We start from the raw sequence: 71,397 nt of genomic DNA, 5'->3' as shown, positions 1-71,397 counted from the left end.
ATTACGGAATGTGCAGAGTTCCGGAATGTTCAGAGTTCCGGAATGCACCAAGGTTCCGGAATGTTCGGAGTTCCGGAATGCACCAAGGTTCCGGAATGTTCGGAATTCCGGAATGTTCAGAGTTCCGGAATGCACCAAGGTTCCGGAATGTTCAGAGTTCCGGAATGTTCAGAGTTCCGGAATGTTCAGAGTTCCGGAATGCACCAAGGTTCCGGAATGTTCAGAGTTCCGTAATGTTCAGAGTTCCGGAATGTTCAGAGTTCCGGAATGCACCAAGGTTCCGGAATGTTCGGGATTCCGGAATGTTCAGAGTTCCGGAATGCACCAAGGTTCCGGAATGTTCGGAATTCCGGATTGCACCAAGGTTCCGGAATGTTCGGAATTCCGGAATGTTCAGAGTTCCGGAATGCACCAAGGTTCCGGAATGTTCAGAGTTCCGGAATGTTCAGAGTTCCGGAATGTTCAGAGTTCCGGAATGCACCAAGGTTCCGGAATGTTCGGGATTCCGGAATGTTCAGAGTTCCGGAATGCACCAAGGTTCCGGAATGCACCAAGGTTCCGGAATGCACCAAGGTTCCGGAATGCGCAAAGGTTCCGGAATGTTCAGAGTTCCGGAATGCACCAAGGTTCCGGAATGTTCGGAATTCCGGATTGTTCAGAGTTCCGGAATGCACCAAGGTTCCGGAATGTTCGGAATTCCGGAATGTACCAAGGTTCCGGAATGCACCAAGGTTCCGGAATGTTCGGAATTCCGGAATGCACCAAGGTTCCGGAATGTTCGGAATTCCGGAATGTTCAGAGTTCCGGAATGTTCAGAGTTCCGGAATGCACCAAGGTTCCGGAATGTTCGGGATTCCGGAATGTTCAGAGTTCCGGAATGCACCAAGGTTCCGGAATGCACCAAGGTTCCGGAATGCACCAAGGTTCCGGAATGCGCAAAGGTTCCGGAATGTTCAGAGTTCCGGAATGCACCAAGGTTCCGGAATGTTCGGAATTCCGGATTGTTCAGAGTTCCGGAATGCACCAAGGTTCCGGAATGTTCGGAATTCCGGAATGTACCAAGGTTCCGGAATGTTCGGAATTCCGGAATGTTCGGAATTCCGGAATGTTCAGAGTTCCGGAATGCACCAAGGTTCCGGAATGTTCGGAATTCCGGAATGCACCAAGGTTCCGGAATGTTCAGAATTCCGGAATGTTCAGAGTTCCAGAATGCACCAAGGTTCCGGAATGTTCGGCATTACGGAATGTGCAGAGTTCCGGAATGTTCAGAGTTCCGGAATGCACCAAGGTTCCGGAATGTTCGGAGTTCCGGAATGCACCAAGGTTCCGGAATGTTCGGAATTCCGGAATGTTCAGAGTTCCGGAATGCACCAAGGTTCCGGAATGTTCAGAGTTCCGGAATGTTCAGAGTTCCGGAATGTTCAGAGTTCCGGAATGCACCAAGGTTCCGGAATGTTCAGAGTTCCGGAATGTTCAGAGTTCCGGAATGCACCAAGGTTCCGGAATGTTCGGAATTCCGGAATGTACCAAGGTTCCGGAATGTTCGGAATTCCGGAATGCACCAAGGTTCCGGAATGCACCAAGGTTCCGGAATGTTCGGAATTCCGGAATGCACCAAGGTTCCGGAATGTTCGGAATTCCGGAATGCACCAAGGTTCCGGAATGTTCGGAATTCCGGAATGTTCAGAGTTCCGGAATGCACCAAGGTTCCGGAATGTTCAGAGTTCCGGAATGTTCAGAGTTCCGGAATGCACCAAGGTTCCGGAATGCACCAAGGTTCCGGAATGTTCGGAATTCCGGAATGCACCAAGGTTCCGGAATGTTCGGAATTCCGGAATGTTCAGAGTTCCGGAATGCACCAAGGTTCCGGAATGTTCAGAGTTCCGGAATGTTCAGAGTTCTGGAATGCACCAAGGTTCCGGAATGTTCGGAATTCCGGAATGCACCAAGGTTCCGGAATGTTCGGAATTCCGGAATGTTCAGAGTTCCGGAATGCACCAAGGTTCCGTAATGTTCGGAATTCCGGAATGCACCAAGGTTCCGGAATGTTCGGAATTCCGGAATGCACCAAGGTTCCGGAATGCACCAAGGTTCCGGAATGCGCAAAGGTTCCGGAATGTTCGGAGTTCCGGAATGTTCAGAGTTCCGGAATGCACCAAGGTTCCGGAATGTTCGGAATTCCGGAATGTTCAGAGTTCCGGAATGCACCAAGGTTCCGGAATGTTCAGAGTTCCGGAATGTTCAGAGTTCCGGAATGCACCAAGGTTCCGGAATGTTCAGAGTTCCGGAATGTTCAGAGTTCCGGAATGCACCAAGGTTCCGGAATGTTCAGAGTTCCGGAATGTTCAGAGTTCCGGAATGCACCAAGGTTCCGGAATGTTCGGAATTCCGGAATGCACCAAGGTTCCGTAATGTTCGGAATTCCGGAATGCACCAAGGTTCCGGAATGCACCAAGGTTCCGGAATGTTCGGAATTCCGGAATGCACCAAGGTTCCGGAATGTTCGGAATTCCGGAATGTACCAAGGTTCCGGAATGTTCGGAATTCCGGAATGCACCAAGGTTCCGGAATGCACCAAGGTTCCGGAATGTTCGGAATTCCGGAATGCACCAAGGTTCCGGAATGTTCGGAATTCCGGAATGCACCAAGGTTCCGGAATGCACCAAGGTTCCGGAATGTTCGGAATTCCGGAATGCACCAAGGTTCCGGAATGTTCGGAATTCCGGAATGTTCAGAGTTCCGGAATGCACCAAGGTTCCGGAATGTTCAGAGTTCCGGAATGTTCAGAGTTCCGGAATGCACCAAGGTTCCGGAATGTTCGGAATTCCGGAATGCACCAAGGTTCCGGAATGTTCGGAATTCCGGAATGTTCAGAGTTCCGGAATGCACCAAGGTTCCGGAATGTTCAGAATTCCGGAATGTTCAGAGTTCCGGAATGCACCAAGGTTCCGGAATGTTCGGAATTCCGGAATGTACCAAGGTTCCGGAATGTTCAGAGTTCCGGAATGCACCAAGGTTCCGGAATGTTCAGAGTTCCGGAATGTTCAGAGTTCCGGAATGCACCAAGGTTCCGGAATGTTCAGAGTTCCGGAATGTTCAGAGTTCCGGAATGCACCAAGGTTCCGGAATGTTCGGAATTCCGGAATGTACCAAGGTTCCGGAATGTTCGGAATTCCGGAATGCACCAAGGTTCCGGAATGCACCAAGGTTCCGGAATGTTCGGAATTCCGGAATGCACCAAGGTTCCGGAATGTTCGGAATTCCGGAATGCACCAAGGTTCCGGAATGTTCGGAATTCCGGAATGTTCAGAGTTCCGGAATGCACCAAGGTTCCGGAATGTTCAGAGTTCCGGAATGTTCAGAGTTCCGGAATGCACCAAGGTTCCGGAATGCACCAAGGTTCCGGAATGTTCGGAATTCCGGAATGCACCAAGGTTCCGGAATGCACCAAGGTTCCGGAATGTTCGGAATTCCGGAATGCACCAAGGTTCCGGAATGTTCGGAATTCCGGAATGCACCAAGGTTCCGGAATGCACCAAGGTTCCGGAATGTTCGGAATTCCGGAATGCACCAAGGTTCCGGAATGTTCGGAATTCCGGAATGTTCAGAGTTCCGGAATGCACCAAGGTTCCGGAATGTTCAGAGTTCTGGAATGCACCAAGGTTCCGGAATGTTCAGAGTTCCGGAATGCACCAAGGTTCCGTAATGTTCGGAATTCCGGAATGCACCAAGGTTCCGGAATGTTCGGAATTCCGGAATGCACCAAGGTTCCGGAATGCACCAAGGTTCCGGAATGCGCAAAGGTTCCGGAATGTTCGGAGTTCCGGAATGTTCAGAGTTCCGGAATGCACCAAGGTTCCGGAATGTTCGGAATTCCGGAATGTTCAGAGTTCCGGAATGCACCAAGGTTCCGGAATGTTCAGAGTTCCGGAATGTTCAGAGTTCCGGAATGCACCAAGGTTCCGGAATGTTCAGAGTTCCGGAATGTTCAGAGTTCCGGAATGCACCAAGGTTCCGGAATGTTCGGAATTCCGGAATGTTCAGAGTTCCGGAATGCACCAAGGTTCCGGAATGTTCGGAATTCCGGAATGCACCAAGGTTCCGGAATGTTCGGAATTCCGGAATGTTCAGAGTTCCGGAATGCACCAAGGTTCCGGAATGTTCGGAATTCCGGAATGCACCAAGGTTCCGGAATGTTCAGAATTCCGGAATGTTCAGAGTTCCGGAATGCACCAAGGTTCCGGAATGTTCGGAATTCCGGAATGCACCAAGGTTCCGTAATGTTCGGAATTCCGGAATGCACCAAGGTTCCGGAATGTTCGGAATTCCGGAATGCACCAAGGTTCCGTAATGTTCGGAATTCCGGAATGCACCAAGGTTCCGGAATGCGCAAAGGTTCCGGAATGTTCGGAGTTCCGGAATGTTCAGAGTTCCGGAATGCACCAAGGTTCCGGAATGTTCGGAATTCCGGAATGTTCAGAGTTCCGGAATGCACCAAGGTTCCGGAATGCACCAAGGTTCCGGAATGCACCAAGGTTCCGGAATGCGCAAAGGTTCCGGAATGTTCAGAGTTCCGGAATGCACCAAGGTTCCGGAATGTTCGGAATTCCGGATTGTTCAGAGTTCCGGAATGCACCAAGGTTCCGGAATGTTCGGAATTCCGGAATGTACCAAGGTTCCGGAATGCACCAAGGTTCCGGAATGTTCGGAATTCCGGAATGCACCAAGGTTCCGGAATGTTCGGAATTCCGGAATGTTCAGAGTTCCGGAATGTTCAGAGTTCCGGAATGCACCAAGGTTCCGGAATGTTCGGGATTCCGGAATGTTCAGAGTTCCGGAATGCACCAAGGTTCCGGAATGCACCAAGGTTCCGGAATGCACCAAGGTTCCGGAATGCGCAAAGGTTCCGGAATGTTCAGAGTTCCGGAATGCACCAAGGTTCCGGAATGTTCGGAATTCCGGATTGTTCAGAGTTCCGGAATGCACCAAGGTTCCGGAATGTTCGGAATTCCGGAATGTACCAAGGTTCCGGAATGTTCGGAATTCCGGAATGTTCGGAATTCCGGAATGTTCAGAGTTCCGGAATGCACCAAGGTTCCGGAATGTTCGGAATTCCGGAATGCACCAAGGTTCCGGAATGTTCAGAATTCCGGAATGTTCAGAGTTCCAGAATGCACCAAGGTTCCGGAATGTTCGGCATTACGGAATGTGCAGAGTTCCGGAATGTTCAGAGTTCCGGAATGCACCAAGGTTCCGGAATGTTCGGAGTTCCGGAATGCACCAAGGTTCCGGAATGTTCGGAATTCCGGAATGTTCAGAGTTCCGGAATGCACCAAGGTTCCGGAATGTTCAGAGTTCCGGAATGTTCAGAGTTCCGGAATGTTCAGAGTTCCGGAATGCACCAAGGTTCCGGAATGTTCAGAGTTCCGGAATGTTCAGAGTTCCGGAATGCACCAAGGTTCCGGAATGTTCGGAATTCCGGAATGTACCAAGGTTCCGGAATGTTCGGAATTCCGGAATGCACCAAGGTTCCGGAATGCACCAAGGTTCCGGAATGTTCGGAATTCCGGAATGCACCAAGGTTCCGGAATGTTCGGAATTCCGGAATGCACCAAGGTTCCGGAATGTTCGGAATTCCGGAATGTTCAGAGTTCCGGAATGCACCAAGGTTCCGGAATGTTCAGAGTTCCGGAATGTTCAGAGTTCCGGAATGCACCAAGGTTCCGGAATGCACCAAGGTTCCGGAATGTTCGGAATTCCGGAATGCACCAAGGTTCCGGAATGTTCGGAATTCCGGAATGTTCAGAGTTCCGGAATGCACCAAGGTTCCGGAATGTTCAGAGTTCCGGAATGTTCAGAGTTCTGGAATGCACCAAGGTTCCGGAATGTTCGGAATTCCGGAATGCACCAAGGTTCCGGAATGTTCGGAATTCCGGAATGTTCAGAGTTCCGGAATGCACCAAGGTTCCGTAATGTTCGGAATTCCGGAATGCACCAAGGTTCCGGAATGTTCGGAATTCCGGAATGCACCAAGGTTCCGGAATGCACCAAGGTTCCGGAATGCGCAAAGGTTCCGGAATGTTCGGAGTTCCGGAATGTTCAGAGTTCCGGAATGCACCAAGGTTCCGGAATGTTCGGAATTCCGGAATGTTCAGAGTTCCGGAATGCACCAAGGTTCCGGAATGTTCAGAGTTCCGGAATGTTCAGAGTTCCGGAATGCACCAAGGTTCCGGAATGTTCAGAGTTCCGGAATGTTCAGAGTTCCGGAATGCACCAAGGTTCCGGAATGTTCGGAATTCCGGAATGTTCAGAGTTCCGGAATGCACCAAGGTTCCGGAATGTTCGGAATTCCGGAATGCACCAAGGTTCCGGAATGTTCGGAATTCCGGAATGTTCAGAGTTCCGGAATGCACCAAGGTTCCGGAATGTTCGGAATTCCGGAATGCACCAAGGTTCCGGAATGTTCAGAATTCCGGAATGTTCAGAGTTCCGGAATGCACCAAGGTTCCGGAATGTTCGGAATTCCGGAATGCACCAAGGTTCCGTAATGTTCGGAATTCCGGAATGCACCAAGGTTCCGGAATGCACCAAGGTTCCGGAATGTTCGGAATTCCGGAATGCACCAAGGTTCCGGAATGTTCGGAATTCCGGAATGTACCAAGGTTCCGGAATGTTCGGAATTCCGGAATGCACCAAGGTTCCGGAATGCACCAAGGTTCCGGAATGTTCGGAATTCCGGAATGCACCAAGGTTCCGGAATGTTCGGAATTCCGGAATGCACCAAGGTTCCGGAATGCACCAAGGTTCCGGAATGTTCGGAATTCCGGAATGCACCAAGGTTCCGGAATGTTCGGAATTCCGGAATGTTCAGAGTTCCGGAATGCACCAAGGTTCCGGAATGTTCAGAGTTCCGGAATGTTCAGAGTTCCGGAATGCACCAAGGTTCCGGAATGTTCGGAATTCCGGAATGCACCAAGGTTCCGGAATGTTCGGAATTCCGGAATGTTCAGAGTTCCGGAATGCACCAAGGTTCCGGAATGTTCAGAATTCCGGAATGTTCAGAGTTCCGGAATGCACCAAGGTTCCGGAATGTTCGGAATTCCGGAATGTACCAAGGTTCCGGAATGTTCAGAGTTCCGGAATGCACCAAGGTTCCGGAATGTTCAGAGTTCCGGAATGTTCAGAGTTCCGGAATGCACCAAGGTTCCGGAATGTTCAGAGTTCCGGAATGTTCAGAGTTCCGGAATGCACCAAGGTTCCGGAATGTTCGGAATTCCGGAATGTACCAAGGTTCCGGAATGTTCGGAATTCCGGAATGCACCAAGGTTCCGGAATGCACCAAGGTTCCGGAATGTTCGGAATTCCGGAATGCACCAAGGTTCCGGAATGTTCGGAATTCCGGAATGCACCAAGGTTCCGGAATGTTCGGAATTCCGGAATGTTCAGAGTTCCGGAATGCACCAAGGTTCCGGAATGTTCAGAGTTCCGGAATGTTCAGAGTTCCGGAATGCACCAAGGTTCCGGAATGCACCAAGGTTCCGGAATGTTCGGAATTCCGGAATGCACCAAGGTTCCGGAATGCACCAAGGTTCCGGAATGTTCGGAATTCCGGAATGCACCAAGGTTCCGGAATGTTCGGAATTCCGGAATGCACCAAGGTTCCGGAATGCACCAAGGTTCCGGAATGTTCGGAATTCCGGAATGCACCAAGGTTCCGGAATGTTCGGAATTCCGGAATGTTCAGAGTTCCGGAATGCACCAAGGTTCCGGAATGTTCAGAGTTCTGGAATGCACCAAGGTTCCGGAATGTTCAGAGTTCCGGAATGCACCAAGGTTCCGTAATGTTCGGAATTCCGGAATGCACCAAGGTTCCGGAATGTTCGGAATTCCGGAATGCACCAAGGTTCCGGAATGCACCAAGGTTCCGGAATGCGCAAAGGTTCCGGAATGTTCGGAGTTCCGGAATGTTCAGAGTTCCGGAATGCACCAAGGTTCCGGAATGTTCGGAATTCCGGAATGTTCAGAGTTCCGGAATGCACCAAGGTTCCGGAATGTTCAGAGTTCCGGAATGTTCAGAGTTCCGGAATGCACCAAGGTTCCGGAATGTTCAGAGTTCCGGAATGTTCAGAGTTCCGGAATGCACCAAGGTTCCGGAATGTTCGGAATTCCGGAATGTTCAGAGTTCCGGAATGCACCAAGGTTCCGGAATGTTCGGAATTCCGGAATGCACCAAGGTTCCGGAATGTTCGGAATTCCGGAATGTTCAGAGTTCCGGAATGCACCAAGGTTCCGGAATGTTCGGAATTCCGGAATGCACCAAGGTTCCGGAATGTTCAGAATTCCGGAATGTTCAGAGTTCCGGAATGCACCAAGGTTCCGGAATGTTCGGAATTCCGGAATGCACCAAGGTTCCGTAATGTTCGGAATTCCGGAATGCACCAAGGTTCCGGAATGTTCGGAATTCCGGAATGCACCAAGGTTCCGTAATGTTCGGAATTCCGGAATGCACCAAGGTTCCGGAATGCGCAAAGGTTCCGGAATGTTCGGAGTTCCGGAATGTTCAGAGTTCCGGAATGCACCAAGGTTCCGGAATGTTCGGAATTCCGGAATGTTCAGAGTTCCGGAATGCACCAAGGTTCCGGAATGTTCAGAGTTCCGGAATGTTCAGAGTTCCAGAATGCACCAAGGTTCCGGAATGTTCGGAATTCCGGAATGCACCAAGGTTCCGGAATGTTCGGAATTCCGGAATGTTCAGAGTTCCGGAATGCACCAAGGTTCCGGAATGTTCGGAATTCCGGAATGCACCAAGGTTCCGGAATGTTCAGAATTCCGGAATGTTCAGAGTTCCGGAATGCACCAAGGTTCCGGAATGTTCGGAATTCCGGAATGTACCAAGGTTCCGGAATGTTCAGAGTTCCGGAATGCACCAAGGTTCCGGAATGTTCGGAATTCCGGAATGTACCAAGGTTCCGGAATGTTCGGAATTCCGGAATGCACCAAGGTTCCGGAATGCACCAAGGTTCCGGAATGTTCGGAATTCCGGAATGCACCAAGGTTCCGGAATGCACCAAGGTTCCGGAATGTTCGGAATTCCGGAATGCACCAAGGTTCCGGAATGTTCGGAATTCCGGAATGCACCAAGGTTCCGGAATGCACCAAGGTTCCGGAATGTTCGGAATTCCGGAATGTTCAGAGTTCCGGAATGCACCAAGGTTCCGGAATGTTCAGAGTTCCGGAATGTTCAGAGTTCCGGAATGCACCAAGGTTCCGGAATGTTCAGAGTTCCGGAATGTTCAGAGTTCCGGAATGCACCAAGGTTCCGGAATGTTCGGAATTCCGGAATGTTCAGAGTTCCGGAATGCACTAAGGTTCCGGAATGTTCAGAATTCCGCAATGTTCAGAGTTCCGGAATGCACCAAGGTTCCGGAATGCACCAAGGTTCCGGAATGCACCAAGGTTCCGGAATGCGCAAAGGTTCCGGAATGTTCGGAATTCCGGAATGTACCAAGGTTCCGGAATGCACCAAGGTTCCGGAATGTTCGGAATTCCGGAATGCACCAAGGTTCCGGAATGCACCAAGGTTCCGGAATGTTCGGAATTCCGGAATGTTCAGAGTTCCGGAATGCACCAAGGTTCCGGAATGTTCGGAATTCCGGAATGTTAAGAGTTCCGGAATGTTCAGAGTTCCGGAATGTTCAGAGTTCCGGAATGCACCAAGGTTCCGGAATGTTCGGAATTCCGGAATGCACCAAGGTTCCGGAATGTTCGGAATTCCGGAATGTTCAGAGTTCCGGAATGTTCAGAGTTCCGGAATGCACCAAGGTTCCGGAATGTTCGGAATTCCGGAATGCACCAAGGTTCCGGAATGTTCAGAATTCCGGAATGCACCAAGGTTCCGGAATGTTCGGAATTCCGGAATGTACCAAGGTTCCGGAATGTTCGGAATTCCGGAATGCACCAAGGTTCCGGAATGCACCAAGGTTCCGGAATGTTCGGAATTCCGGAATGCACCAAGGTTCCGGAATGTTCGGAATTCCGGAATGCACCAAGGTTCCGGAATGTTCGGAATTCCGGAATGTTCAGAGTTCCGGAATGCACCAAGGTTCCGGAATGTTCAGAGTTCCGGAATGTTCAGAGTTCCGGAATGCACCAAGGTTCCGGAATGTTCGGAATTCCGGAATGCACCAAGGTTCCGGAATGTTCGGAATTCCGGAATGTTCAGAGTTCCGGAATGCACCAAGGTTCCGGAATGTTCGGAATTCCGGAATGTACCAAGGTTCCGGAATGTTCGGAATTCCGGAATGCACCAAGGTTCCGGAATGCACCAAGGTTCCGGAATGTTCGGAATTCCGGAATGCACCAAGGTTCCGGAATGCACCAAGGTTCCGGAATGTTCGGAATTCCGGAATGCACCAAGGTTCCGGAATGTTCGGAATTCCGGAATGCACCAAGGTTCCGGAATGCACCAAGGTTCCGGAATGTTCGGAATTCCGGAATGTTCAGAGTTCCGGAATGCACCAAGGTTCCGGAATGTTCAGAGTTCCGGAATGTTCAGAGTTCCGGAATGCACCAAGGTTCCGGAATGTTCGGAATTCCGGAATGCACCAAGGTTCCGGAATGTTCAGAGTTCCGGAATGTTCAGAGTTCCGGAATGCACCAAGGTTCCGGAATGTTCGGAATTCCGGAATGTTCAGAGTTCCGGAATGCACCAAGGTTCCGGAATGTTCAGAGTTCCGGAATGTTCAGAGTTCCGGAATGCACCAAGGTTCCGGAATGTTCGGAATTCCGGAATGCACCAAGGTTCCGGAATGTTCAGAGTTCCGGAATGTTCAGAGTTCCGGAATGCACCAAGGTTCCGGAATGTTCGGAATTCCGGAATGTTCAGAGTTCCGGAATGCACCAAGGTTCCGGAATGTTCAGAATTCCGGAATGTTCAGAGTTCCGGAATGCACCAAGGTTCCGGAATGCACCAAGGTTCCGGAATGCACCAAGGTTCCGGAATACGCAAAGGTTCCGGAATGTTCGGAATTCCGGAATGTACCAAGGTTCCGGAATGCACCAAGGTTCCGGAATGTTCGGAATTCCGGAATGCACCAAGGTTCCGGAATGTTCGGAATTCCGGAATGTTCAGAGTTCCGGAATGTTCGGAATTCCGGAATGCACCAAGGTTCCGGAATGTTCGGAATTCCGGAATGCACCAAGGTTCCGGAATGCACCAAGGTTCCGGAATGTTCGGAATTCTGGAATGTTCAGAGTTCCGGAATGCACCAAGGTTCCGGAATGTTCGGAATTCCGGAATGTTAAGAGTTCCGGAATGTTCAGAGTTCCGGAATGTTCAGAGTTCCGGAATGCACCAAGGTTCCGGAATGTTCGGAATTCCGGAATGCACCAAGGTTCCGGAATGTTCGGAATTCCGGAATGTTCAGAGTTCCGGAATGTTCAGAGTTCCGGAATGCACCAAGGTTCCGGAATGTTCGGAATTCCGGAATGCACCAAGGTTCCGGAATGTTCAGAATTCCGGAATGCACCAAGGTTCCGGAATGTTCGGAATTCCGGAATGTTCAGAGTTCCGGAATGTTCAGAGTACCGGAATCCACCAAGGTTCCGGAATGTTCAGAGTTCCGGAATGCACCAAGGTTCCGGAATGTTCAGAGTTCCGGAATGCACCAAGGTTCCGGAATGTTCGGAATTCCGGAATGCACCAAGGTTCCGGAATGTTCAGAGTTCCGGAATGCACCAAGGTTCCGGAATGTTCGGAATTCCGGAATGCACCAAGGTTCCGGAATGTTCAGAGTTCCGGAATGCACCAAGGTTCCGGAATGTTCGGAATTCCGGAATGTTCAGAGTTCCGGAATGCACCAAGGTTCCGGAATTTTCGGAATTCCGGAATGCACCAAGGTTCCGGAATGTTCGGAATTCCGGAATGTTCAGAGTTCCGGAAGGTTCAGAGTTCCGGAATGCACCAAGGTTCCGGAATGCACCAAGGTTCCGGAATGTTCGGAATTCCGGAATGCACCAAGGTTCCGGAATGCACCAAGGTTCCGGAATGTTCGGAATTCCGGAATGCACCAAGGTTCCGGAATGTTCGGAATTCCGGAATGCACCAAGGTTCCGGAATGTTCGGAATTCCGGAATGTTCAGAGTTCCGGAATGCACCAAGGTTCCGGAATGTTCGGAATTCCGGAATGCACCAAGGTTCCGGAATGTTCAGAATTCCGGAATGTTCAGAGTTCCGGAATGCACCAAGGTTCCGGAATGTTCGGAATTCCGGAATGTACCAAGGTTCCGGAATGTTCAGAGTTCCGGAATGCACCAAGGTTCCGGAATGTTCGGAATTCCGGAATGTACCAAGGTTCCGGAATGTTCGGAATTCCGGAATGCACCAAGGTTCCGGAATGCACCAAGGTTCCGGAATGTTCGGAATTCCGGAATGCACCAAGGTTCCGGAATGCACCAAGGTTCCGGAATGTTCGGAATTCCGGAATGCACCAAGGTTCCGGAATGTTCGGAATTCCGGAATGCACCAAGGTTCCGGAATGCACCAAGGTTCCGGAATGTTCGGAATTCCGGAATGTTCAGAGTTCCGGAATGCACCAAGGTTCCGGAATGTTCAGAGTTCCGGAATGTTCAGAGTTCCGGAATGCACCAAGGTTCCGGAATGTTCAGAGTTCCGGAATGTTCAGAGTTCCGGAATGCACCAAGGTTCCGGAATGTTCGGAATTCCGGAATGTTCAGAGTTCCGGAATGCACTAAGGTTCCGGAATGTTCAGAATTCCGCAATGTTCAGAGTTCCGGAATGCACCAAGGTTCCGGAATGCACCAAGGTTCCGGAATGCACCAAGGTTCCGGAATGCGCAAAGGTTCCGGAATGTTCGGAATTCCGGAATGTACCAAGGTTCCGGAATGCACCAAGGTTCCGGAATGTTCGGAATTCCGGAATGCACCAAGGTTCCGGAATGCACCAAGGTTCCGGAATGTTCGGAATTCCGGAATGTTCAGAGTTCCGGAATGCACCAAGGTTCCGGAATGTTCGGAATTCCGGAATGTTAAGAGTTCCGGAATGTTCAGAGTTCCGGAATGTTCAGAGTTCCGGAATGCACCAAGGTTCCGGAATGTTCGGAATTCCGGAATGCACCAAGGTTCCGGAATGTTCGGAATTCCGGAATGTTCAGAGTTCCGGAATGTTCAGAGTTCCGGAATGCACCAAGGTTCCGGAATGTTCGGAATTCCGGAATGCACCAAGGTTCCGGAATGTTCAGAATTCCGGAATGCACCAAGGTTCCGGAATGTTCGGAATTCCGGAATGTACCAAGGTTCCGGAATGTTCGGAATTCCGGAATGCACCAAGGTTCCGGAATGCACCAAGGTTCCGGAATGTTCGGAATTCCGGAATGCACCAAGGTTCCGGAATGTTCGGAATTCCGGAATGCACCAAGGTTCCGGAATGTTCGGAATTCCGGAATGTTCAGAGTTCCGGAATGCACCAAGGTTCCGGAATGTTCAGAGTTCCGGAATGTTCAGAGTTCCGGAATGCACCAAGGTTCCGGAATGTTCGGAATTCCGGAATGCACCAAGGTTCCGGAATGTTCGGAATTCCGGAATGTTCAGAGTTCCGGAATGCACCAAGGTTCCGGAATGTTCGGAATTCCGGAATGTACCAAGGTTCCGGAATGTTCGGAATTCCGGAATGCACCAAGGTTCCGGAATGCACCAAGGTTCCGGAATGTTCGGAATTCCGGAATGCACCAAGGTTCCGGAATGCACCAAGGTTCCGGAATGTTCGGAATTCCGGAATGCACCAAGGTTCCGGAATGTTCGGAATTCCGGAATGCACCAAGGTTCCGGAATGCACCAAGGTTCCGGAATGTTCGGAATTCCGGAATGTTCAGAGTTCCGGAATGCACCAAGGTTCCGGAATGTTCAGAGTTCCGGAATGTTCAGAGTTCCGGAATGCACCAAGGTTCCGGAATGTTCGGAATTCCGGAATGCACCAAGGTTCCGGAATGTTCAGAGTTCCGGAATGTTCAGAGTTCCGGAATGCACCAAGGTTCCGGAATGTTCGGAATTCCGGAATGTTCAGAGTTCCGGAATGCACCAAGGTTCCGGAATGTTCAGAGTTCCGGAATGTTCAGAGTTCCGGAATGCACCAAGGTTCCGGAATGTTCGGAATTCCGGAATGCACCAAGGTTCCGGAATGTTCAGAGTTCCGGAATGTTCAGAGTTCCGGAATGCACCAAGGTTCCGGAATGTTCGGAATTCCGGAATGTTCAGAGTTCCGGAATGCACCAAGGTTCCGGAATGTTCAGAATTCCGGAATGTTCAGAGTTCCGGAATGCACCAAGGTTCCGGAATGCACCAAGGTTCCGGAATGCACCAAGGTTCCGGAATACGCAAAGGTTCCGGAATGTTCGGAATTCCGGAATGTACCAAGGTTCCGGAATGCACCAAGGTTCCGGAATGTTCGGAATTCCGGAATGCACCAAGGTTCCGGAATGTTCGGAATTCCGGAATGTTCAGAGTTCCGGAATGTTCGGAATTCCGGAATGCACCAAGGTTCCGGAATGTTCGGAATTCCGGAATGCACCAAGGTTCCGGAATGCACCAAGGTTCCGGAATGTTCGGAATTCTGGAATGTTCAGAGTTCCGGAATGCACCAAGGTTCCGGAATGTTCGGAATTCCGGAATGTTAAGAGTTCCGGAATGTTCAGAGTTCCGGAATGTTCAGAGTTCCGGAATGCACCAAGGTTCCGGAATGTTCGGAATTCCGGAATGCACCAAGGTTCCGGAATGTTCGGAATTCCGGAATGTTCAGAGTTCCGGAATGTTCAGAGTTCCGGAATGCACCAAGGTTCCGGAATGTTCGGAATTCCGGAATGCACCAAGGTTCCGGAATGTTCAGAATTCCGGAATGCACCAAGGTTCCGGAATGTTCGGAATTCCGGAATGTTCAGAGTTCCGGAATGTTCAGAGTACCGGAATCCACCAAGGTTCCGGAATGTTCAGAGTTCCGGAATGCACCAAGGTTCCGGAATGTTCAGAGTTCCGGAATGCACCAAGGTTCCGGAATGTTCGGAATTCCGGAATGCACCAAGGTTCCGGAATGTTCAGAGTTCCGGAATGCACCAAGGTTCCGGAATGTTCGGAATTCCGGAATGCACCAAGGTTCCGGAATGTTCAGAGTTCCGGAATGCACCAAGGTTCCGGAATGTTCGGAATTCCGGAATGTTCAGAGTTCCGGAATGCACCAAGGTTCCGGAATTTTCGGAATTCCGGAATGCACCAAGGTTCCGGAATGTTCGGAATTCCGGAATGTTCAGAGTTCCGGAAGGTTCAGAGTTCCGGAATGCACCAAGGTTCCGGAATGCACCAAGGTTCCGGAATGTTCGGAATTCCGGAATGCACCAAGGTTCCGGAATGCACCAAGGTTCCGGAATGTTCGGAATTCCGGAATGCACCAAGGTTCCGGAATGTTCGGAATTCCGGAATGCACCAAGGTTCCGGAATGCACCAAGGTTCCGGAATGTTCGGAATTCCGGAATGTTCAGAGTTCCGGAATGCACCAAGGTTCCGGAATGTTCAGAGTTCCGGAATGTTCAGAGTTCCGGAATGCACCAAGGTTCCGGAATGTTCGGAATTCCGGAATGCACCAAGGTTCCGGAATGTTCAGAGTTCCGGAATGTTCAGAGTTCCGGAATGCACCAAGGTTCCGGAATGTTCGGAATTCCGGAATGTTCAGAGTTCCGGAATGCACCAAGGTTCCGGAATGTTCAGAGTTCCGGAATGTTCAGAGTTCCGGAATGCACCAAGGTTCCGGAATGTTCGGAATTCCGGAATGCACCAAGGTTCCGGAATGTTCAGAGTTCCGGAATGTTCAGAGTTCCGGAATGCACCAAGGTTCCGGAATGTTCGGAATTCCGGAATGTTCAGAGTTCCGGAATGCACCAAGGTTCCGGAATGTTCAGAATTCCGGAATGTTCAGAGTTCCGGAATGCACCAAGGTTCCGGAATGCACCAAGGTTCCGGAATGCACCAAGGTTCCGGAATACGCAAAGGTTCCGGAATGTTCGGAATTCCGGAATGTACCAAGGTTCCGGAATGCACCAAGGTTCCGGAATGTTCGGAATTCCGGAATGCACCAAGGTTCCGGAATGTTCGGAATTCCGGAATGTTCAGAGTTCCGGAATGTTCGGAATTCCGGAATGCACCAAGGTTCCGGAATGTTCGGAATTCCGGAATGCACCAAGGTTCCGGAATGCACCAAGGTTCCGGAATGTTCGGAATTCTGGAATGTTCAGAGTTCCGGAATGCACCAAGGTTCCGGAATGTTCGGAATTCCGGAATGTTAAGAGTTCCGGAATGTTCAGAGTTCCGGAATGTTCAGAGTTCCGGAATGCACCAAGGTTCCGGAATGTTCGGAATTCCGGAATGCACCAAGGTTCCGGAATGTTCGGAATTCCGGAATGTTCAGAGTTCCGGAATGTTCAGAGTTCCGGAATGCACCAAGGTTCCGGAATGTTCGGAATTCCGGAATGCACCAAGGTTCCGGAATGTTCAGAATTCCGGAATGCACCAAGGTTCCGGAATGTTCGGAATTCCGGAATGTTCAGAGTTCCGGAATGTTCAGAGTACCGGAATCCACCAAGGTTCCGGAATGTTCAGAGTTCCGGAATGCACCAAGGTTCCGGAATGTTCAGAGTTCCGGAATGCACCAAGGTTCCGGAATGTTCGGAATTCCGGAATGCACCAAGGTTCCGGAATGTTCAGAGTTCCGGAATGCACCAAGGTTCCGGAATGTTCGGAATTCCGGAATGCACCAAGGTTCCGGAATGTTCAGAGTTCCGGAATGCACCAAGGTTCCGGAATGTTCGGAATTCCGGAATGTTCAGAGTTCCGGAATGCACCAAGGTTCCGGAATGTTCGGAATTCCGGAATGCACCAAGGTTCCGGAATGTTCGGAATTCCGGAATGTTCAGAGTTCCGGAAGGTTCAGAGTTCCGGAATGCACCAAGGTTCCGGAATGTTCAGAATTCCGGAATGTTCAGAGTTCCGGAATGCACCAAGGTTCCGGAATGTTCGGAATTCCGGAATGCACCAAGGTTCCGGAATGTTCGGAATTCCGGAATGTTCAGAGTTCCGGAATGTTCAGAGTTCCGGAATGTTCAGAGTTCCGGAATGCACCAAGGTTCCGGAATGTTCGGAATTCCGGAATGCACCAAGGTTCCGGAATGTTCAGAGTTCCGGAATGCACCAAGGTTCCGGAATGTTCATAGTTCCGGAATGCACCAAGGTTCCGGAATGTTCGGAATTCCGGAATGCACCAAGGTTCCGGAATGCACCAAGGTTCCGGAATGTTCGGAATTCCGGAATGCACCAAGGTTCCGGAATGTTCGGAATTCCGGAATGTTCAGAGTTCCGGAATGCACCAAGGTTCCGGAATGTTCGGAATTCCGGAATGCACCAAGGTTCCGGAATGTTCAGATTTCCGGAATGCACCAAGGTTCCGGAATGTTCGGAATTCCGGAATGTTCAGAGTTCCGGAATGCACCAAGGTTCCGGAATGTTCGGAATTCCGGAATGTTCAGAGTTCCGGAATGCACCAAGGTTCCGGAATGTTCGGAATTCCGGAATGTTCAGAGTTCCGGAATGTTCGGAATTCCGGAATGTTCAGAGTTCCGGAATGCACCAAGGTTCCGGAATGTTCGGAATTCCGGAATGTACCAAGGTTCCGGAATGTTCAGAGTTCCGGAATGCACCAAGGTTCCGGAATGTTCGGAATTCCGGAATGTTCAGAGTTCCGGAATGCACCAAGGTTCCGGAATGTTCGGAATTCCGGAATGTTCAGAGTTCCGGAATGCACCAAGGTTCCGGAATGTTCAGAGTTCCGGAATGTTCAGAGTTCCGGAATGCACCAAGGTTCCGGAATGTTCAGAGTTCCGGAATGTTCAGAGTTCCGGAATGCACCAAGGTTCCGGAATGTTCAGAGTTCCGGAATGTTCAGAGTTCCGGAATGCACCAAGGTTCCGGAATGTTCGGAATTCCGGAATGCACCAAGGTTCCGGAATGTTCGGAATTCCGGAATGTTCAGAGTTCCGGAATGCACCAAGGTTCCGGAATGTTCGGAATTCCGGAATGCACAAAGGTTCCGGAATGTTCGGAATTCCGGAATGCACCAAGGTTCCGGAATGCACCAAGGTTCCGGAATGCGCAAAGGTTCCGGAATGTTCGGAGTTCCGGAATGTTCAGAGTTCCGGAATGCACCAAGGTTCCGGAATGTTCGGAATTCCGGAATGTTCAGAGTTCCGGAATGCACCAAGGTTCCGGAATGTTCGGAATTCCGGAATGTTCAGAGTTCCGGAATGCACCAAGGTTCCGGAATGTTCGGAATTCCGGAATGTTCAGAGTTCCGGAATGCACCAAGGTTCCGGAATGTTCAGAGTTCCGGAATGTTCAGAGTTCCGGAATGCACCAAGGTTCCGGAATGTTCAGAGTTCCGGAATGTTCAGAGTTCCGGAATGCACCAAGGTTCCGGAATGTTCGGAATTCCGGAATGCACCAAGGTTCCGGAATGCACCAAGGTTCCGGAATGCGCAAAGGTTCCGGAATGTTCGGAGTTCCGGAATGTTCAGAGTTCCGGAATGCACCAAGGTTCCGGAATGTTCGGAATTCCGGAATGTTCAGAGTTCCGGAATGCACCAAGGTTCCGGAATGTTCGGAATTCCGGAATGTTCAGAGTTCCGGAATGCACCAAGGTTCCGGAATGTTCGGAATTCCGGAATGTTCAGAGTTCCGGAATGCACCAAGGTTCCGGAATGTTCAGAGTTCCGGAATGTTCGGAATTCCGGAATGCACCAAGGTTCCGGAATGTTCGGAATTCCGGAATGCACCAAGGTTCCGGAATGCACCAAGGTTCCGGAATGCGCAAAGGTTCCGGAATGTTCGGAGTTCCGGAATGTTCAGAGTTCCGGAATGCACCAAGGTTCCGGAATGCGCAAAGGTTCCGGAATGTTCGGAGTTCCGGAATGTTCAGAGTTCCGGAATGCACCAAGGTTCCGGAATGTTCGGAGTTCCGGAATGTTCAGAGTTCCGGAATGCACCAAGGTTCCGGACTGTTCAGAGTTCCGGAATGTTCAGAGTTCCGGAATGCACCAAGGTTCCGGAATGTTCAGAGTTCCGGAATGTTCAGAGTTCCGGAATGCACCAAGGTTCCGGAATGTTCGGAATTCCGGAATGTTCAGAGTTCCGGAATGCACCAAGGTTCCGGAATGTTCGGAATTCCGGAATGTTCAGAGTTCCGGAATGCACCAAGGTTCCGGAATGTTCGGAATTCCGGAATGTTCAGAGTTCCGGAATGCACCAAGGTTCCGGAATGTTCAGAGTTCCGGAATGTTCAGAGTTCCGGAATGCACCAAGGTTCCGGAATGTTCGGAATTCCGGAATGCACCAAGGTTCCGGAATGTTCAGAGTTCCGGAATGTTCAGAGTTCCGGAATGTTCAGAGTTCCGGAATGCACCAAGGTTCCGGAATGTTCGGAATTCCGGAATGCACCAAGGTTCCGGAATGTTCGGAATTCCGGAATGCACCAAGGTTCCGGAATGCACCAAGGTTCCGGAATGCGCAAAGGTTCCGGAATGTTCGGAGTTCCGGAATGTTCAGAGTTCCGGAATGCACCAAGGTTCCGGAATGCGCAAAGGTTCCGGAATGTTCGGAGTTCCGGAATGTTCAGAGTTCCGGAATGCACCAAGGTTCCGGAATGTTCAGAGTTCCGGAATGTTCAGAGTTCCGGAATGCACCAAGGTTCCGGAATGTTCAGAGTTCCGGAATGTTCAGAGTTCCGGAATGCACCAAGGTTCCGGACTGTTCAGAGTTCCGGAATGTTCAGAGTTCCGGAATGCACCAAGGTTCCGGAATGTTCAGAGTTCCGGAATGTTCAGAGTTCCGGAATGCACCAAGGTTCCGGAATGTTCGGAATTCCGGAATGCACCAAGGTTCCGGAATGTTCGGAATTCCGGAATGCACCAAGGTTCCGGAATGTTCGGAATTCCGGAATGTTCAGAGTACCGGAATCCACCAAGGTTCCGGAATGTTCAGAGTTCCGGAATGCACCAAGGTTCCGGAATGTTCAGAGTTCCGGAATGCACCAAGGTTCCGGAATGTTCGGAATTCCGGAATGCACCAAGGTTCCGGAATGTTCGGAATTCCGGAATGTTCAGAGTTCCGGAATGCACCAATGTTCCGGAATGTTCAGAGTTCCGGAGTGTTCAGAGTTCCGGAATGCACCAAGGTTCCGGAATGTTCGGAATTCCGGAATGTTCAGAGTTCCGGAATGCACCAAGGTTCCGGAATGTTCGGAATTCCGGAATGTTCAGAGTTCCGGAATGCACCAAGGTTCCGGAATGTTCGGAATTCCGGAATGTTCAGAGTTCCGGAATGCACCAAGGTTCCGGAATGTTCAGAGTTCCGGAATGTTCAGAGTTCCGGAATGCACCAAGGTTCCGGAATGTTCAGAGTTCCGGAATGTTCAGAGTTCCGGAATGCACCAAGGTTCCGGAATGTTCGGAATTCCGGAATGCACCAAGGTTCCGGAATGTTCGGAATTCCGGAATGCACCAAGGTTCCGGAATGCACCAAGGTTCCGGAATGCGCAAAGGTTCCGGAATGTTCGGAGTTCCGGAATGTTCAGAGTTCCGGAATGCACCAAGGTTCCGGAATGCGCAAAGGTTCCGGAATGTTCGGAGTTCCGGAATGTTCAGAGTTCCGGAATGCACCAAGGTTCCGGAATGTTCAGAGTTCCGGAATGTTCAGAGTTCCGGAATGCACCAAGGTTCCGGAATGTTCAGAGTTCCGGAATGTTCAGAGTTCCGGAATGCACCAAGGTTCCGGACTGTTCAGAGTTCCGGAATGTTCAGAGTTCCGGAATGCACCAAGGTTCCGGAATGTTCAGAGTTCCGGAATGTTCAGAGTTCCGGAATGCACCAAGGTTCCGGAATGTTCAGAGTTCCGGAATGTTCAGAGTTCCGGAATGCACCAAGGTTCCGGAATGTTCGGAATTCCGGAATGTTCAGAGTTCCGGAATGCACCAAGGTTCCGGAATGTTCGGAATTCCGGAATGTTCAGAGTTCCGGAATGCACCAAGGTTCCGGAATGTTCAGAGTTCCGGAATGTTCAGAGTTCCGGAATGCACCAAGGTTCCGGAATGTTCAGAGTTCCGGAATGTTCAGAGTTCCGGAATGCACCAAGGTTCCGGAATGTTCGGAATTCCGGAATGCACCAAGGTTCCGGAATGTTCGGAATTCCGGAATGCACCAAGGTTCCGGAATGCACCAAGGTTCCGGAATGCGCAAAGGTTCCGGAATGTTCGGAGTTCCGGAATGTTCAGAGTTCCGGAATGCACCAAGGTTCCGGAATGCGCAAAGGTTCCGGAATGTTCGGAGTTCCGGAATGTTCAGAGTTCCGGAATGCACCAAGGTTCCGGAATGTTCAGAGTTCCGGAATGTTCAGAGTTCCGGAATGCACCAAGGTTCCGGAATGTTCAGAGTTCCGGAATGTTCAGAGATCCGGAATGCACCAAGGTTCCGGACTGTTCAGAGTTCCGGAATGTTCAGAGTTCCGGAATGCACCAAGGTTCCGGAATGTTCAGAGTTCCGGAATGTTCAGAGTTCCGGAATGCACCAAGGTTCCGGAATGTTCGGAATTCCGGAATGTTCAGAGTTCCGGAATGCACCAAGGTTCCGGAATGTTCGGAATTCCGGAATGCACCAAGGTTCCGGAATGTTCGGAATTCCGGAATGCACCAAGGTTCCGGAATGTTCGGAATTCCGGAATGTTCAGAGTACCGGAATCCACCAAGGTTCCGGAATGTTCAGAGTTCCGGAATGCACCAAGGTTCCGGAATGTTCAGAGTTCCGGAATGCACCAAGGTTCCGGAATGTTCGGAATTCCGGAATGCACCAAGGTTCCGGAATGTTCGGAATTCCGGAATGTTCAGAGTTCCGGAATGCACCAATGTTCCGGAATGTTCAGAGTTCCGGAGTGTTCAGAGTTCCGGAATGCACCAAGGTTCCGGAATGCACCAAGGTTCCGGAATGTTCGGAATTCCGGAATGCACCAAGGTTCCGGAATGTTCGGAATTCCGGAATGCACCAAGGTTCCGGAATGCACCAAGGTTCCGGAATGTTCGGAATTCCGGAATGTTCAGAGTTCCGGAATGCACCAAGGTTCCGGAATGTTCAGAGTTCCGGAATGTTCAGAGTTCCGGAATGCACCAAGGTTCCGGAATGTTCGGAATTCCGGAATGCACCAAGGTTCCGGAATGTTCAGAGTTCCGGAATGTTCAGAGTTCCGGAATGCACCAAGGTTCCGGAATGTTCGGAATTCCGGAATGTTCAGAGTTCCGGAATGCACCAAGGTTCCGGAATGTTCAGAATTCCGGAATGTTCAGAGTTCCGGAATGCACCAAGGTTCCGGAATGCACCAAGGTTCCGGAATGCACCAAGGTTCCGGAATACGCAAAGGTTCCGGAATGTTCGGAATTCCGGAATGTACCAAGGTTCCGGAATGCACCAAGGTTCCGGAATGTTCGGAATTCCGGAATGCACCAAGGTTCCGGAATGTTCGGAATTCCGGAATGTTCAGAGTTCCGGAATGTTCGGAATTCCGGAATGCACCAAGGTTCCGGAATGTTCGGAATTCCGGAATGCACCAAGGTTCCGGAATGCACCAAGGTTCCGGAATGTTCGGAATTCTGGAATGTTCAGAGTTCCGGAATGCACCAAGGTTCCGGAATGTTCGGAATTCCGGAATGTTAGGAGTTCCGGAATGTTCAGAGTTCCGGAATGTTCAGAGTTCCGGAATGCACCAAGGTTCCGGAATGTTCGGAATTCCGGAATGCACCAAGGTTCCGGAATGTTCGGAATTCCGGAATGTTCAGAGTTCCGGAATGTTCAGAGTTCCGGAATGCACCAAGGTTCCGGAATGTTCGGAATTCCGGAATGCACCAAGGTTCCGGAATGTTCAGAATTCCGGAATGCACCAAGGTTCCGGAATGTTCGGAATTCCGGAATGTTCAGAGTTCCGGAATGTTCAGAGTACCGGAATCCACCAAGGTTCCGGAATGTTCAGAGTTCCGGAATGCACCAAGGTTCCGGAATGTTCAGAGTTCCGGAATGCACCAAGGTTCCGGAATGTTCGGAATTCCGGAATGCACCAAGGTTCCGGAATGTTCAGAGTTCCGGAATGCACCAAGGTTCCGGAATGTTCGGAATTCCGGAATGCACCAAGGTTCCGGAATGTTCAGAGTTCCGGAATGCACCAAGGTTCCGGAATGTTCGGAATTCCGGAATGTTCAGAGTTCCGGAATGCACCAAGGTTCCGGAATGTTCGGAATTCCGGAATGCACCAAGGTTCCGGAATGTTCGGAATTCCGGAATGTTCAGAGTTCCGGAAGGTTCAGAGTTCCGGAATGCACCAAGGTTCCGGAATGTTCAGAATTCCGGAATGTTCAGAGTTCCGGAATGCACCAAGGTTCCGGAATGTTCGGAATTCCGGAATGCACCAAGGTTCCGGAATGTTCGGAATTCCGGAATGTTCAGAGTTCCGGAATGTTCAGAGTTCCGGAATGTTCAGAGTTCCGGAATGCACCAAGGTTCCGGAATGTTCGGAATTCCGGAATGCACCAAGGTTCCGGAATGTTCAGAGTTCCGGAATGCACCAAGGTTCCGGAATGTTCATAGTTCCGGAATGCACCAAGGTTCCGGAATGTTCGGAATTCCGGAATGCACCAAGGTTCCGGAATGCACCAAGGTTCCGGAATGTTCGGAATTCCGGAATGCACCAAGGTTCCGGAATGTTCGGAATTCCGGAATGTTCAGAGTTCCGGAATGCACCAAGGTTCCGGAATGTTCGGAATTCCGGAATGCACCAAGGTTCCGGAATGTTCGGAATTCCGGAATGTTCAGAGTTCCGGAATGCACCAAGGTTCCGGAATGTTCGGAATTCCGGAATGTTCAGAGTTCCGGAATGCACCAAGGTTCCGGAATGTTCGGAATTCCGGAATGCACCAAGGTTCCGGAATGTTCGGAATTCCGGAATGTTCAGAGTTCCGGAATGCACCAAGGTTCCGGAATGTTCGGAATTCCGGAATGTTCAGAGTTCCGGAATGCACCAAGGTTCCGGAATGTTCGGAATTCCGGAATGTTCAGAGTTCCGGAATGTTCGGAATTCCGGAATGTTCAGAGTTCCGGAATGCACCAAGGTTCCGGAATGTTCGGAATTCCGGAATGTACCAAGGTTCCGGAATGTTCAGAGTTCCGGAATGCACCAAGGTTCCGGAATGTTCGGAATTCCGGAATGTTCAGAGTTCCGGAATGCACCAAGGTTCCGGAATGTTCGGAATTCCGGAATGCACCAAGGTTCCGGAATGCACCAAGGTTCCGGAATGTTCGGAATTCTGGAATGTTCAGAGTTCCGGAATGCACCAAGGTTCCGGAATGTTCGGAATTCCGGAATGTTAGGAGTTCCGGAATGTTCAGAGTTCCGGAATGTTCAGAGTTCCGGAATGCACCAAGGTTCCGGAATGTTCGGAATTCCGGAATGCACCAAGGTTCCGGAATGTTCGGAATTCCGGAATGTTCAGAGTTCCGGAATGTTCAGAGTTCCGGAATGCACCAAGGTTCCGGAATGTTCGGAATTCCGGAATGCACCAAGGTTCCGGAATGTTCAGAATTCCGGAATGCACCAAGGTTCCGGAATGTTCGGAATTCCGGAATGTTCAGAGTTCCGGAATGTTCAGAGTACCGGAATCCACCAAGGTTCCGGAATGTTCAGAGTTCCGGAATGCACCAAGGTTCCGGAATGTTCAGAGTTCCGGAATGCACCAAGGTTCCGGAATGTTCGGAATTCCGGAATGCACCAAGGTTCCGGAATGTTCAGAGTTCCGGAATGCACCAAGGTTCCGGAATGTTCGGAATTCCGGAATGCACCAAGGTTCCGGAATGTTCAGAGTTCCGGAATGCACCAAGGTTCCGGAATGTTCGGAATTCCGGAATGTTCAGAGTTCCGGAATGCACCAAGGTTCCGGAATGTTCGGAATTCCGGAATGCACCAAGGTTCCGGAATGTTCGGAATTCCGGAATGTTCAGAGTTCCGGAATGTTCAGAGTTCCGGAATGTTCAGAGTTCCGGAATGCACCAAGGTTCCGGAATGTTGGGAATTCCGGAATGCACCAAGGTTCCGGAATGCACCAAGGTTCCGGAATGTTCGGAATTCCGGAATGTTCAGAGTTCCGGAATGCACCAAGGTTCCGGAATGTTCAGAGTTCCGGAATGTTCAGAGTTCCGGAATGCACCAAGGTTCCGGAATGTTCGGAATTCCGGAATGCACCAAGGTTCCGGAATGTTCAGAGTTCCGGAATGTTCAGAGTTCCGGAATGCACCAAGGTTCCGGAATGTTCGGAATTCCGGAATGTTCAGAGTTCCGGAATGCACCAAGGTTCCGGAATGTTCAGAATTCCGGAATGTTCAGAGTTCCGGAATGCACCAAGGTTCCGGAATGCACCAAGGTTCCGGAATGCACCAAGGTTCCGGAATACGCAAAGGTTCCGGAATGTTCGGAATTCCGGAATGTACCAAGGTTCCGGAATGCACCAAGGTTCCGGAATGTTCGGAATTCCGGAATGCACCAAGGTTCCGGAATGTTCGGAATTCCGGAATGTTCAGAGTTCCGGAATGTTCGGAATTCCGGAATGCACCAAGGTTCCGGAATGTTCGGAATTCCGGAATGCACCAAGGTTCCGGAATGCACCAAGGTTCCGGAATGTTCGGAATTCTGGAATGTTCAGAGTTCCGGAATGCACCAAGGTTCCGGAATGTTCGGAATTCCGGAATGTTAGGAGTTCCGGAATGTTCAGAGTTCCGGAATGTTCAGAGTTCCGGAATGCACCAAGGTTCCGGAATGTTCGGAATTCCGGAATGCACCAAGGTTCCGGAATGTTCGGAATTCCGGAATGTTCAGAGTTCCGGAATGTTCAGAGTTCCGGAATGCACCAAGGTTCCGGAATGTTCGGAATTCCGGAATGCACCAAGGTTCCGGAATGTTCAGAATTCCGGAATGCACCAAGGTTCCGGAATGTTCGGAATTCCGGAATGTTCAGAGTTCCGGAATGTTCAGAGTACCGGAATCCACCAAGGTTCCGGAATGTTCAGAGTTCCGGAATGCACCAAGGTTCCGGAATGTTCAGAGTTCCGGAATGCACCAAGGTTCCGGAATGTTCGGAATTCCGGAATGCACCAAGGTTCCGGAATGTTCAGAGTTCCGGAATGCACCAAGGTTCCGGAATGTTCGGAATTCCGGAATGCACCAAGGTTCCGGAATGTTCAGAGTTCCGGAATGCACCAAGGTTCCGGAATGTTCGGAATTCCGGAATGTTCAGAGTTCCGGAATGCACCAAGGTTCCGGAATGTTCGGAATTCCGGAATGCACCAAGGTTCCGGAATGTTCGGAATTCCGGAATGTTCAGAGTTCCGGAAGGTTCAGAGTTCCGGAATGCACCAAGGTTCCGGAATGTTCAGAATTCCGGAATGTTCAGAGTTCCGGAATGCACCAAGGTTCCGGAATGTTCGGAATTCCGGAATGCACCAAGGTTCCGGAATGTTCGGAATTCCGGAATGTTCAGAGTTCCGGAATGTTCAGAGTTCCGGAATGTTCAGAGTTCCGGAATGCACCAAGGTTCCGGAATGTTCGGAATTCCGGAATGCACCAAGGTTCCGGAATGTTCAGAGTTCCGGAATGCACCAAGGTTCCGGAATGTTCATAGTTCCGGAATGCACCAAGGTTCCGGAATGTTCGGAATTCCGGAATGCACCAAGGTTCCGGAATGCACCAAGGTTCCGGAATGTTCGGAATTCCGGAATGCACCAAGGTTCCGGAATGTTCGGAATTCCGGAATGTTCAGAGTTCCGGAATGCACCAAGGTTCCGGAATGTTCGGAATTCCGGAATGCACCAAGGTTCCGGAATGTTCGGAATTCCGGAATGTTCAGAGTTCCGGAATGCACCAAGGTTCCGGAATGTTCGGAATTCCGGAATGTTCAGAGTTCCGGAATGCACCAAGGTTCCGGAATGTTCGGAATTCCGGAATGCACCAAGGTTCCGGAATGTTCGGAATTCCGGAATGTTCAGAGTTCCGGAATGCACCAAGGTTCCGGAATGTTCGGAATTCCGGAATGTTCAGAGTTCCGGAATGCACCAAGGTTCCGGAATGTTCGGAATTCCGGAATGTTCAGAGTTCCGGAATGTTCGGAATTCCGGAATGTTCAGAGTTCCGGAATGCACCAAGGTTCCGGAATGTTCGGAATTCCGGAATGTACCAAGGTTCCGGAATGTTCAGAGTTCCGGAATGCACCAAGGTTCCGGAATGTTCGGAATTCCGGAATGTTCAGAGTTCCGGAATGCACCAAGGTTCCGGAATGTTCGGAATTCCGGAATGCACCAAGGTTCCGGAATGCACCAAGGTTCCGGAATGTTCGGAATTCTGGAATGTTCAGAGTTCCGGAATGCACCAAGGTTCCGGAATGTTCGGAATTCCGGAATGTTAGGAGTTCCGGAATGTTCAGAGTTCCGGAATGTTCAGAGTTCCGGAATGCACCAAGGTTCCGGAATGTTCGGAATTCCGGAATGCACCAAGGTTCCGGAATGTTCGGAATTCCGGAATGTTCAGAGTTCCGGAATGTTCAGAGTTCCGGAATGCACCAAGGTTCCGGAATGTTCGGAATTCCGGAATGCACCAAGGTTCCGGAATGTTCAGAATTCCGGAATGCACCAAGGTTCCGGAATGTTCGGAATTCCGGAATGTTCAGAGTTCCGGAATGTTCAGAGTACCGGAATCCACCAAGGTTCCGGAATGTTCAGAGTTCCGGAATGCACCAAGGTTCCGGAATGTTCAGAGTTCCGGAATGCACCAAGGTTCCGGAATGTTCGGAATTCCGGAATGCACCAAGGTTCCGGAATGTTCAGAGTTCCGGAATGCACCAAGGTTCCGGAATGTTCGGAATTCCGGAATGCACCAAGGTTCCGGAATGTTCAGAGTTCCGGAATGCACCAAGGTTCCGGAATGTTCGGAATTCCGGAATGTTCAGAGTTCCGGAATGCACCAAGGTTCCGGAATGTTCGGAATTCCGGAATGCACCAAGGTTCCGGAATGTTCGGAATTCCGGAATGTTCAGAGTTCCGGAATGTTCAGAGTTCCGGAATGTTCAGAGTTCCGGAATGCACCAAGGTTCCGGAATGTTCGGAATTCCGGAATGCACCAAGGTTCCGGAATGTTCAGAGTTCCGGAATGCACCAAGGTTCCGGAATGTTCATAGTTCCGGAATGCACCAAGGTTCCGGAATGTTCGGAATTCCGGAATGCACCAAGGTTCCGGAATGCACCAAGGTTCCGGAATGTTCGGAATTCCGGAATGCACCAAGGTTCCGGAATGTTCGGAATTCCGGAATGTTCAGAGTTCCGGAATGCACCAAGGTTCCGGAATGTTCGGAATTCCGGAATGCACCAAGGTTCCGGAATGTTCAGAGTTCCGGAATGCACCAAGGTTCCGGAATGTTCGGAATTCCGGAATGTTCAGAGTTCCGGAATGCACCAAGGTTCCGGAATGTTCGGAATTCCGGAATGCACCAAGGTTCCGGAATGTTCGGAATTCCGGAATGCACCAAGGTTCCGGAATGTTCGGAATTCCGGAATGTTCAGAGTTCCGGAATGCACCAAGGTTCCGGAATGTTCGGAATTCCGGAATGCACCAAGGTTCCGGAATGTTCAGAGTTCCGGAATGCACCAAGGTTCCGGAATGTTCGGAATTCCGGAATGTTCAGAGTTCCGGAATGCACCAAGGTTCCGGAATGTTCGGAATTCCGGAATGCACCAAGGTTCCGGAATGTTCGGAATTCCGGAATGCACCAAGGTTCCGGAATGTTCAGAGTTCCGGAATGTTCAGAGTTCCGGAATGCACCAAGGTTCCGGAATGTTCGGAATTCCGGAATGCACCAAGGTTCCGGAATGTTCAGAGTTCCGGAATGCACCAAGGTTCCGGAATGTTCATAGTTCCGGAATGCACCAAGGTTCCGGAATGTTCGGAATTCCGGAATGCACCAAGGTTCCGGAATGCACCAAGGTTCCGGAATGTTCGGAATTCCGGAATGCACCAAGGTTCCGGAATGTTCGGAATTCCGGAATGTTCAGAGTTCCGGAATGTTCGGAATTCCGGAATGTTCAGAGTTCCGGAATGCACCAAGGTTCCGGAATGTTCGGAATTCCGGAATGTACCAAGGTTCCGGAATGTTCAGAGTTCCGGAATGCACCAAGGTTCCGGAATGTTCGGAATTCCGGAATGTTCAGAGTTCCGGAATGCACCAAGGTTCCGGAATGTTCGGAATTCCGGAATGTTCAGAGTTCCGGAATGCACCAAGGTTCCGGAATGTTCAGAGTTCCGGAATGTTCAGAGTTCCGGAATGCACCAAGGTTCCGGAATGTTCAGAGTTCCGGAATGTTCAGAGTTCCGGAATGCACCAAGGTTCCGGAATGTTCGGAATTCCGGAATGCACCAAGGTTCCGGAATGTTCGGAATTCCGGAATGTTCAGAGTTCCGGAATGCACCAAGGTTCCGGAATGTTCGGAATTCCGGAATGCACAAAGGTTCCGGAATGTTCGGAATTCCGGAATGCACCAAGGTTCCGGAATGCACCAAGGTTCCGGAATGCGCAAAGGTTCCGGAATGTTCGGAGTTCCGGAATGTTCAGAGTTCCGGAATGCACCAAGGTTCCGGAATGTTCGGAATTCCGGAATGTTCAGAGTTCCGGAATGCACCAAGGTTCCGGAATGTTCGGAATTCCGGAATGTTCAGAGTTCCGGAATGCACCAAGGTTCCGGAATGTTCGGAATTCCGGAATGTTCAGAGTTCCGGAATGCACCAAGGTTCCGGAATGTTCAGAGTTCCGGAATGTTCAGAGTTCCGGAATGCACCAAGGTTCCGGAATGTTCAGAGTTCCGGAATGTTCAGAGTTCCGGAATGCACCAAGGTTCCGGAATGTTCGGAATTCCGGAATGCACCAAGGTTCCGGAATGTTCGGAATTCCGGAATGCACCAAGGTTCCGGAATGCACCAAGGTTCCGGAATGCGCAAAGGTTCCGGAATGTTCGGAGTTCCGGAATGTTCAGAGTTCCGGAATGCACCAAGGTTCCGGAATGCGCAAAGGTTCCGGAATGTTCGGAGTTCCGGAATGTTCAGAGTTCCGGAATGCACCAAGGTTCCGGAATGTTCAGAGTTCCGGAATGCACCAAGGTTCCGGAATGTTCAGAGTTCCGGAATGTTCAGAGTTCCGGAATGCACCAAGGTTCCGGACTGTTCAGAGTTCCGGAATGTTCAGAGTTCCGGAATGCACCAAGGTTCCGGAATGTTCAGAGTTCCGGAATGTTCAGAGTTCCGGAATGCACCAAGGTTCCGGAATGTTCGGAATTCCGGAATGTTCAGAGTTCCGGAATGCACCAAGGTTCCGGAATGTTCGGAATTCCGGAATGTTCAGAGTTCCGGAATGCACCAAGGTTCCGGAATGTTCAGAGTTCCGGAATGTTCAGAGTTCCGGAATGCACCAAGGTTCCGGAATGTTCAGAGTTCCGGAATGTTCAGAGTTCCGGAATGCACCAAGGTTCCGGAATGTTCGGAATTCCGGAATGCACCAAGGTTCCGGAATGTTCGGAATTCCGGAATGCACCAAGGTTCCGGAATGCACCAAGGTTCCGGAATGCGCAAAGGTTCCGGAATGTTCGGAGTTCCGGAATGTTCAGAGTTCCGGAATGCACCAAGGTTCCGGAATGCGCAAAGGTTCCGGAATGTTCGGAGTTCCGGAATGTTCAGAGTTCCGGAATGCACCAAGGTTCCGGAATGTTCAGAGTTCCGGAATGTTCAGAGTTCCGGAATGCACCAAGGTTCCGGAATGTTCAGAGTTCCGGAATGTTCAGAGTTCCGGAATGCACCAAGGTTCCGGAATGTTCAGAGTTCCGGAATGTTCAGAGTTCCGGAATGCACCAAGGTTCCGGAATGTTCAGAGTTCCGGAATGCACCAAGGTTCCGGAATGTTCAGAGTTCCGGAATGCACCAAGGTTCCGGAATGTTCGGAATTCCGGAATGCACCAAGGTTCCGGAATGTTCGGAATTCCGGAATGTTCAGAGTTCCGGAATGCACCAATGTTCCGGAATGTTCAGAGTTCCGGAGTGTTCAGAGTTCCGGAATGCACCAAGGTTCCGGAATGTTCATTGTTCCGGAATGCACCAAGGTTCCGGAATGTTCGGAATTCCGGAATGCACCAAGGTTCCGGAATGTTCATTGTTCCGGAATGTTCAGAGATCCGGAATGTTCAGAGTTCCGGAATGCACCAAGGTTCCGGAATGTTCGGAATTCCGGAATGCACCAAGGTTCCGGAATGTTCGGAATTCCGGAATGTTCAGAGTTCCGGAATGCACCAAGGTTCCGGAATGTTCGGAATTCCGGAATGCACCAAGGTTCCGGAATGTTCGGAATTCCGGAATGCACCAAGGTTCCGGAATGTTCGGAATTCCGGAATGCACCAAGGTTCCGGAATGTTCGGAATTCCGGAATGTTCAGAGTTCCGGAGTGCACCAAGGTTCCAGAATGTTCAGAGTTCCGGAATGCACCAAGGTTCCGGAATGTTCGGAATTCCGGAGTGTTCAGAGTTCCGGAGTGCACCAAGGTTCCGGAATGCACCAAGGTTCCGGAATGTTCGGAATTCCGGAGTGTTCAGAGTTCCGGAGTGCACCAAGGTTCCGGAATGCACCAAGGTTCCGGAATGTTCGGAATTCCGGAATGTTCAGAGTTCCGGAAGGTTCAGAGTTCCGGAATGCACCAAGGTTCCGGAATGTTCGGAATTCCGGAATGTTCAGAGTTCCGGAATGCACCAAGGTTCCGGAATGTTCGGAATTCCGGAATGCACCAAGGTTCCGGAATGCACCAAGGTTCCGGAATGCACAAAGGTTCCGGAATGTTCGGAATTCCGGAATGTTCAAAGTTCCGGAATGTTCAGAGTTCCGGAATGCACCAAGGTTCCGGAATGTTCGGAATTCCGGAATGTACCAAGGTTCCGGAATGTTCGGAATTCCGGAATGCACCAAGGTTCCGGAATGCACCAAGGTTCCGGAATGTTCGGAATTCCGGAATGCACCAAGGTTCCGGAATGTTCGGAATTCCGGAATGCACCAAGGTTCCGGAATGTTCAGAGTTCCGGAATGTTCGGAATTCCGGAATGTTCAGAGTTCCGGAATGCACCAAGGTTCCGGAATGGTCGGAATTCCGGAATGTACCAAGGTTCCGGAATGCACCAAGGTTCCGGAATGTTCGGAATTCCGGAATGCACCAAGGTTCCGGAATGTTCGGAATTCCGGAATGCACCAAGGTTCCGGAATGCACCAAGGTTCCGGAATGTTCGGAATTCCGGAATGTTCAGAGTTCCGGAATGCACCAAGGTTCCGGAATGTTCGGAATTCCGGAATGTTCAGAGTTCCGGAGTGTTCAGAGTTCCGGAGTGCACCAAGGTTCCGGAATGTTCGGAATTCCGGAATGTTCAGAGTTCCGGAAGGTTCAGAGTTCCGGAATGCACCAAGGTTCCGGAATGTTCAGAATTCCGGAATGTTCAGAGTTCCGGAATGCACCAAGGTTCCGGAATGTTCGGAATTCCGGAATGTTCATTTTTCCGGAATGCACCAAGGTTCCGGAATGTTAAGAGTTCCGGAATGCACCAAGGTTCCGTAATGTTCGGAATTCCGGAATGCACCAAGGTTCCGGAATGTTCGGAATTCCGGAATGCACCAAGGTTCCGGAATGCACCAAGGTTCCGGAATGCGCAAAGGTTCCGGAATGTTCGGAGTTCCGGAATGTTCAGAGTTCCGGAATGCACCAAGGTTCCGGAATGTTCGGAATTCCGGAATGTTCAGAGTTCCGGAATGCACCAAGGTTCCGGAATGTTCGGAGTTCCGGAATGTTCAGAGTTCCGGAATGCACCAAGGTTCCGGAATGTTCAGAGTTCCGGAATGTTCAGAGTTCCGGAATGCACCAAGGTTCCGGAATGTTCGGAATTCCGGAATGTTCAGAGTTCCGGAATGCACCAAGGTTCCGGAATGTTCGGAATTCCGGAATGTTCAGAGTTCCGGAATGCACCAAGGTTCCGGAATGTTCGGAATTCCGGAATGCACCAAGGTTCCGGAATGTTCAGAATTCCGGAATGTTCAGAGTTCCGGAATGCACCAAGGTTCCGGAATGTTCGGAATTCCGGAATGCACCAAGGTTCCGTAATGTTCGGAATTCCGGAATGCACCAAGGTTCCGGAATGTTCGGAATTCCGGAATGCACCAAGGTTCCGTAATGTTCGGAATTCCGGAATGCACCAAGGTTCCGGAATGCGCAAAGGTTCCGGAATGTTCGGAGTTCCGGAATGTTCAGAGTTCCGGAATGCACCAAGGTTCCGGAATGTTCGGAATTCCGGAATGTTCAGAGTTCCGGAATGCACCAAGGTTCCGGAATGTTCAGAGTTCCGGAATGTTCAGAGTTCCGGAATGCACCAAGGTTCCGGAATGTTCGGAATTCCGGAATGTTCAGAGTTCCGGAATGCACCAAGGTTCCGTAATGTTCGGAATTCCGGAATGCACCAAGGTTCCGGAATGTTCGGAATTCCGGAATGCACCAAGGTTCCGGAATGCACCAAGGTTCCGGAATGCGCAAAGGTTCCGGAATGTTCGGAGTTCCGGAATGTTCAGAGTTCCGGAATGCACCAAGGTTCCGGAATGTTCGGAATTCCGGAATGCACCAAGGTTCCGGAATGTTCGGAATTCCGGAATGCACCAAGGTTCCGGAATGTTCGGAATTCCGGAATGTTCAGAGTTCCGGAATGCACCAAGGTTCCGGAATGTTCGGAATTCCGGAATGCACCAAGGTTCCGGAATGTTCAGAATTCCGGAATGTTCAGAGTTCCGGAATGCACCAAGGTTCCGGAATGTTCGGAATTCCGGAATGCACCAAGGTTCCGTAATGTTCGGAATTCCGGAATGCACCAAGGTTCCGGAATGTTCGGAATTCCGGAATGCACCAAGGTTCCGTAATGTTCGGAATTCCGGAATGCACCAAGGTTCCGGAATGCGCAAAGGTTCCGGAATGTTCGGAGTTCCGGAATGTTCAGAGTTCCGGAATGCACCAAGGTTCCGGAATGTTCGGAATTCCGGAATGTTCAGAGTTCCGGAATGCACCAAGGTTCCGGAATGTTCAGAGTTCCGGAATGTTCAGAGTTCCGGAATGCACCAAGGTTCCGGAATGTTCGGAATTCCGGAATGCACCAAGGTTCCGGAATGTTCGGAATTCCGGAATGTTCAGAGTTCCGGAATGCACCAAGGTTCCGGAATGTTCGGAATTCCGGAATGCACCAAGGTTCCGGAATGTTCAGAATTCCGGAATGTTCAGAGTTCCGGAATGCACCAAGGTTCCGGAATGTTCGGAATTCCGGAATGTACCAAGGTTCCGGAATGTTCAGAGTTCCGGAATGCACCAAGGTTCCGGAATGCACCAAGGTTCCGGAATGTTCGGAATTCCGGAATGCACCAAGGTTCCGGAATGTTCGGAATTCCGGAATGTTCAGAGTTCCGGAATGCACCAAGGTTCCGGAATGTTCAGAGTTCCGGAATGCACCAAGGTTCCGGAATGTTCGGAATTCCGGAATGCACCAAGGTTCCGGAATGTTCAGAGTTCCGGAATGTTCAGAGTTCCGGAATGCACCAAGGTTCCGGAATGTTCGGAATTCTGGAATGCACCAAGGTTCCGGAATGTTCGGAATTCCGGAATGTTCAGAGTTCCGGAATGCACCAAGGTTCCGGAATGTTCGGAATTCCGGAATGTACCAAGGTTCCGGAATGTTCGGAATTCCGGAATGCACCAAGGTTCCGGAATGCACCAAGGTTCCGGAATGTTCGGAATTCTGGAATGCACCAAGGTTCCGGAGTGTTCGGAATTCCGGAATGCACCAAGGTTCCGGAATGTTCGGAATTCCGGAATGTTCAGAGTTCCGGAATGCACCAAGGTTCCGGAATGTTCAGAGTTCCGGAATGTTCAGAGTTCCGGAATGCACCAAGGTTCCGGAATGTTCGGAATTCCGGAATTTTCAGAGTTCCGGAATGCACCAAGGTTCCGGAATGTTCGGAATTCCGGAATGTACCAAGGTTCCGGAATGTTCGGAATTCCGGAATGCACCAAGGTTCCGGAATGCACCAAGGTTCCGGAATGTTCGGAATTCCGGAATGCACCAAGGTTCCGGAATGCACCAAGGTTCCGGAATGTTCGGAATTCCGGAATGCACCAAGGTTCCGGAATGTTCGGAATTCCGGAATGCACCAAGGTTCCGGAATGCACCAAGGTTCCGGAATGTTCGGAATTCCGGAATGCACCAAGGTTCCGGAATGTTCGGAATTCCGGAATGTTCAGAGTTCCGGAATGCACCAAGGTTCCGGAATGTTCAGAGTTCCGGAATGTTCAGAGTTCCGGAATGCACCAAGGTTCCGGAATGTTCAGAATTCCGGAATGTTCAGAGTTCCGGAATGCACCAAGGTTCCGGAATGCACCAAGGTTCCGGAATGCACCAAGGTTCCGGAATGCGCAAAGGTTCCGGAATGTTCGGAATTCCGGAATGTACCAAGGTTCCGGAATGCACCAAGGTTCCGGAATGTTTGGAATTCCGGAATGCACCAAGGTTCCGGAATGTTCGGAATTCCGGAATGTTCAGAGTTCCGGAATGTTCAGAGTTCCGGAATGTTCAGAGTTCCGGAATGCACCAAGGTTCCGGAATGTTCGGAATTCCGGAATGTTCAGAGTTCCGGAATGTTCGGAATTCCGGAATGCACCAAGGTTCCGGAATGTTCGGAATTCCGGAATGCACCAAGGTTCCGGAATGCACCAAGGTTCCGGAATGTTCGGAATTCCGGAATGTTCAGAGTTCCGGAATGCACCAAGGTTCCGGAATGTTCGGAATTCCGGAATGTTAAGAGTTCTGGAATGTTCAGAGTTCCGGAATGTTCAGAGTTCCGGAATGCACCAAGGTTCCGGAATGTTCGGAATTCCGGAATGCACCAAGGTTCCGGAATGTTCGGAATTCCGGAATGTTCAGAGTTCCGGAATGTTCAGAGTACCGGAATCCACCAAGGTTCCGGAATGTTCAGAGTTCCGGAATGCACCAAGGTTCCGGAATGTTCGGAATTCCGGAATGCACCAAGGTTCCGGAATGTTCAGAGTTCCGGAATGTTCAGAGTTCCGGAATGCACCAAGGTTCCGGAATGTTCGGAATTCCGGAATGTTCAGAGTTCCGGAATGCACCAAGGTTCCGGAATGTTCGGAATTCCGGAATGTACCAAGGTTCCGGAATGTTCGGAATTCCGGAATGCACCAAGGTTCCGGAATGCACCAAGGTTCCGGAATGTTCGGAATTCCGGAATGCACCAAGGTTCCGGAATGTTCGGAATTCCGGAATGCACCAAGGTTCCGGAATGCACCAAGGTTCCGGAATGCGCAAAGGTTCCGGATTGTTCGGAGTTCCGGAATGTTCAGAGTTCCGGAATGCACCAAGGTTCCGGAATGTTCGGAATTCCGGAATGCACCAAGGTTCCGGAATGCACCAAGGTTCCGGAATGCACAAAGGTTCCGGAATGTTCGGAATTCCGGAATGTTCAGAGTTCCGGAATGTTCAGAGTTCCGGAATGCACCAAGGTTCCGGAATGTTCGGAATTCCGGAATGTTCAGAGTTCCGGAAGGTTCGGAATTCCGGAATGTTCAGAGTTCCGGAATGCACCAATGTTCCGGAATGTTCAGAGTTCCGGAGTGTTCAGAGTTCCGGAATGCACCAAGGTTCCGGAATGTTCGGAATTCCGGAATGTACCAAGGTTCCGGAATGTTCAGAGTTCCGGAATGCACCAAGGTTCCGGAATGTTCGGAATTCCGGAATGTTCAGAGTTCCGGAATGCACCAAGGTTCCGGAATGTTCGGAATTCCGGAATGTACCAAGGTTCCGGAATGTTCGGAATTCCGGAATGCACCAAGGTTCCGGAATGCACCAAGGTTCCGGAATGTTCGGAATTCCGGAATGCACCAAGGTTCCGGAATGTTCGGAATTCCGGAATGCACCAAGGTTCCGGAATGCACCAAGGTTCCGGAATGCGCAAAGGTTCCGGATTGTTCGGAGTTCCGGAATGTTCAGAGTTCCGGAATGCACCAAGGTTCCGGAATGTTCGGAATTCCGGAATGCACCAAGGTTCCGGAATGCACCAAGGTTCCGGAATGCACAAAGGTTCCGGAATGTTCGGAATTCCGGAATGTTCAGAGTTCCGGAATGTTCAGAGTTCCGGAATGCACCAAGGTTCCGGAATGTTCGGAATTCCGGAATGTTCAGAGTTCCGGAAGGTTCGGAATTCCGGAATGCACCAAGGTTCCGGAATGCACCAAGGTTCCGGAATGCGCAAAGGTTCCGGAATGTTCGGAGTTCCGGAATGTTCAGAGTTCCGGAATGCACCAAGGTTCCGGAATGCGCAAAGGTTCCGGAATGTTCGGAGTTCCGGAATGTTCAGAGTTCCGGAATGCACCAAGGTTCCGGAATGTTCAGAGTTCCGGAATGTTCAGAGTTCCGGAATGCACCAAGGTTCCGGAATGTTCAGAGTTCCGGAATGTTCAGAGTTCCGGAATGCACCAAGGTTCCGGAATGTTCAGAGTTCCGGAATGTTCAGAGTTCCGGAATGCACCAAGGTTCCGGAATGTTCAGAGTTCCGGAATGCACCAAGGTTCCGGAATGTTCAGAGTTCCGGAATGCACCAAGGTTCCGGAATGTTCGGAATTCCGGAATGCACCAAGGTTCCGGAATGTTCGGAATTCCGGAATGTTCAGAGTTCCGGAATGCACCAATGTTCCGGAATGTTCAGAGTTCCGGAGTGTTCAGAGTTCCGGAATGCACCAAGGTTCCGGAATGTTCATTGTTCCGGAATGCACCAAGGTTCCGGAATGTTCGGAATTCCGGAATGCACCAAGGTTCCGGAATGTTCATTGTTCCGGAATGTTCAGAGATCCGGAATGTTCAGAGTTCCGGAATGCACCAAGGTTCCGGAATGTTCGGAATTCCGGAATGCACCAAGGTTCCGGAATGTTCGGAATTCCGGAATGTTCAGAGTTCCGGAATGCACCAAGGTTCCGGAATGTTCGGAATTCCGGAATGCACCAAGGTTCCGGAATGTTCGGAATTCCGGAATGCACCAAGGTTCCGGAATGCACCAAGGTTCCGGAATGTTCGGAATTCCGGAATGCACCAAGGTTCCGGAATGTTCGGAATTCCGGAATGTTCAGAGTTCCGGAATGCACCAAGGTTCCGGAATGTTCAGAGTTCCGGAATGTTCAGAGTTCCGGAATGCACCAAGGTTCCGGAATGTTCAGAATTCCGGAATGTTCAGAGTTCCGGAATGCACCAAGGTTCCGGAATGCACCAAGGTTCCGGAATGCACCAAGGTTCCGGAATGCGCAAAGGTTCCGGAATGTTCGGAATTCCGGAATGTACCAAGGTTCCGGAATGCACCAAGGTTCCGGAATGTTTGGAATTCCGGAATGCACCAAGGTTCCGGAATGTTCGGAATTCCGGAATGTTCAGAGTTCCGGAATGTTCAGAGTTCCGGAATGTTCAGAGTTCCGGAATGCACCAAGGTTCCGGAATGTTCGGAATTCCGGAATGTTCAGAGTTCCGGAATGTTCGGAATTCCGGAATGCACCAAGGTTCCGGAATGTTCGGAATTCCGGAATGCACCAAGGTTCCGGAATGCACCAAGGTTCCGGAATGTTCGGAATTCCGGAATGTTCAGAGTTCCGGAATGCACCAAGGTTCCGGAATGTTCGGAATTCCGGAATGTTAAGAGTTCTGGAATGTTCAGAGTTCCGGAATGTTCAGAGTTCCGGAATGCACCAAGGTTCCGGAATGTTCGGAATTCCGGAATGCACCAAGGTTCCGGAATGTTCGGAATTCCGGAATGTTCAGAGTTCCGGAATGTTCAGAGTACCGGAATCCACCAAGGTTCCGGAATGTTCAGAGTTCCGGAATGCACCAAGGTTCCGGAATGTTCGGAATTCCGGAATGCACCAAGGTTCCGGAATGTTCAGAGTTCCGGAATGTTCAGAGTTCCGGAATGCACCAAGGTTCCGGAATGTTCGGAATTCCGGAATGTTCAGAGTTCCGGAATGCACCAAGGTTCCGGAATGTTCGGAATTCCGGAATGTACCAAGGTTCCGGAATGTTCGGAATTCCGGAATGCACCAAGGTTCCGGAATGCACCAAGGTTCCGGAATGTTCGGAATTCCGGAATGCACCAAGGTTCCGGAATGTTCGGAATTCCGGAATGCACCAAGGTTCCGGAATGCACCAAGGTTCCGGAATGCGCAAAGGTTCCGGATTGTTCGGAGTTCCGGAATGTTCAGAGTTCCGGAATGCACCAAGGTTCCGGAATGTTCGGAATTCCGGAATGCACCAAGGTTCCGGAATGCACCAAGGTTCCGGAATGCACAAAGGTTCCGGAATGTTCGGAATTCCGGAATGTTCAGAGTTCCGGAATGTTCAGAGTTCCGGAATGCACCAAGGTTCCGGAATGTTCGGAATTCCGGAATGTTCAGAGTTCCGGAAGGTTCGGAATTCCGGAATGTTCAGAGTTCCGGAATGCACCAATGTTCCGGAATGTTCAGAGTTCCGGAGTGTTCAGAGTTCCGGAATGCACCAAGGTTCCGGAATGTTCGGAATTCCGGAATGTACCAAGGTTCCGGAATGTTCAGAGTTCCGGAATGCACCAAGGTTCCGGAATGTTCGGAATTCCGGAATGTTCAGAGTTCCGGAATGCACCAAGGTTCCGGAATGTTCGGAATTCCGGAATGTACCAAGGTTCCGGAATGTTCGGAATTCCGGAATGCACCAAGGTTCCGGAATGCACCAAGGTTCCGGAATGTTCGGAATTCCGGAATGCACCAAGGTTCCGGAATGTTCGGAATTCCGGAATGCACCAAGGTTCCGGAATGCACCAAGGTTCCGGAATGCGCAAAGGTTCCGGATTGTTCGGAGTTCCGGAATGTTCAGAGTTCCGGAATGCACCAAGGTTCCGGAATGTTCGGAATTCCGGAATGCACCAAGGTTCCGGAATGCACCAAGGTTCCGGAATGCACAAAGGTTCCGGAATGTTCGGAATTCCGGAATGTTCAGAGTTCCGGAATGTTCAGAGTTCCGGAATGCACCAAGGTTCCGGAATGTTCGGAATTCCGGAATGTTCAGAGTTCCGGAAGGTTCGGAATTCCGGAATGCACCAAGGTTCCGGAATGCACCAAGGTTCCGGAATGCGCAAAGGTTCCGGAATGTTCGGAGTTCCGGAATGTTCAGAGTTCCGGAATGCACCAAGGTTCCGGAATGCGCAAAGGTTCCGGAATGTTCGGAGTTCCGGAATGTTCAGAGTTCCGGAATGCACCAAGGTTCCGGAATGTTCAGAGTTCCGGAATGTTCAGAGTTCCGGAATGCACCAAGGTTCCGGAATGTTCAGAGTTCCGGAATGTTCAGAGTTCCGGAATGCACCAAGGTTCCGGAATGTTCAGAGTTCCGGAATGTTCAGAGTTCCGGAATGCACCAAGGTTCCGGAATGTTCAGAGTTCCGGAATGCACCAAGGTTCCGGAATGTTCAGAGTTCCGGAATGCACCAAGGTTCCGGAATGTTCGGAATTCCGGAATGCACCAAGGTTCCGGAATGTTCGGAATTCCGGAATGTTCAGAGTTCCGGAATGCACCAATGTTCCGGAATGTTCAGAGTTCCGGAGTGTTCAGAGTTCCGGAATGCACCAAGGTTCCGGAATGTTCATTGTTCCGGAATGCACCAAGGTTCCGGAATGTTCGGAATTCCGGAATGCACCAAGGTTCCGGAATGTTCATTGTTCCGGAATGTTCAGAGATCCGGAATGTTCAGAGTTCCGGAATGCACCAAGGTTCCGGAATGTTCGGAATTCCGGAATGCACCAAGGTTCCGGAATGTTCGGAATTCCGGAATGTTCAGAGTTCCGGAATGCACCAAGGTTCCGGAATGTTCGGAATTCCGGAATGCACCAAGGTTCCGGAATGTTCGGAATTCCGGAATGCACCAAGGTTCCGGAATGTTCGGAATTCCGGAGTGTTCAGAGTTCCGGAGTGCACCAAGGTTCCGGAATGCACCAAGGTTCCGGAATGTTCGGAATTCCGGAATGTTCAGAGTTCCGGAAGGTTCAGAGTTCCGGAATGCACCAAGGTTCCGGAATGTTCGGAATTCCGGAATGTTCAGAGTTCCGGAATGCACCAAGGTTCCGGAATGTTCGGAATTCCGGAATGCACCAAGGTTCCGGAATGCACCAAGGTTCCGGAATGCACAAAGGTTCCGGAATGTTCGGAATTCCGGAATGTTCAAAGTTCCGGAATGTTCAGAGTTCCGGAATGCACCAAGGTTCCGGAATGTTCGGAATTCCGGAATGTACCAAGGTTCCGGAATGTTCGGAATTCCGGAATGCACCAAGGTTCCGGAATGCACCAAGGTTCCGGAATGTTCGGAATTCCGGAATGCACCAAGGTTCCGGAATGTTCGGAATTCCGGAATGCACCAAGGTTCCGGAATGTTCAGAGTTCCGGAATGTTCGGAATTCCGGAATGTTCAGAGTTCCGGAATGCACCAAGGTTCCGGAATGGTCGGAATTCCGGAATGTACCAAGGTTCCGGAATGCACCAAGGTTCCGGAATGTTCGGAATTCCGGAATGCACCAAGGTTCCGGAATGTTCGGAATTCCGGAATGCACCAAGGTTCCGGAATGCACCAAGGTTCCGGAATGTTCGGAATTCCGGAATGTTCAGAGTTCCGGAATGCACCAAGGTTCCGGAATGTTCGGAATTCCGGAATGTTCAGAGTTCCGGAGTGTTCAGAGTTCCGGAGTGCACCAAGGTTCCGGAATGTTCGGAATTCCGGAATGCACCAAGGTTCCGGAATGTTCGGAATTCCGGAATGCACCAAGGTTCCGGAATGCACCAAGGTTCCGGAATGTTCGGAATTCCGGAATGTTCAGAGTTCCGGAATGCACCAAGGTTCCGGAATGTTCGGAATTCCGGAATGTTCAGAGTTCCGGAGTGTTCAGAGTTCCGGAGTGCACCAAGGTTCCGGAATGTTCGGAATTCCGGAATGCACCAAGGTTCCGGAATGTTCGGAATTCCGGAATGTTCAGAGTTCCGGAATGCACCAATGTTCCGGAATGTTCAGAGTTCCGGAGTGTTCAGAGTTCCGGAATGCACCAAGGTTCCGGAATGTTCATTGTTCCGGAATGCACCAAGGTTCCGGAATGTTCGGAATTCCGGAATGCACCAAGGTTCCGGAATGTTCATTGTTCCGGAATGTTCAGAGATCCGGAATGTTCAGAGTTCCGGAATGCACCAAGGTTCCGGAATGTTCGGAATTCCGGAATGCACCAAGGTTCCGGAATGTTCGGAATTCCGGAATGTTCAGAGTTCCGGAATGCACCAAGGTTCCGGAATGTTCGGAATTCCGGAATGCACCAAGGTTCCGGAATGTTCGGAATTCCGGAATGCACCAAGGTTCCGGAATGTTCGGAATTCCGGAGTGTTCAGAGTTCCGGAGTGCACCAAGGTTCCGGAATGTTCGGAATTCCGGAATGCACCAAGGTTCCGGAGTGTTCGGAATTCCGGAATGCACCAAGGTTCCGGAATGTTCGGAATTCCGGAATGTTCAGAGTTCCGGAATGCACCAAGGTTCCGGAATGTTCAGAGTTCCGGAATGTTCAGAGTTCCGGAATGCACCAAGGTTCCGGAATGTTCGGAATTCCGGAATTTTCAGAGTTCCGGAATGCACCAAGGTTCCGGAATGTTCGGAATTCCGGAATGTACCAAGGTTCCGGAATGTTCGGAATTCCGGAATGCACCAAGGTTCCGGAATGCACCAAGGTTCCGGAATGTTCGGAATTCCGGAATGCACCAAGGTTCCGGAATGCACCAAGGTTCCGGAATGTTCGGAATTCCGGAATGCACCAAGGTTCCGGAATGTTCGGAATTCCGGAATGCACCAAGGTTCCGGAATGCACCAAGGTTCCGGAATGTTCGGAATTCCGGAATGCACCAAGGTTCCGGAATGTTCGGAATTCCGGAATGTTCAGAGTTCCGGAATGCACCAAGGTTCCGGAATGTTCAGAGTTCCGGAATGTTCAGAGTTCCGGAATGCACCAAGGTTCCGGAATGTTCAGAATTCCGGAATGTTCAGAGTTCCGGAATGCACCAAGGTTCCGGAATGCACCAAGGTTCCGGAATGCACCAAGGTTCCGGAATGCGCAAAGGTTCCGGAATGTTCGGAATTCCGGAATGTACCAAGGTTCCGGAATGCACCAAGGTTCCGGAATGTTTGGAATTCCGGAATGCACCAAGGTTCCGGAATGTTCGGAATTCCGGAATGTTCAGAGTTCCGGAATGTTCAGAGTTCCGGAATGTTCAGAGTTCCGGAATGCACCAAGGTTCCGGAATGTTCGGAATTCCGGAATGTTCAGAGTTCCGGAATGTTCGGAATTCCGGAATGCACCAAGGTTCCGGAATGTTCGGAATTCCGGAATGCACCAAGGTTCCGGAATGCACCAAGGTTCCGGAATGTTCGGAATTCCGGAATGTTCAGAGTTCCGGAATGCACCAAGGTTCCGGAATGTTCGGAATTCCGGAATGTTAAGAGTTCTGGAATGTTCAGAGTTCCGGAATGTTCAGAGTTCCGGAATGCACCAAGGTTCCGGAATGTTCGGAATTCCGGAATGCACCAAGGTTCCGGAATGTTCGGAATTCCGGAATGTTCAGAGTTCCGGAATGTTCAGAGTACCGGAATCCACCAAGGTTCCGGAATGTTCAGAGTTCCGGAATGCACCAAGGTTCCGGAATGTTCGGAATTCCGGAATGCACCAAGGTTCCGGAATGTTCAGAGTTCCGGAATGTTCAGAGTTCCGGAATGCACCAAGGTTCCGGAATGTTCGGAATTCCGGAATGTTCAGAGTTCCGGAATGCACCAAGGTTCCGGAATGTTCGGAATTCCGGAATGTACCAAGGTTCCGGAATGTTCGGAATTCCGGAATGCACCAAGGTTCCGGAATGCACCAAGGTTCCGGAATGTTCGGAATTCCGGAATGCACCAAGGTTCCGGAATGTTCGGAATTCCGGAATGCACCAAGGTTCCGGAATGCACCAAGGTTCCGGAATGCGCAAAGGTTCCGGATTGTTCGGAGTTCCGGAATGTTCAGAGTTCCGGAATGCACCAAGGTTCCGGAATGTTCGGAATTCCGGAATGCACCAAGGTTCCGGAATGCACCAAGGTTCCGGAATGCACAAAGGTTCCGGAATGTTCGGAATTCCGGAATGTTCAGAGTTCCGGAATGTTCAGAGTTCCGGAATGCACCAAGGTTCCGGAATGTTCGGAATTCCGGAATGTTCAGAGTTCCGGAAGGTTCGGAATTCCGGAATGTTCAGAGTTCCGGAATGCACCAATGTTCCGGAATGTTCAGAGTTCCGGAGTGTTCAGAGTTCCGGAATGCACCAAGGTTCCGGAATGTTCGGAATTCCGGAATGTACCAAGGTTCCGGAATGTTCAGAGTTCCGGAATGCACCAAGGTTCCGGAATGTTCGGAATTCCGGAATGTTCAGAGTTCCGGAATGCACCAAGGTTCCGGAATGTTCGGAATTCCGGAATGTACCAAGGTTCCGGAATGTTCGGAATTCCGGAATGCACCAAGGTTCCGGAATGCACCAAGGTTCCGGAATGTTCGGAATTCCGGAATGCACCAAGGTTCCGGAATGTTCGGAATTCCGGAATGCACCAAGGTTCCGGAATGCACCAAGGTTCCGGAATGCGCAAAGGTTCCGGATTGTTCGGAGTTCCGGAATGTTCAGAGTTCCGGAATGCACCAAGGTTCCGGAATGTTCGGAATTCCGGAATGCACCAAGGTTCCGGAATGCACCAAGGTTCCGGAATGCACAAAGGTTCCGGAATGTTCGGAATTCCGGAATGTTCAGAGTTCCGGAATGTTCAGAGTTCCGGAATGCACCAAGGTTCCGGAATGTTCGGAATTCCGGAATGTTCAGAGTTCCGGAAGGTTCGGAATTCCGGAATGCACCAAGGTTCCGGAATGCACCAAGGTTCCGGAATGCGCAAAGGTTCCGGAATGTTCGGAGTTCCGGAATGTTCAGAGTTCCGGAATGCACCAAGGTTCCGGAATGCGCAAAGGTTCCGGAATGTTCGGAGTTCCGGAATGTTCAGAGTTCCGGAATGCACCAAGGTTCCGGAATGTTCAGAGTTCCGGAATGTTCAGAGTTCCGGAATGCACCAAGGTTCCGGAATGTTCAGAGTTCCGGAATGTTCAGAGTTCCGGAATGCACCAAGGTTCCGGAATGTTCAGAGTTCCGGAATGTTCAGAGTTCCGGAATGCACCAAGGTTCCGGAATGTTCAGAGTTCCGGAATGCACCAAGGTTCCGGAATGTTCAGAGTTCCGGAATGCACCAAGGTTCCGGAATGTTCGGAATTCCGGAATGCACCAAGGTTCCGGAATGTTCGGAATTCCGGAATGTTCAGAGTTCCGGAATGCACCAATGTTCCGGAATGTTCAGAGTTCCGGAGTGTTCAGAGTTCCGGAATGCACCAAGGTTCCGGAATGTTCATTGTTCCGGAATGCACCAAGGTTCCGGAATGTTCGGAATTCCGGAATGCACCAAGGTTCCGGAATGTTCATTGTTCCGGAATGTTCAGAGATCCGGAATGTTCAGAGTTCCGGAATGCACCAAGGTTCCGGAATGTTCGGAATTCCGGAATGCACCAAGGTTCCGGAATGTTCGGAATTCCGGAATGTTCAGAGTTCCGGAATGCACCAAGGTTCCGGAATGTTCGGAATTCCGGAATGCACCAAGGTTCCGGAATGTTCGGAATTCCGGAGTGTTCAGAGTTCCGGAGTGCACCAAGGTTCCGGAATGCACCAAGGTTCCGGAATGTTCGGAATTCCGGAATGTTCAGAGTTCCGGAAGGTTCAGAGTTCCGGAATGCACCAAGGTTCCGGAATGTTCGGAATTCCGGAATGTTCAGAGTTCCGGAATGCACCAAGGTTCCGGAATGTTCGGAATTCCGGAATGCACCAAGGTTCCGGAATGCACCAAGGTTCCGGAATGCACAAAGGTTCCGGAATGTTCGGAATTCCGGAATGTTCAAAGTTCCGGAATGTTCAGAGTTCCGGAATGCACCAAGGTTCCGGAATGTTCGGAATTCCGGAATGTACCAAGGTTCCGGAATGTTCGGAATTCCGGAATGCACCAAGGTTCCGGAATGCACCAAGGTTCCGGAATGTTCGGAATTCCGGAATGCACCAAGGTTCCGGAATGTTCGGAATTCCGGAATGCACCAAGGTTCCGGAATGTTCAGAGTTCCGGAATGTTCGGAATTCCGGAATGTTCAGAGTTCCGGAATGCACCAAGGTTCCGGAATGGTCGGAATTCCGGAATGTACCAAGGTTCCGGAATGCACCAAGGTTCCGGAATGTTCGGAATTCCGGAATGCACCAAGGTTCCGGAATGTTCGGAATTCCGGAATGCACCAAGGTTCCGGAATGCACCAAGGTTCCGGAATGTTCGGAATTCCGGAATGTTCAGAGTTCCGGAATGCACCAAGGTTCCGGAATGTTCGGAATTCCGGAATGTTCAGAGTTCCGGAGTGTTCAGAGTTCCGGAGTGCACCAAGGTTCCGGAATGTTCGGAATTCCGGAATGCACCAAGGTTCCGGAATGTTCGGAATTCCGGAATGCACCAAGGTTCCGGAATGCACCAAGGTTCCGGAATGTTCGGAATTCCGGAATGTTCAGAGTTCCGGAATGCACCAAGGTTCCGGAATGTTCGGAATTCCGGAATGTTCAGAGTTCCGGAGTGTTCAGAGTTCCGGAGTGCACCAAGGTTCCGGAATGTTCGGAATTCCGGAATGTTCAGAGTTCCGGAAGGTTCAGAGTTCCGGAATGCACCAAGGTTCCGGAATGTTCAGAATTCCGGAATGTTCAGAGTTCCGGAATGCACCAAGGTTCCGGAATGTTCGGAATTCCGGAATGTTCATTTTTCCGGAATGCACCAAGGTTCCGGAATGTTAAGAGTTCCGGAATGCACCAAGGTTCCGGAATGTTCGGAATTCCGGAATGCACCAAGGTTCCGGAATGTTCGGAATTCCGGAATGCACCAAGGTTCCGGAATGTTCGGAATTCCGGAATGTTCAGAGTTCCGGAATGCACCAAGGTTCCGTAATGTTCGGAATTCCGGAATGCACCAAGGTTCCGGAATGTTCGGAATTCCGGAATGCACCAAGGTTCCGGAATGCACCAAGGTTCCGGAATGCGCAAAGGTTCCGGAATGTTCGGAGTTCCGGAATGTTCAGAGTTCCGGAATGCACCAAGGTTCCGGAATGTTCGGAATTCCGGAATGTTCAGAGTTCCGGAATGCACCAAGGTTCCGGAATGTTCGGAGTTCCGGAATGTTCAGAGTTCCGGAATGCACCAAGGTTCCGGAATGTTCAGAGTTCCGGAATGTTCAGAGTTCCGGAATGCACCAAGGTTCCGGAATGTTCGGAATTCCGGAATGTTCAGAGTTCCGGAATGCACCAAGGTTCCGGAATGTTCGGAATTCCGGAATGTTCAGAGTTCCGGAATGCACCAAGGTTCCGGAATGTTCGGAATTCCGGAATGCACCAAGGTTCCGGAATGTTCAGAATTCCGGAATGTTCAGAGTTCCGGAATGCACCAAGGTTCCGGAATGTTCGGAATTCCGGAATGCACCAAGGTTCCGGAATGTTCGGAATTCCGGAATGCACCAAGGTTCCGTAATGTTCGGAATTCCGGAATGCACCAAGGTTCCGGAATGCGCAAAGGTTCCGGAATGTTCGGAGTTCCGGAATGTTCAGAGTTCCGGAATGCACCAAGGTTCCGGAATGTTCGGAATTCCGGAATGTTCAGAGTTCCGGAATGCACCAAGGTTCCGGAATGTTCAGAGTTCCGGAATGTTCAGAGTTCCGGAATGCACCAAGGTTCCGGAATGTTCGGAATTCCGGAATGCACCAAGGTTCCGGAATGTTCGGAATTCCGGAATGTTCAGAGTTCCGGAATGCACCAAGGTTCCGTAATGTTCGGAATTCCGGAATGCACCAAGGTTCCGGAATGTTCGGAATTCCGGAATGCACCAAGGTTCCGGAATGTACCAAGGTTCCGGAATGTTCAGAGTTCCGGAATGCACCAAGGTTCCGGAATGCACCAAGGTTCCGGAATGTTCGGAATTCCGGAATGCACCAAGGTTCCGGAATGTTCGGAATTCCGGAATGTTCAGAGTTCCGGAATGCACCAAGGTTCCGGAATGTTCAGAGTTCCGGAATGCACCAAGGTTCCGGAATGTTCGGAATTCCGGAATGCACCAAGGTTCCGGAATGTTCAGAGTTCCGGAATGTTCAGAGTTCCGGAATGCACCAAGGTTCCGGAATGTTCGGAATTCTGGAATGCACCAAGGTTCCGGAATGTTCGGAATTCCGGAATGTTCAGAGTTCCGGAATGCACCAAGGTTCCGGAATGTTCGGAATTCCGGAATGTACCAAGGTTCCGGAATGTTCGGAATTCCGGAATGCACCAAGGTTCCGGAATGCACCAAGGTTCCGGAATGTTCGGAATTCCGGAATGCACCAAGGTTCCGGAGTGTTCGGAATTCCGGAATGCACCAAGGTTCCGGAATGTTCGGAATTCCGGAATGTTCAGAGTTCCGGAATGCACCAAGGTTCCGGAATGTTCAGAGTTCCGGAATGTTCAGAGTTCCGGAATGCACCAAGGTTCCGGAATGTTCGGAATTCCGGAATGTTCAGAGTTCCGGAATGCACCAAGGTTCCGGAATGTTCGGAATTCCGGAATGTACCAAGGTTCCGGAATGTTCGGAATTCCGGAATGCACCAAGGTTCCGGAATGCACCAAGGTTCCGGAATGTTCGGAATTCCGGAATGCACCAAGGTTCCGGAATGCACCAAGGTTCCGGAATGTTCGGAATTCCGGAATGCACCAAGGTTCCGGAATGTTCGGAATTCCGGAATGCACCAAGGTTCCGGAATGCACCAAGGTTCCGGAATGTTCGGAATTCCGGAATGCACCAAGGTTCCGGAATGTTCGGAATTCCGGAATGTTCAGAGTTCCGGAATGCACCAAGGTTCCGGAATGTTCAGAGTTCCGGAATGTTCAGAGTTCCGGAATGCACCAAGGTTCCGGAATGTTCAGAATTCCGGAATGTTCAGAGTTCCGGAATGCACCAAGGTTCCGGAATGCACCAAGGTTCCGGAATGCACCAAGGTTCCGGAATGCGCAAAGGTTCCGGAATGTTCGGAATTCCGGAATGTACCAAGGTTCCGGAATGCACCAAGGTTCCGGAATGTTTGGAATTCCGGAATGCACCAAGGTTCCGGAATGTTCGGAATTCCGGAATGTTCAGAGTTCCGGAATGTTCAGAGTTCCGGAATGTTCAGAGTTCCGGAATGCACCAAGGTTCCGGAATGTTCGGAATTCCGGAATGTTCAGAGTTCCGGAATGTTCGGAATTCCGGAATGCACCAAGGTTCCGGAATGTTCGGAATTCCGGAATGCACCAAGGTTCCGGAATGCACCAAGGTTCCGGAATGTTCGGAATTCCGGAATGTTCAGAGTTCCGGAATGCACCAAGGTTCCGGAATGTTCGGAATTCCGGAATGTTAAGAGTTCTGGAATGTTCAGAGTTCCGGAATGTTCAGAGTTCCGGAATGCACCAAGGTTCCGGAATGTTCGGAATTCCGGAATGCACCAAGGTTCCGGAATGTTCGGAATTCCGGAATGTTCAGAGTTCCGGAATGTTCAGAGTTCCGGAATGCACCAAGGTTCCGGAATGTTCGGAATTCCGGAATGCACCAAGGTTCCGGAATGTTCGGAATTCCGGAATGTTCAGAGTTCCGGAATGTTCAGAGTACCGGAATCCACCAAGGTTCCGGAATGTTCAGAGTTCCGGAATGCACCAAGGTTCCGGAATGTTCGGAATTCCGGAATGCACCAAGGTTCCGGAATGTTCAGAGTTCCGGAATGTTCAGAGTTCCGGAATGCACCAAGGTTCCGGAATGTTCGGAATTCCGGAATGTTCAGAGTTCCGGAATGCACCAATGTTCCGGAATGTTCAGAGTTCCGGAGTGTTCAGAGTTCCGGAATGCACCAAGGTTCCGGAATGTTCATTGTTCCGGAATGCACCAAGGTTCCGGAATGTTCGGAATTCCGGAATGCACCAAGGTTCCGGAATGTTCATTGTTCCGGAATGTTCAGAGATCCGGAATGTTCAGAGTTCCGGAATGCACCAAGGTTCCGGAATGTTCGGAATTCCGGAATGCACCAAGGTTCCGGAATGTTCGGAATTCCGGAATGTTCAGAGTTCCGGAATGCACCAAGGTTCCGGAATGTTCGGAATTCCGGAATGTTCAGAGTTCCGGAATGCACCAAGGTTCCGGAATGTTCGGAATTCCGGAATGCACCAAGGTTCCGGAATGCACCAAGGTTCCGGAATGCGCAAAGGTTCCGGATTGTTCGGAGTTCCGGAATGTTCAGAGTTCCGGAATGCACCAAGGTTCCGGAATGTTCGGAATTCCGGAATGCACCAAGGTTCCGGAATGCACCAAGGTTCCGGAATGCACAAAGGTTCCGGAATGTTCGGAATTCCGGAATGTTCAGAGTTCCGGAATGTTCAGAGTTCCGGAATGCACCAAGGTTCCGGAATGTTCGGAATTCCGGAATGTTCAGAGTTCCGGAATGCACCAATGTTCCGGAATGTTCAGAGTTCCGGAGTGTTCAGAGTTCCGGAATGCACCAAGGTTCCGGAATGTTCGGAATTCCGGAATGTACCAAGGTTCCGGAATGTTCAGAGTTCCGGAATGCACCAAGGTTCCGGAATGTTCGGAATTCCGGAATGTTCAGAGTTCCGGAATGCACCAAGGTTCCGGAATGTTCGGAATTCCGGAATGTACCAAGGTTCCGGAATGTTCGGAATTCCGGAATGCACCAAGGTTCCGGAATGCACCAAGGTTCCGGAATGTTCGGAATTCCGGAATGCACCAAGGTTCCGGAATGTTCGGAATTCCGGAATGCACCAAGGTTCCGGAATGCACCAAGGTTCCGGAATGCGCAAAGGTTCCGGATTGTTCGGAGTTCCGGAATGTTCAGAGTTCCGGAATGCACCAAGGTTCCGGAATGTTCGGAATTCCGGAATGTTCAGAGTTCCGGAATGTTCAGAGTTCCGGAATGCACCAAGGTTCCGGAATGTTCGGAATTCCGGAATGTTCAGAGTTCCGGAATGCACCAATGTTCCGGAATGTTCAGAGTTCCGGAGTGTTCAGAGTTCCGGAATGCACCAAGGTTCCGGAATGTTCGGAATTCCGGAATGTACCAAGGTTCCGGAATGTTCAGAGTTCCGGAATGCACCAAGGTTCCGGAATGTTCGGAATTCCGGAATGTTCAGAGTTCCGGAATGCACCAAGGTTCCGGAATGTTCGGAATTCCGGAATGTACCAAGGTTCCGGAATGTTCGGAATTCCGGAATGCACCAAGGTTCCGGAATGCACCAAGGTTCCGGAATGTTCGGAATTCCGGAATGCACCAAGGTTCCGGAATGTTCGGAATTCCGGAATGCACCAAGGTTCCGGAATGTTCAGAGTTCCGGAATGTTCGGAATTCGGGAATGTTCAGAGTTCCGGAATGCACCAAGGTTCCGGAATGTTCGGAATTCCGGAATGTACCAAGGTTCCGGAATGTTCAGAGTTCCGGAATGCACCAAGGTTCCGGAATGTTCAGAGTTCCGGAATGCACCAAGGTTCCGGAATGTTCAGAGTTCCGGAATGTTCAGAGTTCCGGAATGCACCAAGGTTCCGGAATGTTCGGAATTCCGGAATGCACCAAGGTTCCGGAATGCACCAAGGTTCCGGAATGCGCAAAGGTTCCGGATTGTTCGGAGTTCCGGAATGTTCAGAGTTCCGGAATGCACCAAGGTTCCGGAATGTTCGGAATTCCGGAATGCACCAAGGTTCCGGAATGCACCAAGGTTCCGGAATGCACAAAGGTTCCGGAATGTTCGGAATTCCGGAATGTTCAGAGTTCCGGAATGTTCAGAGTTCCGGAATGCACCAAGGTTCCGGAATGTTCAGAGTTCCGGAATGTTCAGAGTTCCGGAATGCACCAAGGTTCCGGAATGTTCGGAATTCCGGAATGCACCAAGGTTCCGGAATGTTCGGAATTCCGGAATGCACCAAGGTTCCGTAATGTTCGGAATTCCGGAATGCACCAAGGTTCCGGAATGCGCAAAGGTTCCGGAATGTTCGGAGTTCCGGAATGTTCAGAGTTCCGGAATGCACCAAGGTTCCGGAATGTTCGGAATTCCGGAATGTTCAGAGTTCCGGAATGCACCAAGGTTCCGGAATGTTCAGAGTTCCGGAATGTTCAGAGTTCCGGAATGCACCAAGGTTCCGGAATGTTCGGAATTCCGGAATGCACCAAGGTTCCGGAATGTTCGGAATTCCGGAATGTTCAGAGTTCCGGAATGCACCAAGGTTCCGTAATGTTCGGAATTCCGGAATGCACCAAGGTTCCGGAATGTTCGGAATTCCGGAATGCACCAAGGTTCCGGAATGCACCAAGGTTCCGGAATGCGCAAAGGTTCCGGAATGTTCGGAGTTCCGGAATGTTCAGAGTTCCGGAATGCACCAAGGTTCCGGAATGTTCGGAATTCCGGAATGTTCAGAGTTCCGGAATGCACCAAGGTTCCGGAATGTTCAGAGTTCCGGAATGTTCAGAGTTCCGGAATGCACCAAGGTTCCGGAATGTTCAGAGTTCCGGAATGTTCAGAGTTCCGGAATGCACCAAGGTTCCGGAATGTTCGGAATTCCGGAATGTTCAGAGTTCCGGAATGCACCAAGGTTCCGGAATGTTCAGAGTTCCGGAATGTTCAGAGTTACGGAATGCACCAAGGTTCCGGAATGTTCGGAATTCCGGAATGTTCAGAGTTCCGGAATGCACCAAGGTTCCGGAATGTTCGGAATTCCGGAATGTACCAAGGTTCCGGAATGTTCGGAATTCCGGAATGCACCAAGGTTCCGGAATGCACCAAGGTTCCGGAATGTTCGGAATTCCGGAATGCACCAAGGTTCCGGAATGCACCAAGGTTCCGGAATGTTCGGAATTCCGGAATGCACCAAGGTTCCGGAATGTTCGGAATTCCGGAATGCACCAAGGTTCCGGAATGCACCAAGGTTCCGGAATGTTCGGAATTCCGGAATGCACCAAGGTTCCGGAATGTTCGGAATTCCGGAATGTTCAGAGTTCCGGAATGCACCAAGGTTCCGGAATGTTCAGAGTTCCGGAATGTTCAGAGTTCCGGAATGCACCAAGGTTCCGGAATGTTCAGAATTCCGGAATGTTCAGAGTTCCGGAATGCACCAAGGTTCCGGAATGCACCAAGGTTCCGGAATGCACCAAGGTTCCGGAATGCGCAAAGGTTCCGGAATGTTCGGAATTCCGGAATGTACCAAGGTTCCGGAATGCACCAAGGTTCCGGAATGTTCGGAATTCCGGAATGCACCAAGGTTCCGGAATGTTCGGAATTCCGGAATGTTCAGAGTTCCGGAATGTTCAGAGTTCCGGAATGTTCAGAGTTCCGGAATGCACCAAGGTTCCGGAATGTTCGGAATTCCGGAATGTTCAGAGTTCCGGAATGTTCGGAATTCCGGAATGCACCAAGGTTCCGGAATGTTCGGAATTCCGGAATGCACCAAGGTTCCGGAATGCACCAAGGTTCCGGAATGTTCGGAATTCCGGAATGTTCAGAGTTCCGGAATGCACCAAGGTTCCGGAATGTTCGGAATTCCGGAATGTTAAGAGTTCTGGAATGTTCAGAGTTCCGGAATGTTCAGAGTTCCGGAATGCACCAAGGTTCCGGAATGTTCGGAATTCCGGAATGCACCAAGGTTCCGGAATGTTCGGAATTCCGGAATGTTCAGAGTTCCGGAATGTTCAGAGTTCCGGAATGCACCAAGGTTCCGGAATGTTCGGAATTCCGGAATGCACCAAGGTTCCGGAATGTTCGGAATTCCGGAATGTTCAGAGTTCCGGAATGTTCAGAGTACCGGAATCCACCAAGGTTCCGGAATGTTCGGAATTCCGGAATGCACCAAGGTTCCGGAATGTTCAGAGTTCCGGAATGTTCAGAGTTCCGGAATGCACCAAGGTTCCGGAATGTTCGGAATTCCGGAATGTTCAGAGTTCCGGAATGCACCAATGTTCCGGAATGTTCAGAGTTCCGGAGTGTTCAGAGTTCCGGAATGCACCAAGGTTCCGGAATGTTCATTGTTCCGGAATGCACCAAGGTTCCGGAATGTTCGGAATTCCGGAATGCACCAAGGTTCCGGAATGTTCATTGTTCCGGAATGTTCAGAGATCCGGAATGTTCAGAGTTCCGGAATGCACCAAGGTTCCGGAATGTTCGGAATTCCGGAATGCACCAAGGTTCCGGAATGTTCGGAATTCCGGAATGTTCAGAGTTCCGGAATGCACCAAGGTTCCGGAATGTTCGGAATTCCGGAATGCACCAAGGTTCCGGAATGTTCGGAATTCCGGAATGCACCAAGGTTCCGGAATGTTCGGAATTCCGGAATGCACCAAGGTTCCGGAATGTTCGGAATTCCGGAATGTTCAGAGTTCCGGAGTGCACAAAGGTTCCAGAATGTTCAGAGTTCCGGAATGCACCAAGGTTCCGGAATGTTCGGAATTCCGGAGTGTTCAGAGTTCCGGAGTGCACCAAGGTTCCGGAATGCACCAAGGTTCCGGAATGTTCGGAATTCCGGAATGTTCAGAGTTCCGGAAGGTTCAGAGTTCCGGAATGCACCAAGGTTCCGGAATGTTCGGAATTCCGGAATGTTCAGAGTTCCGGAATGCACCAAGGTTCCGGAATGTTCGGAATTCCGGAATGTTCAGAGTTCCGGAATGCACCAAGGTTCCGGAATGTTCGGAATTCCGGAATGTTCAGAGTTCCGGAATGCACCAAGGTTCCGGAATGTTCGGAATTCCGGAATGCACCAAGGTTCCGGAATGCACCAAGGTTCCGGAATGCGCAAAGGTTCCGGATTGTTCGGAGTTCCGGAATGTTCAGAGTTCCGGAATGCACCAAGGTTCCGGAATGTTCGGAATTCCGGAATGCACCAAGGTTCCGGAATGCACCAAGGTTCCGGAATGCACAAAGGTTCCGGAATGTTCGGAATTCCGGAATGTTCAGAGTTCCGGAATGTTCAGAGTTCCGGAATGCACCAAGGTTCCGGAATGTTCGGAATTCCGGAATGTTCAGAGTTCCGGAATGCACCAATGTTCCGGAATGTTCAGAGTTCCGGAGTGTTCAGAGTTCCGGAATGCACCAAGGTTCCGGAATGTTCGGAATTCCGGAATGTACCAAGGTTCCGGAATGTTCAGAGTTCCGGAATGCACCAAGGTTCCGGAATGTTCGGAATTCCGGAATGTTCAGAGTTCCGGAATGCACCAAGGTTCCGGAATGTTCGGAATTCCGGAATGTACCAAGGTTCCGGAATGTTCGGAATTCCGGAATGCACCAAGGTTCCGGAATGCACCAAGGTTCCGGAATGTTCGGAATTCCGGAATGCACCAAGGTTCCGGAATGTTCGGAATTCCGGAATGCACCAAGGTTCCGGAATGCACCAAGGTTCCGGAATGCGCAAAGGTTCCGGATTGTTCGGAGTTCCGGAATGTTCAGAGTTCCGGAATGCACCAAGGTTCCGGAATGTTCGGAATTCCGGAATGCACCAAGGTTCCGGAATGCACCAAGGTTCCGGAATGCACAAAGGTTCCGGAATGTTCGGAATTCCGGAATGTTCAGAGTTCCGGAATGCACCAAGGTTCCGGAATGTTCGGAATTCCGGAATGTTCAGAGTTCCGGAATGCACCAATGTTCCGGAATGTTCAGAGTTCCGGAGTGTTCAGAGTTCCGGAATGCACCAAGGTTCCGGAATGTTCGGAATTCCGGAATGTACCAAGGTTCCGGAATGTTCAGAGTTCCGGAATGCACCAAGGTTCCGGAATGTTCAGAGTTCCGGAATGTTCAGAGTTCCGGAATGCACCAAGGTTCCGGAATGTTCGGAATTCCGGAATGCACCAAGGTTCCGGAATGTTCGGAATTCCGGAATGCACCAAGGTTCCGTAATGTTCGGAATTCCGGAATGCACCAAGGTTCCGGAATGCGCAAAGGTTCCGGAATGTTCGGAGTTCCGGAATGTTCAGAGTTCCGGAATGCACCAAGGTTCCGGAATGTTCGGAATTCCGGAATGTTCAGAGTTCCGGAATGCACCAAGGTTCCGGAATGTTCAGAGTTCCGGAATGTTCAGAGTTCCGGAATGCACCAAGGTTCCGGAATGTTCGGAATTCCGGAATGCACCAAGGTTCCGGAATGTTCGGAATTCCGGAATGTTCAGAGTTCCGGAATGCACCAAGGTTCCGTAATGTTCGGAATTCCGGAATGCACCAAGGTTCCGGAATGTTCGGAATTCCGGAATGCACCAAGGTTCCGGAATGCACCAAGGTTCCGGAATGCGCAAAGGTTCCGGAATGTTCGGAGTTCCGGAATGTTCAGAGTTCCGGAATGCACCAAGGTTCCGGAATGTTCGGAATTCCGGAATGTTCAGAGTTCCGGAATGCACCAAGGTTCCGGAATGTTCAGAGTTCCGGAATGTTCAGAGTTCCGGAATGCACCAAGGTTCCGGAATGTTCAGAGTTCCGGAATGTTCAGAGTTCCGGAATGCACCAAGGTTCCGGAATGTTCGGAATTCCGGAATGTTCAGAGTTCCGGAATGCACCAAGGTTCCGGAATGTTCGGAATTCCGGAATGCACCAAGGTTCCGGAATGTTCGGAATTCCGGAATGCACCAAGGTTCCGGAATGTTCGGAATTCCGGAATGTTCAGAGTTCCGGAATGCACCAAGGTTCCGGAATGTTCGGAATTCCGGAATGCACCAAGGTTCCGGAATGTTCAGAATTCCGGAATGTTCAGAGTTCCGGAATGCACCAAGGTTCCGGAATGTTCGGAATTCCGGAATGCACCAAGGTTCCGTAATGTTCGGAATTCCGGAATGCACCAAGGTTCCGGAATGCGCAAAGGTTCCGGAATGTTCGGAGTTCCGGAATGTTCAGAGTTCCGGAATGCACCAAGGTTCCGGAATGTTCGGAATTCCGGAATGTTCAGAGTTCCGGAATGCACCAAGGTTCCGGAATGTTCAGAGTTCCGGAATGTTCAGAGTTCCGGAATGCACCAAGGTTCCGGAATGTTCGGAATTCCGGAATGTTCAGAGTTCCGGAATGCACCAAGGTTCCGGAATGTTCGGAATTCCGGAATGCACCAAGGTTCCGGAATGTTCGGAATTCCGGAATGCACCAAGGTTCCGGAATGTTCGGAATTCCGGAATGTTCAGAGTTCCGGAATGCACCAAGGTTCCGGAATGTTCGGAATTCCGGAATGCACCAAGGTTCCGGAATGTTCAGAATTCCGGAATGTTCAGAGTTCCGGAATGCACCAAGGTTCCGGAATGTTCGGAATTCCGGAATGCACCAAGGTTCCGTAATGTTCGGAATTCCGGAATGCACCAAGGTTCCGGAATGCGCAAAGGTTCCGGAATGTTCGGAGTTCCGGAATGTTCAGAGTTCCGGAATGCACCAAGGTTCCGGAATGTTCGGAATTCCGGAATGTTCAGAGTTCCGGAATGCACCAAGGTTCCGGAATGTTCAGAGTTCCGGAATGTTCAGAGTTCCGGAATGCACCAAGGTTCCGGAATGTTCGGAATTCCGGAATGCACCAAGGTTCCGGAATGTTCGGAATTCCGGAATGTTCAGAGTTCCGGAATGCACCAAGGTTCCGGAATGTTCGGAATTCCGGAATGCACCAAGGTTCCGGAATGTTCGGAATTCCGGAATGCACCAAGGTTCCGGAATGTTCGGAATTCCGGAATGTTCAGAGTTCCGGAATGCACCAAGGTTCCGGAATGTTCGGAATTCCGGAATGCACCAAGGTTCCGGAATGTTCAGAATTCCGGAATGTTCAGAGTTCCGGAATGCACCAAGGTTCCGGAATGTTCGGAATTCCGGAATGTACCAAGGTTCCGGAATGTTCAGAGTTCCGGAATGCACCAAGGTTCCGGAATGCACCAAGGTTCCGGAATGTTCGGAATTCCGGAATGCACCAAGGTTCCGGAATGTTCGGAATTCCGGAATGTTCAGAGTTCCGGAATGCACCAAGGTTCCGGAATGTTCAGAGTTCCGGAATGCACCAAGGTTCCGGAATGTTCAGAGTTCCGGAATGCACCAAGGTTCCGGAATGTTCAGAGTTCCGGAATGTTCAGAGTTCCGGAATGCACCAAGGTTCCGGAATGTTCGGAATTCTGGAATGCACCAAGGTTCCGGAATGTTCGGAATTCCGGAATGTTCAGAGTTCCGGAATGCACCAAGGTTCCGGAATGTTCGGAATTCCGGAATGTACCAAGGTTCCGGAATGTTCGGAATTCCGGAATGCACCAAGGTTCCGGAATGTTCGGAATTCCGGAATGCACCAAGGTTCCGGAATGCACCAAGGTTCCGGAATGTTCGGAATTCCGGAATGCACCAAGGTTCCGGAATGTTCGGAATTCCGGAATGTTCAGAGTTCCGGAATGCACCAAGGTTCCGGAATGTTCGGAATTCTGGAATGCACCAAGGTTCCGGAATGTTCGGAATTCCGGAATGTTCAGAGTTCCGGAATGCACCAAGGTTCCGGAATGTTCAGAGTTCCGGAATGTTCAGAGTTCCGGAATGCACCAAGGTTCCGGAATGTTCGGAATTCTGGAATGCACCAAGGTTCCGGAATGTTCGGAATTCCGGAATGTTCAGAGTTCCGGAATGCACCAAGGTTCCGGAATGTTCGGAATTCCGGAATGTACCAAGGTTCCGGAATGTTCAGAGTTCCGGAATGTTCAGAGTTCCGGAATGCACCAAGGTTCCGGAATGTTCGGAATTCCGGAATGCACCAAGGTTCCGGAATGTTCGGAATTCCGGAATGTTCAGAGTTCCGGAATGCACCAAGGTTCCGGAATGTTCGGAATTCCGGAATGTACCAAGGTTCCGGAATGTTCGGAATTCCGGAATGCACCAAGGTTCCGGAATGTTCGGAATTCCGGAATGCACCAAGGTTCCGGAATGCACCAAGGTTCCGGAATGTTCGGAATTCCGGAATGCACCAAGGTTCCGGAATGTTCGGAATTCCGGAATGTTCAGAGTTCCGGAATGCACCAAGGTTCCGGAATGTTCAGAGTTCCGGAATGTTCAGAGTTCCGGAATGCACCAAGGTTCCGGAATGTTCGGAATTCTGGAATGCACCAAGGTTCCGGAATGTTCGGAATTCCGGAATGTTCAGAGTTCCGGAATGCACCAAGGTTCCGGAATGTTCGGAATTCCGGAATGTACCAAGGTTCCGGAATGTTCGGAATTCCGGAATGCACCAAGGTTCCGGAATGTTCGGAATTCCGGAATGCACCAAGGTTCCGGAATGCACCAAGGTTCCGGAATGTTCGGAATTCCGGAATGCACCAAGGTTCCGGAATGTTCGGAATTCCGGAATGTTCAGAGTTCCGGAATGCACCAAGGTTCCGGAATGTTCAGAGTTCCGGAATGTTCAGAGTTCCGGAATGCACCAAGGTTCCGGAATGTTCGGAATTCTGGAATGCACCAAGGTTCCGGAATGTTCGGAATTCCGGAATGTTCAGAGTTCCGGAATGCACCAAGGTTCCGGAATGTTCGGAATTCCGGAATGTACCAAGGTTCCGGAATGTTCGGAATTCCGGAATGCACCAAGGTTCCGGAATGCACCAAGGTTCCGGAATGTTCGGAATTCCGGAATGCACCAAGGTTCCGGAGTGTTCGGAATTCCGGAATGCACCAAGGTTCCGGAATGTTCGGAATTCCGGAATGCACCAAGGTTCCGGAATGCACCAAGGTTCCGGAATGTTCGGAATTCCGGAATGCACCAAGGTTCCGGAATGTTCGGAATTCCGGAATGTTCAGAGTTCCGGAATGCACCAAGGTTCCGGAATGTTCAGAGTTCCGGAATGTTCAGAGTTCCGGAATGCACCAAGGTTCCGGAATGTTCGGAATTCTGGAATGCACCAAGGTTCCGGAATGTTCGGAATTCCGGAATGTTCAGAGTTCCGGAATGCACCAAGGTTCCGGAATGTTCGGAATTCCGGAATGTACCAAGGTTCCGGAATGTTCGGAATTCCGGAATGCACCAAGGTTCCGGAATGTTCGGAATTCCGGAATGCACCAAGGTTCCGGAATGCACCAAGGTTCCGGAATGTTCGGAATTCCGGAATGCACCAAGGTTCCGGAATGTTCGGAATTCCGGAATGTTCAGAGTTCCGGAATGCACCAAGGTTCCGGAATGTTCAGAGTTCCGGAATGTTCAGAGTTCCGGAATGCACCAAGGTTCCGGAATGTTCGGAATTCTGGAATGCACCAAGGTTCCGGAATGTTCGGAATTCCGGAATGTTCAGAGTTCCGGAATGCACCAAGGTTCCGGAATGTTCGGAATTCCGGAATGTACCAAGGTTCCGGAATGTTCGGAATTCCGGAATGCACCAAGGTTCCGGAATGCACCAAGGTTCCGGAATGTTCGGAATTCCGGAATGCACCAAGGTTCCGGAGTGTTCGGAATTCCGGAATGCACCAAGGTTCCGGAATGTTCGGAATTCCGGAATGTTCAGAGTTCCGGAATGCACCAAGGTTCCGGAATGTTCAGAGTTCCGGAATGTTCAGAGTTCCGGAATGCACCAAGGTTCCGGAATGTTCGGAATTCCGGAATGTTCAGAGTTCCGGAATGTTCAGAGTTCCGGAATGTTCAGAGTTCCGGAATGCACCAAGGTTCCGGAATGTTCAGAGTTCCGGAATGTTCAGAGTTCCGGAATGCACCAAGGTTCCGGAATGTTCGGAATTCTGGAATGCACCAAGGTTCCGGAATGCACCAAGGTTCCGGAATGTTCGGAATTCCGGAATGCACCAAGGTTCCGGAATGTTCGGAATTCCGGAATGCACCAAGGTTCCGGAATGCACCAAGGTTCCGGAATGTTCGGAATTCCGGAATGCACCAAGGTTCCGGAATGTTCGGAATTCCGGAATGTTCAGAGTTCCGGAATGCACCAAGGTTCCGGAATGTTCAGAGTTCCGGAATGTTCAGAGTTCCGGAATGCACCAAGGTTCCGGAATGTTCAGAATTCCGGAATGTTCAGAGTTCCGGAATGCACCAAGGTTCCGGAATGCACCAAGGTTCCGGAATGCACCAAGGTTCCGGAATGCGCAAAGGTTCCGGAATGTTCGGAATTCCGGAATGTACCAAGGTTCCGGAATGCACCAAGGTTCCGGAATGTTCGGAATTCCGGAATGCACCAAGGTTCCGGAATGTTCGGAATTCCGGAATGTTCAGAGTTCCGGAATGTTCAGAGTTCCGGAATGTTCAGAGTTCCGGAATGCACCAAGGTTCCGGAATGTTCGGAATTCCGGAATGTACCAAGGTTCCGGAATGTTCAGAGTTCCGGAATGTTCAGAGTTCCGGAATGCACCAAGGTTCCGGAATGTTCGGAATTCCGGAATGCACCAAGGTTCCGGAATGTTCGGAATTCCGGAATGTTCAGAGTTCCGGAATGCACCAAGGTTCCGGAATGTTCAGAGTTCCGGAATGTTCAGAGTTCCGGAATGCACCAAGGTTCCGGAATGTTCGGAATTCTGGAATGCACCAAGGTTCCGGAATGTTCGGAATTCCGGAATGTTCAGAGTTCCGGAATGCACCAAGGTTCCGGAATGTTCGGAATTCCGGAATGTACCAAGGTTCCGGAATGTTCGGAATTCCGGAATGCACCAAGGTTCCGGAATGTTCGGAATTCCGGAATGCACCAAGGTTCCGGAATGCACCAAGGTTCCGGAATGTTCGGAATTCCGGAATGCACCAAGGTTCCGGAATGTTCGGAATTCCGGAATGTTCAGAGTTCCGGAATGCACCAAGGTTCCGGAATGTTCAGAGTTCCGGAATGTTCAGAGTTCCGGAATGCACCAAGGTTCCGGAATGTTCGGAATTCTGGAATGCACCAAGGTTCCGGAATGTTCGGAATTCCGGAATGTTCAGAGTTCCGGAATGCACCAAGGTTCCGGAATGTTCGGAATTCCGGAATGTACCAAGGTTCCGGAATGTTCGGAATTCCGGAATGCACCAAGGTTCCGGAATGTTCGGAATTCCGGAATGCACCAAGGTTCCGGAATGCACCAAAGTTCCGGAATGTTCGGAATTCCGGAATGCACCAAGGTTCCGGAATGTTCGGAATTCCGGAATGTTCAGAGTTCCGGAATGTTCAGAGTTCCGGAATGCACCAAGGTTCCGGAATGTTCGGAATTCCGGAATGTTCAGAGTTCCGGAATGCACCAATGTTCCGGAATGTTCAGAGTTCCGGAGTGTTCAGAGTTCCGGAATGCACCAAGGTTCCGGAATGTTCGGAATTCCGGAATGTACCAAGGTTCCGGAATGTTCAGAGTTCCGGAATGCACCAAGGTTCCGGAATGTTCGGAATTCCGGAATGTTCAGAGTTCCGGAATGCACCAAGGTTCCGGAATGTTCGGAATTCCGGAATGTACCAAGGTTCCGGAATGTTCGGAATTCCGGAATGCACCAAGGTTCCGGAATGCACCAAGGTTCCGGAATGTTCGGAATTCCGGAATGCACCAAGGTTCCGGAATGTTCGGAATTCCGGAATGCACCAAGGTTCCGGAATGCACCAAGGTTCCGGAATGTTCGGAATTCCGGAATGCACCAAGGTTCCGGAATGTTCGGAATTCCGGAATGTTCAGAGTTCCGGAATGCACCAAGGTTCCGGAATGTTCAGAGTTCCGGAATGCACCAAGGTTCCGGAATGTTCGGAATTCCGGAATGCACCAAGGTTCCGGAATGTTCGGAATTCCGGAATGCACCAAGGTTCCGGAATGTTCGGAATTCCGGAATGCACCAAGGTTCCGGAATGTTCGGAATTCCGGAATGTTCAGAGTTCCGGAATGCACCAAGGTTCCGGAATGTTCAGAGTTCCGGAATGCACCAAGGTTCCGGAATGTTCGGAATTCCGGAATGCACCAAGGTTCCGGAATGTTCGGAATTCCGGAATGCACCAAGGTTCCGGAATGCACCAAGGTTCCGGAATGTTCGGAATTCCGGAATGCACCAAGGTTCCGGAATGTTCGGAATTCCGGAATGTTCAGAGTTCCGGAATGCACCAAGGTTCCGGAATGTTCGGAATTCCGGAATGTACCAAGGTTCCGGAATGTTCGGAATTCCGGAATGCACCAAGGTTCCGGAATGCACCAAGGTTCCGGAATGTTCAGAGTTCCGGAATGCACCAAGGTTCCGGAATGTTCGGAATTCCGGAATGCACCAAGGTTCCGGAATGTTCAGAGTTCCGGAATGCACCAAGGTTCCGGAATGTTCATAGTTCCGGAATGCACCAAGGTTCCGGAATGTTCGGAATTCCGGAATGCACCAAGGTTCCGGAATGCACCAAGGTTCCGGAATGTTCGGAATTCCGGAATGTTCAGAGTTCCGGAATGCACCAAGGTTCCGGAATGTTCGGAATTCCGGAATGTACCAAGGTTCCGGAATGTTCATAGTTCCGGAATGCACCAAGGTTCCGGAATGTTCGGAATTCCGGAATGCACCAAGGTTCCGGAATGCACCAAGGTTCCGGAATGTTCGGAATTCCGGAATGCACCAAGGTTCCGGAATGTTCGGAATTCCGGAATGTTCAGAGTACCGGAATGCACCAAGGTTCCGGAATGTTCGGAATTCCGGAATGTACCAAGGTTCCGGAATGTTCAGAGTTCCGGAATGCACCAAGGTTCCGGAATGTTCGGAATTCCGGAATGTTCAGAGTTCCGGAATGCACCAAGGTTCCGGAATGTTCGGAATTCCGGAATGTACCAAGGTTCCGGAATGTTCGGAATTCCGGAATGCACCAAGGTTCCGGAATGCACCAAGGTTCCGGAATGTTCGGAATTCCGGAATGCACCAAGGTTCCGGAATGTTCGGAATTCCGGAATGCACCAAGGTTCCGGAATGCACCAAGGTTCCGGAATGTTCGGAATTCCGGAATGCACCAAGGTTCCGGAATGTTCGGAATTCCGGAATGTTCAGAGTTCCGGAATGCACCAAGGTTCCGGAATGTTCAGAGTTCCGGAATGCACCAAGGTTCCGGAATGTTCGGAATTCCGGAATGCACCAAGGTTCCGGAATGTTCGGAATTCCGGAATGCACCAAGGTTCCGGAATGTTCGGAATTCCGGAATGCACCAAGGTTCCGGAATGTTCGGAATTCCGGAATGTTCAGAGTTCCGGAATGCACCAAGGTTCCGGAATGTTCAGAGTTCCGGAATGCACCAAGGTTCCGGAATGTTCGGAATTCCGGAATGCACCAAGGTTCCGGAATGCACCAAGGTTCCGGAATGTTCGGAATTCCGGAATGCACCAAGGTTCCGGAATGTTCGGAATTCCGGAATGTTCAGAGTTCCGGAATGCACCAAGGTTCCGGAATGTTCGGAATTCCGGAATGCACCAAGGTTCCGGAATGTTCGGAATTCCGGAATGCACCAAGGTTCCGGAATGTTCGGAATTCCGGAATGCACCAAGGTTCCGGAATGTTCGGAATTCCGGAATGTTCAGAGTTCCGGAATGTTCAGAGTTCCGGAATGCACCAAGGTTCCGGAATGTTCGGAATTCCGGAATGTTCAGAGTTCCGGAATGCACCAATGTTCCGGAATGTTCAGAGTTCCGGAGTGTTCAGAGTTCCGGAATGCACCAAGGTTCCGGAATGTTCGGAATTCCGGAATGTACCAAGGTTCCGGAATGTTCAGAGTTCCGGAATGCACCAAGGTTCCGGAATGTTCGGAATTCCGGAATGTACCAAGGTTCCGGAATGTTCAGAGTTCCGGAATGTTCAGAGTTCCGGAATGCACCAAGGTTCCGGAATGTTCGGAATTCCGGAATGTTCAGAGTTCCGGAATGCACCAATGTTCCGGAATGTTCAGAGTTCCGGAGTGTTCAGAGTTCCGGAATGCACCAAGGTTCCGGAATGTTCGGAATTCCGGAATGTACCAAGGTTCCGGAATGTTCAGAGTTCCGGAATGCACCAAGGTTCCGGAATGTTCGGAATTCCGGAATGTTCAGAGTTCCGGAATGCACCAAGGTTCCGGAATGTTCGGAATTCCGGAATGTACCAAGGTTCCGGAATGTTCGGAATTCCGGAATGCACCAAGGTTCCGGAATGCACCAAGGTTCCGGAATGTTCGGAATTCCGGAATGCACCAAGGTTCCGGAATGTTCGGAATTCCGGAATGCACCAAGGTTCCGGAATGTTCAGAGTTCCGGAATGTTCGGAATTCGGGAATGTTCAGAGTTCCGGAATGCACCAAGGTTCCGGAATGTTCGGAATTCCGGAATGTACCAAGGTTCCGGAATGTTCAGAGTTCCGGAATGCACCAAGGTTCCGGAATGTTCAGAGTTCCGGAATGTTCAGAGTTCCGGAATGCACCAAGGTTCCGGAATGTTCAGAGTTCCGGAATGTTCGGAATTCCGGAATGCACCAAGGTTCCGGAATGTTCGGAATTCCGGAATGCACCAAGGTTCCGGAATGCACCAAGGTTCCGGAATGTTCGGAATTCCGGAATGTTCAGAGTTCCGGAATGCACCAAGGTTCCGGAATGTTCGGAATTCCGGAATGTTCAGAGTTCCGGAGTGTTCAGAGTTCCGGAGTGCACCAAGGTTCCGGAATGCACCAAGGTTCCGGAATGTTCGGAATTCCGGAATGTTCAGAGTTCCGGAAGGTTCAGAGTTCCGGAATGCACCAAGGTTCCGGAATGTTCAGAATTCCGGAATGTTCAGAGTTCCGGAATGCACCAAGGTTCCGGAATGTTCGGAATTCCGGAATGTTCATTTTTCCGGAATGCACCAAGGTTCCGGAATGTTAAGAGTTCCGGAATGCACCAAGGTTCCGGAATGTTCGGAATTCCGGAATGCACCAAGGTTCCGGAATGTTCAGAGTTCCGGAATGCACCAAGGTTCCGGAATGTTCGGAATTCCGGAATGTACCAAGGTTCCGGAATGTTCGGAATTCCGGAATGTTCAGAGTTCCGGAAGGTTCAGAGTTCCGGAATGCACCAAGGTTCCGGAATGTTCAGAATTCCGGAATGTTCAGAGTTCCGGAATGCACCAAGGTTCCGGAATGTTCGGAATTCCGGAATGTTCATTTTTCCGGAATGCACCAAGGTTCCGGAATGTTAAGAGTTCCGGAATGCACCAAGGTTCCGGAATGTTCGGAATTCCGGAATGCACCAAGGTTCCGGAATGTTCGGAATTCCGGAATGTTCAGAGTTCCGGAATGCACCAAGGTTCCGGAATGTTCGGAATTCCGGAATGTACCAAGGTTCCGGAATGTTCGGAATTCCGGAATGCACCAAGGTTCCGGAATGCACCAAGGTTCCGGAATGTTCAGAGTTCCGGAATGCACCAAGGTTCCGGAATGTTCGGAATTCCGGAATGCACCAAGGTTCCGGAATGTTCAGAGTTCCGGAATGCACCAAGGTTCCGGAATGTTCATAGTTCCGGAATGCACCAAGGTTCCGGAATGTTCGGAATTCCGGAATGCACCAAGGTTCCGGAATGCACCAAGGTTCCGGAATGTTCGGAATTCCGGAATGCACCAAGGTTCCGGAATGTTCGGAATTCCGGAATGTTCAGAGTTCCGGAATGCACCAAGGTTCCGGAATGTTCGGAATTCCGGAATGCACCAAGGTTCCGGAATGTTCGGAATTCCGGAATGCACCAAGGTTCCGGAATGTTCGGAATTCCGGAATGCACTAAGGTTCCGGAATGTTCGGAATTCCGGAATGTTCAGAGTTCCGGAATGTTCAGAGTTCCGGAATGCACCAAGGTTCCGGAATGTTCGGAATTCCGGAATGTTCAGAGTTCCGGAATGCACCAATGTTCCGGAATGTTCAGAGTTCCGGAGTGTTCAGAGTTCCGGAATGCACCAAGGTTCCGGAATGTTCGGAATTCCGGAATGTACCAAGGTTCCGGAATGTTCAGAGTTCCGGAATGCACCAAGGTTCCGGAATGTTCGGAATTCCGGAATGTACCAAGGTTCCGGAATGTTCAGAGTTCCGGAATGTTCAGAGTTCCGGAATGCACCAAGGTTCCGGAATGTTCGGAATTCCGGAATGTTCAGAGTTCCGGAATGCACCAATGTTCCGGAATGTTCAGAGTTCCGGAGTGTTCAGAGTTCCGGAATGCACCAAGGTTCCGGAATGTTCGGAATTCCGGAATGTACCAAGGTTCCGGAATGTTCAGAGTTCCGGAATGCACCAAGGTTCCGGAATGTTCGGAATTCCGGAATGTTCAGAGTTCCGGAATGCACCAAGGTTCCGGAATGTTCGGAATTCCGGAATGTACCAAGGTTCCGGAATGTTCGGAATTCCGGAATGCACCAAGGTTCCGGAATGCACCAAGGTTCCGGAATGTTCGGAATTCCGGAATGCACCAAGGTTCCGGAATGTTCGGAATTCCGGAATGCACCAAGGTTCCGGAATGTTCAGAGTTCCGGAATGCACCAAGGTTCCGGAATGTTCGGAATTCCGGAATGCACCAAGGTTCCGGAATGTTCAGAGTTCCGGAATGTTCAGAGTTCCGGAATGCACCAAGGTTCCGGAATGTTCGGAATTCCGGAATGCACCAAGGTTCCGGAATGCACCAAGGTTCCGGAATGCACCAAGGTTCCGGAATGCGCAAAGGTTCCGGATTGTTCGGAGTTCCGGAATGTTCAGAGTTCCGGAATGCACCAAGGTTCCGGAATGCACCAAGGTTCCGGAATGTTCGGAATTCCGGAATGTTCAGAGTTCCGGAATGTTCAGAGTTCCGGAATGCACCAAGGTTCCGGAATGTTCAGAGTTCCGGAATGTTCAGAGTTCCGGAATGCACCAAGGTTCCGGAATGTTCGGAATTCCGGAATGCACCAAGGTTCCGGAATGTTCGGAATTCCGGAATGCACCAAGGTTCCGGAATGCACCAAGGTTCCGGAATGTTCGGAATTCCGGAATGTTCAGAGTTCCGGAATGCACCAAGGTTCCGGAATGTTCGGAATTCCGGAATGTTCAGAGTTCCGGAGTGTTCAGAGTTCCGGAGTGCACCAAGGTTCCGGAATGCACCAAGGTTCCGGAATGTTCGGAATTCCGGAATGTTCAGAGTTCCGGAAGGTTCAGAGTTCCGGAATGCACCAAGGTTCCGGAATGTTCAGAATTCCGGAATGTTCAGAGTTCCGGAATGCACCAAGGTTCCGGAATGTTCGGAATTCCGGAATGTTCATTTTTCCGGAATGCACCAAGGTTCCGGAATGTTAAGAGTTCCGGAATGCACCAAGGTTCCGGAATGTTCGGAATTCCGGAATGTTCAGAGTTCCGGAATGCACCAAGGTTCCGGAATGTTCGGAATTCCGGAATGTACCAAGGTTCCGGAATGTTCGGAATTCCGGAATGCACCAAGGTTCCGGAATGCACCAAGGTTCCGGAATGTTCAGAGTTCCGGAATGCACCAAGGTTCCGGAATGTTCGGAATTCCGGAATGCACCAAGGTTCCGGAATGTTCAGAGTTCCGGAATGCACCAAGGTTCCGGAATGTTCATAGTTCCGGAATGCACCAAGGTTCCGGAATGTTCGGAATTCCGGAATGTTCAGAGTTCCGGAATGCACCAAGGTTCCGGAATGTTCGGAATGTTCAGAGTTCCGGAATGCACCAAGGTTCCGGAATGTTCAGAGTTCCGGAATGTTCAGAGTTCCGGAATGCACCAAGGTTCCGGAATGTTCAGAGTTCCGGAATGTTCAGAGTTCCGGAATGCACCAAGGTTCCGGAATGTTCGGAATTCCGGAATGTTCAGAGTTCCGGAATGTTCAGAGTTCCGGAATGCACCAAGGTTCCGGAATGTTCGGAATTCCGGAATGCACCAAGGTTCCGGAATGTTCGGAATTCCGGAATGTTCAGAGTTCCGGAATGCACCAAGGTTCCGGAATGTTCGGAATTCCGGAATGCACCAAGGTTCCGGAATGCACCAAGGTTCCGGAATGTTCGGAATTCCGGAATGCACCAAGGTTCCGGAATGTTCGGAATTCCGGAATGTTCAGAGTTCCGGAATGCACCAAGGTTCCGGAATGTTCAGAGTTCCGGAATGTTCAGAGTTCCGGAATGCACCAAGGTTCCGGAATGTTCGGAATTCCGGAATGCACCAAGGTTCCGGAATGTTCGGAATTCCGGAATGCACCAAGGTTCCGGAATGCACCAAGGTTCCGGAATGCGCAAAGGTTCCGGAATGTTCGGAGTTCCGGAATGTTCAGAGTTCCGGAATGCACCAAGGTTCCGGAATGTTCGGAATTCCGGAATGTTCAGAGTTCCGGAATGCACCAAGGTTCCGGAATGTTCAGAGTTCCGGAATGTTCAGAGTTCCGGAATGCACCAAGGTTCCGGAATGTTCAGAGTTCCGGAATGTTCAGAGTTCCGGAATGCACCAAGGTTCCGGAATGTTCGGAATTCCGGAATGTTCAGAGTTCCGGAATGCACCAAGGTTCCGGAATGTTCAGAGTTCCGGAATGCACCAAGGTTCCGGAATGTTCGGAATTCCGGAATGTTCAGAGTTCCGGAATGCACCAAGGTTCCGGAATGTTCGGAATTCCGGAATGTACCAAGGTTCCGGAATGTTCGGAATTCCGGAATGCACCAAGGTTCCGGAATGCACCAAGGTTCCGGAATGTTCGGAATTCCGGAATGCACCAAGGTTCCGGAATGTTCGGAATTCCGGAATGCACCAAGGTTCCGGAATGTTCAGAGTTCCGGAATGCACCAAGGTTCCGGAATGTTCGGAATTCCGGAATGTACCAAGGTTCCGGAATGTTCAGAGTTCCGGAATGCACCAAGGTTCCGGAATGTTCAGAGTTCCGGAATGTTCAGAGTTCCGGAATGCACCAAGGTTCCGGAATGTTCAGAGTTCCGGAATGTTCAGAGTTCCGGAATGCACCAAGGTTCCGGAATGTTCGGAATTCCGGAATGCGCAAAGGTTCCGGATTGTTCGGAGTTCCGGAATGTTCAGAGTTCCGGAATGCACCAAGGTTCCGGAATGCACCAAGGTTCCGGAATGTTCGGAATTCCGGAATGTTCAGAGTTCCGGAATGTTCAGAGTTCCGGAATGCACCAAGGTTCCGGAATGTTCAGAGTTCCGGAATGTTCAGAGTTCCGGAATGCACCAAGGTTCCGGAATGTTCGGAATTCCGGAATGCACCAAGGTTCCGGAATGTTCGGAATTCCGGAATGCACCAAGGTTCCGGAATGCACCAAGGTTCCGGAATGTTCGGAATTCCGGAATGCACCAAGGTTCCGGAATGTTCGGAATTCCGGAATGCACCAAGGTTCCGGAATGTTCAGAGTTCCGGAACCTTGGTGCATTCCGGAATTCCGAACATTCCGGAATGCACCAAGGTTCCGGAATGTTCGGAATTCCGGAATGCACCAAGGTTCCGGAATGCACCAAGGTTCCGGAATGTTCGGAATTCCGGAATGTTCAGAGTTCCGGAATGCACCAAGGTTCCGGAATGTTCGGAATTCCGGAATGTTCAGAGTTCCGGAGTGTTCAGAGTTCCGGAGTGCACCAAGGTTCCGGAATGCACTAAGGTTCCGGAATGTTCGGAATTCCGGAATGTTCAGAGTTCCGGAAGGTTCAGAGTTCCGGAATGCACCAAGGTTCCGGAATGTTCAGAATTCCGGAATGTTCAGAGTTCCGGAATGCACCAAGGTTCCGGAATGTTCGGAATTCCGGAATGCACCAAGGTTCCGGAATGTTCGGAATTCCGGAATGTTCAGAGTTCCGGAATGTTCAGGGTTCCGGAATGTTCAGAGTTCCGGAATGCACCAAGGTTCCGGAATGTTCGGAATTCCGGAATGCACCAAGGTTCCGGAATGTTCAGAGTTCCGGAATGCACCAAGGTTCCGGAATGTTCATAGTTCCGGAATGCACCAAGGTTCCGGAATGTTCGGAATTCCGGAATGCACCAAGGTTCCGGAATGCACCAAGGTTCCGGAAT

This window comes from Rhamphochromis longiceps, linkage group LG13, assembly GCF_057381845.1.
Source record: "Rhamphochromis longiceps isolate RC_006_pf linkage group LG13, R_longiceps_female_GT1.1, whole genome shotgun sequence".
Taxonomy (NCBI): domain Eukaryota; kingdom Metazoa; phylum Chordata; class Actinopteri; order Cichliformes; family Cichlidae; genus Rhamphochromis; species Rhamphochromis longiceps.
The sequence above is the reverse complement of the archived record's forward strand: the minus strand, read 5'-3'. Positions refer to the sequence as shown.